The sequence below is a fragment of the Megascapheus bottae genome, chromosome 18, assembly GCF_031878675.1.
Source record: "Megascapheus bottae isolate mThoBot1 chromosome 18, mThoBot2.hap1, whole genome shotgun sequence".
NCBI classification, from domain to species: domain Eukaryota; kingdom Metazoa; phylum Chordata; class Mammalia; order Rodentia; family Geomyidae; genus Megascapheus; species Megascapheus bottae.
The window spans coordinates 8502594-8574682 of NC_143526.1; positions in this window are offsets into that span (position 1 = coordinate 8502594).

Below are 72089 nucleotides of genomic sequence, written 5' to 3' on the forward strand. Positions count from 1 at the left end.
TCTTAGTCTACTTCATTTTCATATGAGGATGTCAGGGAAGAAAGAAGGCAAACAAGATGATGATGATGATGATGATGATGATGATGATGATGATGATGATGATGATGATAGTGATGTTTTGCAACTGAAAATTTTGTGCCAGCTTCCTTAGCAACCAGGTCCATCAATTTTTTAAATTTCGTTTTAGATTTACAGAAAAGTTGCAACGCGGTACTGATTGGCCTTCTACCTGATTGATCCTCATCTCAGTTTCCAAAATCTTCCATCTTACTCTTTCTAGGACATTTGTTACAACCAAGAAACAAATGCCAATGAGTTTCTTTAAAGGTTAGTCTATTTCTCAGCGCATGTCTCTCCACTTGGCCTTGGTTTTCATTACTTGTCTACCCAATGTCTGAAATCCAATTCAGGAAGCCACACCAGGTTTCTCTAGACTGTGTTTGTAGTTCTGAAAGCTTCAAGATTTCTCATCATGTGCTTTTTCAGTGTTCTCTCTCTGATGCTTTAGATCATTCTTAGCTCAGGGATTCTGGGTTTTCAGAGGAAGCAACAAGATACAACACAGGACATGCTGCTGATATGATTTGTCATGGTTACAACTGAATCCACTGGCCAAGGTGAGATTTTCCAGGTTTCTCCACTTTCTAGTTTGTAGTTGCTGAAGCTAATCAATAAACATAGTCTGCGGTTTAGGGCAGAAGGAGTGCATGAAGCTGGAATGAGTGAAGGTGCAGCTCAAGTGTTAGAATGCTACCCTTTGAGAGAAAAAAACTAAGGGACAGTGTCTAGGCTCTGAGTTCAAGTCCCAGTACCAATATTTTTGATTGATTGATTTTTATTGTAATTAATGGGTTACAGTTATATTTGCCAGATAAAAAGTGCATTACTTCACATACACTGATAACCCTTATGTTTTTGTCCCCATTCTCCTCCTCCTACCCCTTCCCCTCATCTTGTTTTCCCCCCATCCCTTTCCTATTTCAAATAAACAAATAAACGAATATACAGTCTACCAGGTAACAAAGTCAGATACAGTAACAATATGAGATTAACCAAAGGGCAAAAAAAGAAAAGAGAAATAACATAGTACATTAAGAACAACAATCACACATTATATAGCTCTTGTTTCCATATCCTAGAGGTCCTTTCATTTAGTCTCATCCTATACGGCATTTTGTATCTAGGTTTTGCCTTATTGTAATCCTTTGATAAGAGAGTCCAAGGTTTGAACTAATTATTACAAATGAGGGAAAACATTGAGCCTACGTTCGTTTAAGTCTGGCTTATTTCACTTAATATTATTTTTTAATATTATTTTTTTCCAAGCCTTTCCATTTCCTTAACGATGGGGTAATGCCATTCTTTCTGCTGGCAGCATGGAATTCCATTGTGTATAAATACCACTTCTATTGATCCAATCATCTACTGAGGGGCATCTGGGTTGGTTCCATATCGTTGCTATGGTAAATAGTGCTGCAATGAACATTGTTGTGCTGGTGGATTTAGTATGTCTTTGTTTCTGGATGATTGGGTAAATGCCAAGGAGTGGAATCACTGGGTCATAGGGGAGCTCTATGTTTAGCCTGTTGAGGAAGCGCCATACTGCTTTCCATAGTGGCTGAATCAGTTTACACTCCCATCAACTGTGTAATAGTCATCCCTCCTGGTTATATCACGCCAGCCTCTGTTGTTATTAGATTTCTTGATCCAGTACAATATTAAAAAAATTCACCACGTTAAGTATGGGACCACTGTGTAAATCTGTTTTAAAAGAATTTTTTTTACAAAGGAGATGAGAAATACTCTTCTTTTGTTCGTGTATGGTATTTATGTGTAGCTTAAGGAGAGGGAGAGGGAAGATACAGAAATCTAGGGAAAAAGGGTGAAAAAGTGCAGCTCACTGGACAGGGATGGAAGTGAACTATAAAACTCATGGTTGGAGATGGGAGGGAAGGAATGGGAGATAGTGAAAGAACAGGAGACATTGTAATGACATGTACTTATTACCTGACATATATCATTGTAATCCCTCTGTATGTCACCTTTGTAATAACAATAAAGTAAAAAAATGTAGAAAAAAGAGATGAGAAATAACATAGCACATTAAGAACAACAATCAGACATTATATGGATCTTATTTCCATATCCTGGAGGTCCTTTCACCTAGCTTCATCCTACATGGACTTATGCTTTCTTTCTTTCTTTTTAGAATAGTATATAAAGGGTTGGCATTATGTTTATGTTTATGGCATTATGTTAAGCATTGGGTACAATCCAGAGAATTCAGTGGATTGTGTATGTATATTTGTGTGGATAGGGGAATAGTTGAACATTAACTAATCTTTTTGCTTGTGATCAATCTATTGAGATTTTTTTCCTTTTTCTCTTTCCATCCATCCTTCCGACCCCCTCTGTCTTTCTGCTTCTCTTCGTCTCTCCTTCCTTCTCTCCTCTCTCCTCCCTTTCTCTATTTCTTTTGCTGGTCCTAGGGCTTGAAGTCAGGGCTTGAGTGCTATCCCTGAGCTTTTACCACTCACGGCTAATGGTCTGCCACTATGAACCATAGGGGCACTTCTGGTTTTCTGGTGGTTAATTGGAGAATGCTCTCATGGATTTTCTGGCTTTGGCTTGCTTTGAACCTTGGTTCTCAGATCTCAACCTCCTAGTAGCTAGCGCCCTACTTCATGCCATCTTCTTTTATTTATTTATTTTAATTTAATTTTTTTGTGGGTCATGGGGCTTGAACTCTGGGCCTGGGCACTGTCCCTGAGCTCTTCAGCTCAAGGCTACGGCCCTACCCTTGAGCCACAGCCCCATTTCCATTTTTTATTAAAGAATTTATTAACATTGATTTTTACATCATATTTCAAATGACATGTTTAACAAACAAGTACTTAAGAAGGGACTTTATATACAATCACTGGCACTTAGTTTTTAGAACATAATCACAATTATGCTAAGGGTTTATGTATCATAGATACATATTAATCTATGAAATAAAAATTACGTCTATAGAATCATAGGTTTTTATGTCTATGTAGTTGTGCTTATACTTCTGGTACCATGTCCATAGCATTGGGTGTGCAAATATTGAATCCTCGCTCTTGTACTGTTTGGATCGAATAGCCACATATTAAGGATATCATGCGCCTTTTGTTCCTTTGGTCTTGACTTGTCTCACTCAACATGATTCTCTCTAGATTCATCCACTTCCCTGCAAATGCCGTTATTTTGTCTTGTCTGTTGGCTATGTAGAATTCCATTGTGTGTATATATATATATATAGATATAGATATATATACCACATTTTCTGTATCCATTCATCTACAGTAGGGCATCTGGATTGTTTCTATCACCTGGTTATTGTGAATAGTGCAGAGATGAACATAGCTGAGCAGGTGTCCTTATCATATCTTGGGTTATGATGTTCAGGGTAGATGCCCAGAAGTGGTGTGGCGGGATCGAAGGTCTATTTTCAGGTCTTTTAGAAACCTCCACACTGCTTTCAAGAGTGGCTGAACTAGTTTACATTCCCATCAGAAGTATAGTAGGGTTGCTTTTTCTCCACAACCCCACGAACAACTGTCATTGTCTGAGTTCAAGATGTTGGCCATTCTTGTTGGGGTAAGGTGGTATCTTAGGGTTGTTTTTATTTGCATTTCCTTTATGACCATGGATGATGAACATTTTCTCATATGCTTTTCTGCCATTTGAATCTCTTCTTTTGATAAGTCTCTCTTTAGTTCCCTTGCCCATTTAGTGAATGGTTTTTTGGGTTTGGGGAGTATTAGTTTCTTGAGTTCCCTGTAGATATTGGATATTAAGCATTTGCCAAATGTATTATTGGTAAATATCTTTTTCCCAGTTGTTTGGCTGTCTCTTTACTTTTGTGGCTATGCTTTTATCTGTGCAGAAACTTTTTATTTTCAGGTAGTCCCATTTATTGAGTCTCTCTCCAATCTGTTGTGACCCTGGGATTCTGTTCAGAAATATTTTGCCTGTGCCTATGTGTCTCTCCTACTCTATCATGTAGCAGTTACACGGCTTCCAGTCTGACATTGAGGTCTCTGATCCAATTTGAGTTACTGCTTGTGTATGGCGAAAGGTTAGGGTCAATTTTTACTTTTCTTCATGTGGCTGCCCAGTTTTGCCAGCACCAATAATTGAATAGACTGTGTTTGTTCCACTGTATATTTTTGGCTCCTTTGTCAAATACAAGTTGCCTATAGGTACGTGGTTCTATTTCTGGGCCTTCTATTCTGTTCCACTTATCTTCTGGTCTGTTTTTGTGACAATACCAAGCTGTTTTTGTTATTATGGCTCTATAGTAGAGTTTGAAGTCTGGTATTGTAATACCACCAGCATAGCTCTTTTTGCCTAGAATTATTTGACTATTTTAGGTCTTTTCTTGTTCCACATGAACCTTTGGATTGTATCTTCTATTTCAGTAAAGAATGTCTTTGGGATTTTGATGGGGATTGCATTGAATTAGTATATCAATTTTGGTAGTATAGCTATTTTCACTATATTGGTTCTCCTGAACCATAAGCATGGAATGTTTTTCCATTTCCTGGTGTGCTCTTTCTTTTGTTAGGCTTTCATAATTTTCATTGAATAATTCCTTTACATCTTTGGTTAAGTATATTCCTAAGTATTTTATTCTTTTGGGGGCTGTTGCGAATGGGATCATTTTCTTGATTTGGCCTTCTGTTTGTGTATTGTTGGTGTACAAGAAGACTAGTGACTTCTGAAGTTTAATTTTGTATTCTACCACTTTGCTAAAGTGGTTTATTAATTCTAGGAGCTTGGGAGTGGAGCTTATTGGGTTACTCAAGTAGAGGATCATGTCATCTGTGAACAGGGATAGTTCAATTTCTTCTTTCCCTATGTGGATCCCTTTGATGTCCTTTTCTTGCCTTATTGCTCTGGCTAAGGGTTCCAGCACTATATTGAAGAGAAGTGGAGAGAGTGGGCATCCCTGTCTAGTTCCTGACTTTAAGGTAAATGGTACCAGACTTTCACTATTTAGTATAATACTGGCTGTAGGTTTGTCATATATGGCTTTAATTAATTTAAGGAATGCACCTCTTATTCCTATTTTTTACTAGTGCTTTCAACATGAATGAATGTTGTATTTTGTCAAATGCCTTCTCCGTGTCCAGAGAAATTATATGATTCTATACTTAGCTCTATTGATGTGATGTATTATAATGATTGATCTGAGAATGCTAAACCGGCCTTGCATCTATGGGATGAAGCCTACTTGATCATAGTGTATAATTTTTAAAATTTGTTTCTGGATTTGGCTGCCTAGTATTTTATTGAGGAGTTTTGTGTCTGTGTTCATTAGAGAGATATGTCTGTAATTTTCCTTTTTTGTTGGGTTTTTCCCTGGTTTTGGGTTAAGAGTAATAGTAGCTTCATAAAATGAGTTTGGTATTGCTCCTTCTGCTTCTCTTTCTTCAAAGAATTTCAAGAGTATAGGTGTTACTTCATCTTTATATATCTTGTAGAATTCCGCAGTGCAACCATTTGTACCCGGGCTCTTTTTGGTTGGAATTTCCCTGATTGCTTCTGCAATTTCATTGTATGAAATTGGTTGGTTCAATTTGTTTACCTCTTCATTGTTCAATGTGGGTAGCCTATCATCCATTTCTGGTAGATTTTCTTGTTTCTTTGAATATAGTCCCTGGTAGTACTTATTCATAATAGACTAAATTTTAGGATATAGGTCGTGATTGTTCCCGTGGGGTCTCTAATCTTGTTTATTTGAGTCTCCCCTCTCTTTTTTCTGATTAATATTGCCAGGGGTCTGTCTATTTTGCTGACTCTTTCAAAGAACCAACTTCTTGATTTATTAATTTTGTGTGAAAGAATTTTTGAAAAATTTAAATGGTTATGTTTCTTTGAAGAGGGAACAAAATAAAAATCATAATCACTACCAATTGCTGTTTCAGGTTCTACATTCCACATTTTAAGTCATTCTTATAACATTTAGCCTTAAGTCTCATAATGAACATGCAAAATAACTATGATGGACTTTGCTTGCTACTAAGCACATACATTAAAGCTATATAATTACTGAAGTAGCTGAGAAAGAATTCCAAATTTCTGTTCTTTCTATTTCACCATATTGTTCTTGTTTTTCAGGAGAGGAAAAAAACCAACACACAGACACACAGACACACAGACACACAGACACACAGACACACAGACACAGACACACACACACACACACACACACACACACACACACACACACACACACACACACAACATCTTACCCTGATACATGTTCTTGGTTTGTCTTGGAGATTTCCTGACATTTTAGGACAGGAGAGTGTGTCCTTGCTGTCTGTCCTTTGGCTTCTCTTTATGCTTATCCTTTGCTGGATGGTCAGCTCCTCCATCCTGAAGCCTGTGATGGAGCTATTTTGGCACATTTGCCATACTTGTGGTGGTGAAATCAGCGGGAAGAGGAAAGGGAGGGCTTGGGTATTGAGTCAAAAATGACAAAAACAGTAAGAAACTGGAGGGATACGTTTTCAAATATGATAATCCTGTCTGGACAGTTGACAAAGAACAAATGCTCCCTGGCTCCCTGTGGAAATGATATTTTTTTAAAGCACAGACTGGGGAACTTCAGATAATTATTTAGTCCTTTTAAATATGTATGAGTTCCAGTGTGCTACATACATTTTAAAAGACAGTTGACAATGGCAGCATATATCATCATGTTCCTGTTGCAAGCTAAAAATACTTTCTCCTTTCAATGTAAAAACAATGCTTTGGGTTTGGTGTCCATGAAATAAAAGACTGTAAAATCCTCATTTCCAGGTCTGGCAACAACGGATGCTTTGAGAAAGTTTTTCTGTTTAATTTCTGGAAGATTCATCTGCTCTGCCACTTCTGTCAGAGAGGAGAGGCTGCGGGGACCACTGTGCATTAGCAGTCTAGATGAGGTTTGGGGGGAAAACGGTGGGCTAGAAAAGCTTAAAGAAATGGGCCCAATCTTTACCTGGAGGAGTAAGCTTGGAATTGATTCTGAAATGAGAACCAAATTTGGGATCAAAGAGGAAGAGGAGGAGGAAAAGGAGGGGGAGGAGGAGGAGGAAAAGGGGGAAAAGGAGGAGGAGGAGGAAGAGGAGGAGGGGGAAGAGGAAGAAGAAGAAGAGGAAGAAAGCATTGGCAGGAGTAAGAGGAATACAGCAGAAAGAAAGAAAGAAAGAAAGAAAGAAAGAAAGAAAGAAAGAAAGAAAGAAAGAAAGAAAGAAAGAAAGAAAGAAAGGAAAGAAAGAAAAGAAATGAAGGAAATCAAGCCCAGGGCTATTGTTTTAAATAGGTCCTACTCTTCTCCCCTAAGGCAGATGTCTCTCTGGATGTCTGAATGGCACAGCATCTCCTGGTGTTCTCCCCCTTGTCTGTCTTTCACAGGAGAAGAACACGATGGGTTCAGCCAGTTGCTCATTTAGAACGACCTCCCTGCAGGTTCACCCATTCCCCAGCTGCTGAGATCGTTGGCTTCTATCATTCTGCCATGCACAGCTTTCTTCAAAGGATTTCTTGAGCCAATAATTGCTCCACCCAAATACAAAGTGTCAGGCTCCCTTTTCTCCACAGGGGACTAATTCTAGGAGGCATTCTCACCCCATGGACATTGCTGAAGTTTATCCTGGTCAGAGATGCTATCAGATCTAAGATGACATTCCTTGCCTCATCTGACTACCAAGACTTCTTTGTGTGGCTTACATCATCCACTCCATCAGTAAATCATTGAGACAAGAATGTCCATCTCAAAATGGGAATTTCTATCCCACTATTCCCTTCTCTGCAGAAATAAAAGGATTGTTGGATAAAGCCAAGAAGTATACTTTGTCCCATCAATCAGATGGGGAATCTGAAAGTTCAGACATGAAAGGGCTTATCTTATTGCCTGCCAAATGCAATCAGTGACTGACTTTTGCTAATCAAGCCCGAGAGATGGGCCATTCAGAACACAGCCAGAGCTCTGACCTGAACTATTTTTTTTGGTGTTTATAGTATTCTCTTTTTCTCCCAAATGCTAAACTAGCTCCTTAGAACTCAGCCATTGTCAGAATGAACATTTTCTTCGTCTTGACCTTTTGGCTCAGTCCTGAGCAGATTCAGTGACATTCCCACCCAGACTCCTATTGGATCTCACCATGATTTCTCTTATTGGCATATTACAACATGTAAACTAAGGTTGATTCCAATGTTGATTGAATCCCCACAAATTCCCCCAACTTGCCTCAGCCACAGGGATGAAGCAGAACAATGCCACACTTGATATTCTGCTTCTAAGGATACATCAAGTTGTTGAGGGCACCTCACCCAACACCCACCATCTATGTCATACTGTCTAAGGTTGATAAAATATCTCATGTTGATAGTCTGACCTCAAGACCATCCAGAAATAAAGCCTTTGAGACTGTCACAGGTGCTTATCACAATGGGAGAACATTTAGATCCTCCTAAGAACCTAACATCTTCCTTAACATGATTGAAGGAAGGTTTCAGGCCATCTAATGGATATCCAGCACAGCTAAATTCTATGCTGAGTCACCTAACAAGCCTGTAAGAAGAAAACTAAACAAAACAGCATGGATATTATCTCATCATGGAGCTGGTGAGAAAAGAAAAACTTGCTGAAGGGCCAGAGATAGTCTATGAATAAAATAAAATAAAATTCTAAATCCAAGAATTTCTGAGCCATTGGAGACAGCAAGGCAGCTGGTCTTTGGGAGAGGAGTGCTGGGGAGGAGCTGGCCCTGATGAGCAATAGTAGGCTAGACGCACAAGTACATGAAGTACATCGAATAAGGATGACATTCAGAGTCATGTCTGCATAGTAGAGCTGAGATCTGAGAGCCAAGGTCTGCTATATTAAATCATGGAAGAAATTCCCAGGGAGAAAATTGAGTAGGATCCACTTGATAATTCATGGCCCTATCTAGGCCTGCAGCCTACCACTGTACCCATGCCCCAGTGTAGCTAAAGCATTTTAAGTAATGTATTAGATGTCCTGCAGATGGTCCAAAAAATGCTGAGAAGACTCGAGATCACCCCTAAAACATTTCTTCATGCAGAGGCTAGGTCTTAAAGAGAAGTAGCCCTACTCATTCCAAGTTACCTAGTATTTCCAACCTTGTCCTTCTTTAACTGATTCAGTAAGGGGAGAGCAGGGAAGGACATATTTAATACGTGTTTTGACTTGAATTGGAAATGTCCCTCACCTACTTAGGTACAAGGTTTAATCTCAGGAGGTAAGTGTTGGGGACTTATTAAAGGAACCTGGGCAGTAGAACAATGCCTTTGAATGTTCTTCCTGGTTTCTGGTCAGTTCCTGTCCCTATCTGATTCCTGGCCATCACAAGATCAGTAGCTCTGGTTGTTTATATCCTTCTTCCATGATGTTCTGATAGGCTCCATTCACATAACATGGCTCTAGGCATGCATGGGCAGAAGCTATAAATCAAATTAAATCTTCTCCTTCTTTTGAGTTGTTTTCTCAAGTATGTATGACAGCACTGAATAGTCTGACTGATAAAATACATGTATCAAAATGGCTCAGATAAGGGACCAAGACATGTGAAAGGGTATCAATGTATGTGAATTAATGCACTTTCTATCTGGCAAATATCATGTAACCCTTTTATTAATTACAATAAAAAATATTAAAAAAAGAAAACTTGTCATGTGTTCTGTAAATTAATAGATAGAAGATAGACCAATTGATAGGTCACCAGATGGCCCATCTCATCCACACAATGTCTGTGGGAGCTCAGATCTTAACTCTTCAACCTAAATATTAAGGAAAGATGATTTGCTCAACAGAGTGTTGGTCTTCTCACAACCTTTCATCTGAGACTCATGCAGTGAACTGCTACAGACAGAACCAGAAATGGAGATGTGGGCTCCCGGAACCTACAGGTTTTGTAGAATTCACAGAAGATGGTAGGGCTGGGTACTCTGAGGAAAACTGAACTGAGTGCTGGAATTATATCCTCGTAGCACTGACATTTTTCCAACATTTAATTTCCAAACCAGTGCTCAGAGATCAAGGATACTGATGGAAATGTACTGTGTTTGAAAAGTCTGAATGTAAATACCATTTGTTGTTATGTCTTAAGCAAGTAGCATGAGCCTACTTTCTTACCTACCAAAAGGGGACAATGGATGCCCATTTCAGTGTGAAAAATAAGTGAGATCACTTACACAAATGGGTAAAGTTTCTTCCAAGTAAAGAGTAAAAAAAAATCACAACTTGTTTAATGAACATGTATTATGTACCAGATTCTCCATTAAGTTAAGTATTGATATAAAAGAGATATATGTGACAAACCACTCAAAATCCCGTTTACATACTTTGTGAGTGGCAGACCACAGCAGGTAAGGACATAATATTTAATGTTCTGCAAACAGAATTCCACATGTTCCTACAGCAAATGTTTCGCTGTACTTCTGTTCTCACTGGTGGCACTAGCACAAAACGAGTTTGCTCACTTGTGGAAGGAAATGACTGAGTGCAGAAACTGATGAGTTTCACTCTGTTTAGTTGTTTTGTTTTTTTAGGGAATTCATCTCAAAGTTTATTTAATGCACGGTATTTTTTCCATCTAAGCACTTAATTCTTTTAATATTTTTATTATAATGTTGGGGTGATATACAGAGCGGTTACAGTTACATTCATCAGGTAGTGGTACATTACTCCTTGAACATTGTTACCCCTTCCCAGGTTTTTCTCCCACTTTCTATCCCCCCACCCTTCCTACTCATCTTGTTTTTCCCTTATCTTCCCTTTTTTAAATGAACAAATAAAGGTAAATATAATATATCAGGTACCACATTCAGCTATAGTAACAACATGAGATAGACCATTAGGGAAAGAGAAGAGAAAAGAAATAACTTCACATAATACATTAAGAACAACAATCACAAAGATAAACTTTTTGTTTCCATGTCCTGGAGTTCATTTCACTTAGTCTCATGCTATATGGCCATATGTACATAGCTTTTGAGCTATTATGATCCTCTGTTAGAAGGATTAAATTTAGGGTGAGTGGATAAATTCAAGGAGCCACTTTGAAATAGGAGTTGCATGATTGAATAAATTCAGCATAATCCAAGGTAAAAAGAAAAACAAATACAAAGGATTCAGAACTGTGAATATTATTACCAAGAGCCCAAAATGAGGCTGGTTAAATATTCACATTTTTCCAACTTCTATGTTTTGAAAACTTTATATTGCTTAGTCTTTACAATAAGTTTATGAGGTTCAAGCTACTCTTCTTTAAGAATTACAAAAACTGTGTCTTGACTTACTTTCATTTATAAAATTAGTCATGTAACACATTGGGAGTTAATTCTAAGGCTAACCCTTCCTCTCCTTTGGATGCATGGCTTATTTAGTGCAGGAGCTACAACTAGATTCAAATGTTTTTGTTTTTTTTTTAATCATAGTATCAAAGTGTTTCTACTATATCACATCTATTTGGTTTTTTCCATCGATACTAAAGCAAGTAATTTTGGTTTCCAAGTCTAAATGAAAGCATTGGCACTGACCCTTTGGGGGAACCTATTTGACCAAATACTTTAGTTTCAAGGTATTTTGAGGTATTTTTCACAAACTTAAAGTTATTTTATTATAGCCTAATGCCAAAGCACAGATTTCTAATAGATTTTTCCCCCTTTATGATCTAGGAACAAAGTCATCTGATGCCTAGATAGGTTCACAACATTTTCAAGGGAGAAAACAAGGCACATTACATCTGGAAAAAAAAAACAAACCCAATGTTCTGGTTTGGGAATGTATGATTTCTCAAAGCATGCTGTAGAACAAGGTCAGTGAAGTAAGTAAGCATCTGGGCTCCTCCTTTGGAAGTGAGTGAGCACCCAGGAGAAATGGACTGCAGTATGTTCTCATTGCCACAAGTTTCTGGAGACAGAAAAGCTGTGAGTTCACAGCAAACATGCAGAAGTGGGTTGACTGGAAAGCATATTCACTCAAACTAAGAAAATTACCCAGTCCTCCATGCCCTACCCATTCCTCAGGTAGCAGCTCAGAAAGAGAAAAGGTAAGAGGGTTACTAGAGAAAGAATAGGAATAACATTTAAAACTAGTAAGAAGAGTTCATCAAAAGAAAGGCCTTTAAACACATAGATAAGCACTATTGTATTCATGCAAGGTTTTTTTTGACAATCTTAGGAAATGAAACCAAAGAAAATACATACTAGGAAGCCTGAATAATAAATGTTGGCATTGGGGGATAGGATCAATCATTAATAACCCTGACCTGGGTTAAATGTTCTTCCCAAATGACTTGTTTAATAAGCCAACATTTATTAAGATTCTACCTTGAAAGAAAGCTATAAATACTAGGAAAGAATGCTCCAGTTTAGAGGAGGCTTGATACCTAACTGCAAATTTTTATATTTTAATGCATATCCATCATGTTATGTACTTTTATTCACTGAACAAATATTTATTAGGCATCTACTCATTCTAGAAAGTAAGAATTAGGACTGAATCTCAAAACAGGTTTTTGCTCATTTGCTTGCTTGCCTTTTGTTGTTGTGGTTGTTTTTTGGTGCCCAACCTGAGGCTTGCACTCAGGGCCCAGGCGCTGACTGTAAGCATTTTTGCTCAATGGTAGCACTCTACCCCTTGAGCCACAGTCCCACTTCTGGCTTTTTCTGTGTATGTGGTACTGAGGGCTTCATGCATATTAGGCAAATTCTTTTCCACTAAGCCACATTCCCAGCCTAGCAGGCCTTTGAAATGCCCTTTGGTTAGATATAAAAAGAGAAGCTGGGATTGATTCAGAGAATTGGAGGCCTGAGCAGATGGAAAGAATGTATTGGGGAGGCAGGTTTCATGGAAGTCTTGAATGTGTGAGACGTACATTGACAGATGTCAGTTTTCAGGCTAGGAGCCACCCAATGATTGGATCATGCCAAAATCATAGCTACTCAGGAGATCAGAGAATCTGAGTTGGAAAACAGCCTGTGCAGAAGAAATTAATAAAAATCCATCTCCAAAATAATAAGCAAAGTACTAAGCTGGGGGCATGGCTCAAGTGGTAGAGCACCAACTGAATAAACAGAAACAACTGAGCAGGCACAAAGCCCCAAGTTTAAACCCCAGCACCACCAAGAGCTATCAACAAGGCTGTTCATAACACCAGAATGCAAGTCTCCTGCACTTAGCTTTCCACTTTCACCAGCAGACCTTAACATCTAAGCAACAACCAGCTCAAAACCACTTTTATAGGGTGACTCCAGTCAAGTTTTAATTTGTATATCATTTTGTACATGCATTTGGCAGATTAGAACAGCTAATGGAACAATATGTTCTAGGGGAATCCTGTGAGCAGTGAGTAGTCCTTGTTAATAAGGGATACAGACATCCTAGTTGCTTCCTTCTTGGCTGTGCTGGTCAAGTTCTCCCTGTTATTAAACTCCCATGGTTCATTGGAGAAGCTGATCTAATGATGCGCTCTTTACAGGTTGCCTTTCCTTTCATTCCATTCATCATCTCCCCATATCCCCATCAATGTAACTTGGACTGAATTGAGTCCCCAAAATTCATAGGTTAAAGTGGTAACCATTAATTGTTCAGAATGTGATTATATTTGGAGACAGGACCTCTAAAGAGACAATTAAGATACATCAAGGCCTTTGCATGATGCCTACTCTTATTCTTCTAGTCTCTTGGTAGCAGAGCTCATTTAGTGAGACAGAGGTATCAAGAGACATGGTCACCACGAAGGGAAGGCCCTGAGCAAACAAAGAAAGGAGGTAACAAATGTGTAAGCCAAGGAGAAAGGTCTCAGTGGAAACTCACCCTCCTGGTTTTGGACTCTTGATTTTTCCAAAACTGTAGGAAAACAATTTTTTTTATTGTTCCATTTACCCCACCTTTTTGTTGAAGCAATTCTAGCAAACTAGTGCCCAAGTTAGCACTTATTTCTGGAGTGAACTTTCTGAACAATATGGTCTCTGAAAAAAAATAACTAAAAAAAAAAACTAAACTAAGACAGTAGACATAACTTATAATGGAGATTGGACCATTGCGGGTGCCCTTTTTACATAAATAGAAGCACTGGGTTTTGCTGATGATTGCAGCGTTGACCTGTGTAGTTAAAGAGAATATGCAGGCTCTGGCTCTAATTTTTAATTTGCATTTCCTGTCACCCAGAAGATGAATGTAGGTCTTGCCTTTCTGCAAACCTTCAGGAAAAGTCACTGATTGGTGCTCCTTTGTCATCTCATTTCAGCATCCCGGGCTCAGGTCACAAGGCCCTGACGGAGCTCAGGTATGATTATCCAGAGGCAGCAATGCAATTCCCCTCTCCTCTCTAGTCCAGAGGCAGCACACTCAAATCAGCCAGCTAAGTCTCTTCAGTGCTCCTTTAAATTAAAGAGCATTTTTCTCTTTCCTTCACAGCCACTTTCTGGGAGTTAGTCATAATGGGTTGATATTCTGAATAGCTATTCTGAGGATGATGACCCTTGCTGGGAGTTTCTTCCTAGTTGCAGCAGTCATAGACAGTGTCTAATTGCAATAGCAAGCATTTGGTAAGAGAACATGTCTTCCTCAAGAGGGAGGGGGGAGAGCCACGTGTGGGTGGCGCATAACTGTAATCCTGCCTACTCACCATGATTCAGAGACAGCCTGGAAAGAAATATCTTCGAGACTCTTCTCCAGTCAATCACCAGAAAGCTGAAAGTGGTTCAAAAATGGTAGAGTACTAGCAGCACTAGCAGTGAGAGGAAAAGCTCAGGGACAGCAGCACCCAGGCCCCGAGTTCAAACCACACGACTGACCCAAAAAAAAAAAAAAGAGGTGAACACACTTCAAGATGGTTTGGTTTATTAAGAGACCTTAGGGCCAGGCACCAGTGGCTCATATCTGTAATCCTAGCAACTCAAGAGGCTGAGATCTGAGGATAGTAGACCTAAAGCTAACCCAGACTCTAAAGTCTGTGGGACTCTCATCTCCTATTCACCACCAGAACACCAGAAGTAGCACTGTGGCTCAAGTGGTAGAGATCTGAAGAGCTCAAGGACAATGCCTATGCCTAGGTTTCAAGCCCCATGAGGGCTTGCCTTTTTTTTTTTTGAACGTAAATTATTGTGGCTTAGCCACTCAACACATAATGTGTACAGCTCCTGTCTTTGCCCCATCTTATGTTACCATTTCTTAGATCTTACTGATAAATGGAGCATAGAGAAAGTGACTTGCTGAAAGTAGCACACTGTTCAGAGGCAATTATTACTAGAAGCCTCATTGTCTTTCTTTTCTTTATTCCTTTCTCCATTTCTTGCTGTCTTCCTTTCTGTTTTCTTTTTTCTCCATTTCTTTGTCTCTCTTCCTCTTCCTTCTTTCCTTTATTTCTCTCCCCTTCTCTCTTTCCCTCCCTCCCTTTCTCCCTTCCTTCCTTTCCTTTCCCTCTCTTTCTCCCTCCTTCCCTCCCTCTTTCTTCTTTCTCTCTCTCTTTCCTTCCTTCCTTTCTTCCTTCCTTTCTTTCTTTCTTTCTTTCTTTCTTTCTTTCTTTCTTTCTTTCTTTCTTTCCTTCCTTCCTTCTTTCTTTCTTTCTTTCTTTCTTTCTTTCTTTCTTTCTTTCTTTCTTTCTTTCTTTCTTTCTTTCTTTCTTTCTTTCCTGTGCCTGCACTGGGACTTTAACTCAAGGCCTTCCTCACTTGCTTATCTTTTTCACTCAAGTGGCACTCTGCCACTTGAGCCACACGAGAACTTGTTGTTTTTTTTTTAAACTGATTATGTGATTATCTGGAGCTAAGAAACTCTTGATTTTGTGTTCCTTGGCTAAATTCAAACCATAATCCTTAGATCTCAGCTTCCTGAGTAGTTAGGATTATCTTTATGAGCCACCAGCACCTGGCTGCCTTTTACCTTCATAATTACATGCTCTTGCTAACATGCAATGGGTGGAGAGAAGAAATACCCCAGTGCATATTTGTTTTCCTTTCTTGAATGTGAAGAGATGCTGAGACAAAGTGCCAGGGGACTTCGAGTCAATTAAGAAGGGAAGGAATGTTTTGGTCTTTCTCAGCAGAAGATGCAATGTGTGCAATTAAAGGAGATGTCAGGCTGGTCCTTGCAGCTTGATGGTAATTGTTAGGAGCCAAATGACATACATGGCAAGAATTCAAGAGCATGATTCTCTTAGAACACAAAAGTTGCCCTGAGAGTGAAAGATCCCATGGCTCTCTGTACACACATGGGTTTCCTAGCAATTCTGGGCATTCAGCCCAGGGGTAGGTCTCAGAAACCCTGGGGAGATCGAGAGAAAGCTAGGCCTCTGTGTTGTTTAATTTGTGCTACAAAGGAAACCATCCCATACTTTCATCGTTGATCACCTTGTCATTAATTATTGCAGCTGTGCAATTAGTCTTGAGATTAGGCAGACTTTCCTTTACACTTATTTTTCTTTTTCAGAAAAATGTTAACAATTATAGTTGCTTTATGATGACCTTTTAGCATTTTACCCATTTTTAAATTATTTGTGTTTTGCTGCATTGTATGTGTTCTTTATGTAATTCATATTTTATCCTCTTACCAGATATTTGGCTTACATATGCATTTATTTTCTAGACAACCATTTCATTTCATCATTTTTCATTGACTGCACAGAAATTATTATGTATGAAGAGGCTTTATGGTCTTCTTATAGCATGTCTTTTGAAAGTCATATCCCCCCAAAAAATCATGAGGCAAACAAAGGAGAACAGAATGCAGTCAAGAATTCATTATACAGACCACAACATCAAGAAAAGTAAGGAAAGGGGAAATCAAAGCAGGGATGATAATGTTAAAGGAAATGACTAATAGAGATTCATCTATTCACAAGTTGCTTAGTTAAGTAGCACCTCCCCGGTATAAATATTTAACAAACTTTAGAAAAATCAATGACTAGATCAAGGTATTTCTACCTTTTATTTCTAGAAGTTTTATATTTAAAAGCCTTACACTGAACTCTGTCTACTTTCAGATGTTGATGATGATGTGTGTGTATGCATGTGACATAGTTCTTCAATTTCATTCTCTTCTATGCAAGTGTGTTTTGCTTGGCTAATGGAGATATAAAATGGCATAACCACTTTAAAAGACAACTTGTCAGTGTTGTACATCCAACTCATGTCCTTAATATTGACTCAATGGAAATATATCTTGGTATTTACCTACCAATATGAGCTAAAAAGCACGAAATCCTGCACATGCAGGTTTACAGTTTTATTCTTGGTTACCAACCAAGATCGCCTTCAATAGGTGAAAAGTTAAACCCATGAGGGAAGTAGGTTGATATACTAAGAGTCAAAATTATAAATTTACTCTCTTTACAGTTTTAATTTCCCATCATTTTATATGACCAAATGTATGAGATATTATCAATATTATTTTCTGAATGGGAAAAATAGCTCTAGGTGCTACATGAGAGAAGGAAATGAGAATGTAAAAGAAAGCAATTAAAAATGTGAAAGTGTTGAAAGAAATATTCGATTTCATGAAGAGAGTTAAAAGATCATGAGGTCATAGATACTGGATGGCCAACACATGTCTCACCATCCAGTGAGATGGAAAAAAGGTCCCTCTGATTCTAATCTTGCAGAGGAAATGGCACAATAGTGAATCTCCTGTATTTGTAGAATAAATTCCGGTGTTTATAAGGCTTCCGAGCTTCTGAGTTCTCCCACGCCATGTCTGTCACTCCCTGGCAGTAATTAGAGTTTGGGATTCCTTGCAACTTACTTTGTAGCAGTAAACTGAGCACTTTTATTTCTGCTAATTTATTCATTTTTCAAAATTTTTCTTACTTGCCTACTTCTATGCCAATATTATAAACACATTTTTACATAGAAAACTGATGTCGAGAGGAAATAAGTGCTAGTAAAAAATCCACATTAATAGTGACAAAATTAGGACTCTCACCTTGAGCCACAACTCTCATCCTTTTTGCTTTCTTTCTTTCTTTCTTTCTTTCTTTCTTTCTTTCTTTCTTTCTTTCTTTCTTTCTTCCTTTTGTTGTTGTTGTTGTTGTTGTTGCTGTTGTTGTTATTGTGAATGTAGAGTCTGGCTTTTTCCTTGGGTCGGTCTGAACCATCATCTTCCTGTTTTTACACTCCTTGTTGTAGCTGGCATGGTAGGAAAGCACTGTTCCATGTAGCTTTTGCCATTTAAATGGAGTTTTGTGAACTTTTTGCCTATGCTGAGCAATGATTTCAACCCTCCAGATATCTGCCTCCTAAGTAGTTAGGATTGACTATATCAGCCACATCACCTGGTCCTTGAGTGTTTTTATTTTATTTTATTGCTAGTTCTTTGGCTTGAACTCGGCCTAAGCACTGTCCTTGGGCTTTTCTTGAGGCTAGTGCTTTACCACTTGAGCCACAGCATCAATTCTGGCTTTTTTTTCTATGTAAGTGGTACCAAGGAATTGAACTTGGGTCTTTGTGCATACTAGGCAAGCACTCTTTCCACTAGGCCAATCTCCCTGACCCCCAGGGAGATTTTTATTTTTACTCTAAAATTGAACATTATAATCTAAAGGACTACAAAGTCTACACTTTTCCAAGGTTGTTCTGACATGGCATTTTATTACAACACTTTGAAGTTACAGAAAAAAAAATTGTTCTAGCAGATAGTTTTAGAGACCTTTAAGTGTAGCCATGAGTTCTTATACTAATCCTCGATTAATGCTGATGCCCCCAATGAGATAGTAGCTTCAGAGGCATGTTGCATTTATATAGCTATTTTGTATCTTTCTTTCTTTTTTTTTTTTTGCCAGTCCTGGGCTTGAGCTCAGAGCCTGAGCACTGTCCTTGGACTTTCTCAAGGCTAGAGCTCTACCACTTGAGCCTCAGCACCACTTCCGGCTTTTTTCTATGTATGTGGTACCGAGGAATTGAACCCTGGTCTTCATGCATGCTAGGCAAGCACTTTAACCACTAGGCCAAACTCCCGGCCCCGCTATTTTGTATCTTATGCTCACCTTCACTCTCCTGTGCAGGCCCTGACTAAAGTTGTGTTGGCCAAGACATTTCAACTGCTTCTACCCTACACATGATTGACTAGAGACTGTGGTGATTGACAGTTATAACAATTTACACATAAACACCATATTAACTCTGCAAGAGCATCTTAATAAGAGAACATGATAGAGGCAAATGTACAAGGTAGATGTGCTGATTTTGAAGCTAATTGCACTGTAGCTTAAAGCCACAGAAACAATGAATTTAACTGAAGGCTGTGTGAGATATAACTGAAGACACTCTCTCAGCATGACGTAAATCAGCAGATCCCAGCAGGCCAGAAGTGCTCATGGATTATGCAAGAGCCTAATACTTTCTTTACCCTTTCAGGATTTTAACTTAAATTCTAAATTCTGCCTGCTTCTCCAATTACAACTGGGATCCTTCCTGACCTTTCCCTTCCCTGTAGCTTCTAGACTTCCTTCAGTTCACTCTCTCCTAGGTCCTGGTTCTACTGTGACTCTAATAGACTGATTCATAACCCAGGTTACTATTTGTGGATAACAGTAATTTGATTGGTAATGAATGCGTAATAATAAATCCAATAGTACAGCTACTATATTAAATATACAATAAGCATCCATCTCATCAAATCTTTACAACCACCAAATGGCATTGGTAATGCATTACTTTTGCTGTACAGATGAAAAAACCAAGGATCCATGGATCATGATATCATGAATGTGATTATATATATGTATATATAATATATATATATATAGAATGTTTTCAGCTTTAGGTTACTATTATGTACTGATAATCATGAGAGTGAAAGTATTTCAAAATACAGGTTCTGGGGCCGGGAGTTTGGCCTAGTGGTTAAAGTGCTTGCCTAGCATGCATGAAGACCCGGGTTCGATTCCTCGGTACCACATACATAGAAAAAAGCCAGAAGTGGTGCTGAGGCTCAAGTGGTAGAGCTCTAGCCTTGAGAAAGTCCAAGGACAGTGCTCAGGCCCTGAGCTCAAGCCCAGGACTGGCAAAAAAAACAATACAGGTTCTCCTGCTGGGTGATACAAAATGGCTTAGAACAAAAGCTATCTTAAAGAGTTGGGCACATTTGATAGATTCAAATACTTGCGCTTATGGATTTCATATTTATAATCATTCTGTTAAACAGGCATTATTCCCATTTCACAGATAAGGAAGAAATCTGAAGATACTGAGATTTTCAAGATAATTCATGAGAGAAGCAGAATTGGGATAAATTAGATTTGGGTTCGAACACTGTTGTCGCCCTTCTTGGATGTCCATGAGGGGGTAAGATGGCAACGGAGCCCACGAATGATGCAGACTCCGGAGATCAGACTCTGGAGATCAGACTCTGGGTGCAGATCTAACTTTATTTTACAAAATGGTGCTCGCTAAATACAGATCAAGCTGTCGCAGGGATGACCCTCAGCCAATGATGTCCTAAGACACACCCCACTTGCTCCAGGTGGGTGGGGCCAGGCGCCCTCTGGCTCCTGACTGCTTGCCTGAGTGTGTAGGTGCTTAAGGGCAGATAGCAAGTAGCAGGTTACTCCCACAGAACAGAGGGTATACTCATGAGGGATGGGGGTGGGGGGGAGGGAAATGGGGACCTAGACATGAGAAAGGGTATCAGTGTATGTGAATTAACGCACCTTCTATCTGGCAAATGTAATGTAACCCTTCTCTTAATTACAATAAAAATATATGAAAAAAGAAAAGAATACAATTAGACTCAGTGAGATGAGTCTTCATATTGACACACATTTTGCTCAACACTATATCTGCTACTTGATATCTACCTGGTAAACATTTGTTCTTTTACTCTCCAGCCTATGGAAACTTTTTATATCATTTAATTTTGTAGGGCTCGAGGTGGAAAAAAAGTGAGATAATGTTAAAATCCTCAAAAGGATTATATTCTCATAGGCAGACATTCAAATTGGGATCTAAGAAAAGCAAAAGCACAAAAAATACATTGTTTAAGAAAAAAATCCTGACAACTAAGGACTGCCATACACTGTGGGCTACAGAAGGCATTGCACAGCTTATTTTCTGTGTGTTCCTTGTCACCATAGCTTCAGATTAAGGCACATGTAAGTTTCATTAGTAAAACAAAGAAAAAAATCATTGAGCATGGTGCTTCTACTTCTTTTCTCTATTACCTCTTTAAATCTCAACAAGAGAAGGAATCTTAGGAAAGAAAGACAGACCAGCTGGAGAACTTGGTTAAAGAAAAACATCATAATCATTTCCTCGAGCTCCTTTTATTCATATGGCTTAGACTAGGAGCTGAAAAAAGAAAACTGTAAATGTTTGTTTCCATTTTGATCTACTGACCTTAGAAGTTTGAAAGTTGAATTAACTTTGATAGATCAAGGATTAGTTATAACACAGATATTTCTTTTTGGGGGCCATTTTATGTGGGGCTGGCAGGATAAGAGGGGGGTGAGGAAAGAAGAAAGGGAGGGGAGGCAATAAATGTGTAGGCACAGTTAAAAGCCCACTTTTTAAACTTTAAATTGAATTTGATTGTCAAGGTGATATACAGAGAGGTAAGAGTTACAGTTCTTTTGATGTCATAGCTATTACTGTGACAGTTACAGTAATGTTGTTGTTGCTATTGTGAAGATAGAGTCTGGCTTTTTCCTTGGGCCAGCCTGGTCCATACTCTTTCTGTTTTTATTCTCCTTGTTGTAGCTGGCATGACAGAAATGCACTACTCCACAAGTGTCTTGTGGGTATTGTTTTTGTATTAGTTCACCTCTTGTCCTTTGCCTCATCATGTTGCTATTGGCTTTCCCTTCCCTAAATCAGATAAATATACGTACAAGACACAGGCTGCCAAAATCAAATGCAATTGATTGTCTTTTTTGATCAAATAGACTCATGGATCCTAAGAGACAATGACACAAAGAAAAGGCCACCTGTGGACCAATTAGCAACCAACTTTGACAACTGGTGGAGAATTGGTACAGTTGGCAGGTGAGGTTATGATTGGCAAACTGTGGGTACCTACTACATCTAGATTTATAACTTATGAAGGTCTTAATCTGTAGAGGTGAGCACTGTTCCAGGGGCTGAAATGCTGAGTAAATAAATGAGAATCATCTTGTGCCTTCTGTCTGTCAGGAGAATGGTAGAGATTACAGATGTGTTTGGGCAATGAGACAGCCTAGATAGGTACGACAATCAGTTTCATTCATCGCCCGTGAAGCAATAGAACTGTATTGAAACCATAGCCTCTGAGGAAGTTGCACAACATCTCACAAACCATTTTCTCACTCATTTTAACAAACACCTGTAGAGTATTTAGCTAGGCACTACCATTCTGAAGGTAAACAAGACAAGCCCTAAAATTACAGAGCTAACTTTATCCTGGGGAACTTTTAGAGGGTGCTCACTGGGTGCTGAACAGTTCTCAATCTGTAGTTAAGGTCAGTCTAGAAGGACAATGGATGCTTCTTGCTGGACAATCGGTTCACCTCCTCTGTTTTCTCTCCATGCTCTTTTTTTATTAACTGAGAACAGAAACACTGGGGAAAAAAAGGGGCTCTTGAGGAATTCCCCAGAGTTTACAATGAATCATAATCATGTTAAGCACATCAGCTATCACATTATGCACTGCCAGAGTAAACTCACTATTACAGTTTACCAGGGTTATAAATAAAAATAGTGTTGTTTGTGCGTGCATAAATTTGACTGTGAGATCTGAAATAAATATAATTACATGTATTGGCACACTTAGAGTTGGTAACCTTGTGAAAATTATTCCTGTGTTAAAAGAGAGACAGCAAGAGAAAGAAATGAATGGGGAGGAATATACAGTGTATTAGCATAACAATCGGAAAATATATTTTTCTTACTAGCAAAACCCGATGAGAGCATGCTCTGAAATATCTTTCTTCACTGAACACTGTTCAGATTTGCTTACACAGGTACCCCGCTAAGTGCTGTTTTTCTATAAGCTTAAAATAGAAAAAAATACTACAATAGATGTAAATGTAATGCAGAATAAAATGAGAAAATTCCCAAAGCTAAAAATTATGTTCTACCTTTGTATAAAATGGCAATTGTATGGTGCTGGGACTGTGGCCTAGCAGTAGAATGCTTGCCCAGCATGCACAAAGTGCTGGCTTCCATTCCTCACTATCACATACACAGAAAAAGCTGGAAGTGGAGCTGTGGTTTAAGTGGCAGAGCACTAGCCATGGGCAAAAAGTGTCCAAAGACAGTGCCCAGGCCCTGAATTCAATCCCCAGGACTGGTAAATTAAATGCTAGGGTTCTTGGTCACCATGCTTTCTGCCTTTATGAGGCCCCTAGGTCTCCACTCCTGTTCTCAGCCCTACTATTTGTTGTGTAACTTTGTCAGAGCTTTGGTTGAAGCTGGATTATACCTTTCCCTTTCTTTTGATTTTGGTCTTAGTCATCTAACTTGCTACAGTGGACATTGAACTGTGGTGTCCAAAACAGATCACCATTGCTCTTGCCCACTGTTTCTAGGAGTAGCCCAGTAAAATATGAAACAGATGGATAGCTGAGTGAGTTGCCTAAGATGGACCCTCTGCCTGACTATAAATCTGCAAATCAGTAATTATTTCAGCTAATTACCAGAACCAGTGAGCCCTACCTCCCACAGCATAACCTTAGCTGCAATGGATGCACAGTCCACAGAAATGGAGAAAACTGCTTCCATTGAAGTGCTAATGTCATTGTGAAAATCAATAATTAATACCTGGCCTGACCTAAGACTATAGTTTATTGCCAAGTACAGTTTTTAATATATGAAAAGCTTTAATTAAAGTGCTGTTATCACTTGGAAAGCACACATTTTTATTTTTATTCTGTAAGAGACTTAAACACATCCTTAACACATACAAATACTATGATAAGATTACAAATGTCAGGCAAAAAAAATCAAATAAATACTGAAGACTCTAGATAAGGCCTGGAGCATAGCTCAAGTGATAAAATGCCTAACAAATGCAAGGCTCAGAGTTCAAACCCCATCCCTGCCAAATTCTATGAAAGAGCTCACAAACTGATTTTGTCATTTACGGCAACTCATAATAAACTCTTCTTCAAGTTAATGACTAAAAACCACAGCTATCATTTCAGGTTATTTGTCATGATTTTGTAATGTGGTGGAGCTCTCTTGGGTAGTCTTTTGGCTGGCCTCTAATCTCTACCTTTCTTCAGAGTTTTGTTTTCTCTAGTCTAGTAGTCCGGTGCATATAGTTTGATATGCCTAATATATTAATCTGTTACTAATATTCTACATAAAAGATTAAGCCAACAATGACAGCTATACTAAAACTTCTTATTTATGTTGTGGTATTTTCATAGCTTGCTCTTCTCTTTTGAAAAACTGTAGTAATTTTATGATTTTTATACCCAGCATTTATCACCATTTTAAATGTATTAAGAATTATAATAGAGTATTCACTCTTGCTTGGTTACTAGTTTGGATTACAGAAGAATATGGCATTTTTTATCACCACATTTTCTTTTCCACTTTTAACAACTCTCCATGAAGAAGAAAGTTACAGGTTCATCGGCATTGAACTATATATATTCAAGTAAGTATGCTAAGTACAGTTAAAAAAAAACCTTTGATTTCTTTCATTTCTAAATACTAGAAGTGGATTGAAACTAGTGGTTTAACACAAGAGAAATAGATTGGCTCAGTTCTGTGCAGTAGAGCTCCAGAGTACAAGTATCTTCAGCAATTGTTCCTTCTGCGGTCTCTTAGGAAGATTGTGCTATCACTGCTGTCTGAAGATGCCAAGCTTGGTGGTCCAATCCCTACTCTGTTCATAAAGCCATTCTCTCTGGGTCTCTGTCTTCATAGGGCTATATTTTTTTGTATAAAAGTACACCAATTATTCATTCTCTCCTTGGTATGACTCCATCTTAATTAATTACAGTCACAATGATTCTACTTCCAAGTAAAATCATATGAGGTATAAGGATTAATGTGTCAATGGAACTTTTTTGGGGGGAGGGGAACAATTCATCCCCTACTATTCTGCTTTATGCCCTACTAAAATTCATATCTTCCCACATGAAAACTAAATTCACTCCATCACAGCATCCTACCCCCATGGCTTAATGTGTTATGGCATCTTACTCAAACTACATTTTAATAAACTTTTCTAAAACAGTCCTAAATATCATCTTTATAGGCAATTAAGTGAGATGCGGTTATAAATCTGGATAGTGGGCATCCAGGGACAAAATTCCTCTCATTTGTTGAACAAAGACACGCAGGAAACAAGAAACCTGTTTCCCAAAGTTGGGACAGGTAAAGAATAGACATTTGCATTATTTTTAAGTTTTTTTCTTTTAAAAAGCCCTTTCCCTCCCCCATCCTCTCCCAACCATCTTTTTTTCCCTCTTTCCTTCCCTATTTGAAATAAACAAATAAACGCATATATAATATACCAGGTAACAAAGTCAGATACAGTAGCCACATGAGATTAACTATAAGGGGAAAAAAAGAGAACTTTGCATAGTATATTCAAAACAACAATCACAAAGATAAACATCTTATTTCCCTATCCCAGAGTTCATTTTGTTTAGTCTGAATTTGTTGCAGTGACCCTGTCTCTGGCTCTGGTCAATGGTAGAATGTTCTTAGGACTCATACTCCAGACATTCTTTCAACCCAGAACTCTGTACACAAGACTATGATGAATCAATCCTTCATGACATCCCATCTCTGTTCCTATAAAACACTAGGGCTAGCCAAGCACCAGTGTCTTATTGCTTCAATCCTACCTACTCAGGAATTAAAGACCTAGAGACAGCCTGGGCAAAAATGTCCATGTGACTCCATGCTCTAGTTAATCAACAAAAAGCTGGACTCAAGTAGTAGAGCTTCAGTAAATGCAAGCTTTGAATTTCAAGCCCTAGTACCCAAAACAATTTTAAAGCAAAGTATGTTTAAAATATAACCCAGACATGCCAAGTTTGGGCTGATATAAAAATCTCAGGATTTTTGTATCTTCTGTGGATATTAATGGTGTCTATAGACAAAAGAGTAGTTACAAATTTTCCCTGCAAAAATATGTCTTGACATAGTCTCTATGTCTCAGTATAGACATTGTTCATGATCTGAATCCAGATCATTCTCTCTGTGTAGGCTGATAGTCCAATCTAGCCAGTACCACTTTTTGTTTTACTCAATAGCTCCTACATCAAGTTATCTTTCTTTTCACATGTTTCTATTAGTGAAAAGAAAGAAACCAGGAATTGAAAGGACCTCCAGGATAATGAAACAAAAGCCATATAACGAATGATTGTTGTCCTTAATGTACTATGTTATCTTTCATCTCCTTTGCTGTCCCTTGGGTATCTCACTTTGTTATCTGATATATTGAATTTATTTGTATTTGGTTATTTGAAATTTGATAGAGAAGGGGGGAAAACCAAGAACGGGGGTGGGTGGTGGGTGGGGGGGGAGGGTAAAGGGTACCAAGACATGTGAAAGGGTATCAATGTATGTGAATTAATGCACCTTCTATCTGGCAAATATCATGTAATCCTTTTATTAATTACAATAAAAAATTATAAAAAAAGAAAGAAACCAGGCCACATTTTTTACTCCTTGCTTTAGAATCCTGCTCAACTAAATATTTTAAGTTCATCACCCTCATCTTCAATTTACAAACAAATATGTAAGGAGTAAAATAGAACTCAGCCACTACTATAATTTTAGGTGTTTGTTAAAAGTCCCCCTTCCAGTGTTCATGTACCAAAATCTATGCTGGTTTTCCAGGACCCGTGTAATGAAGTAGTATTCCTCTGTTCTAACAGCAGAAACAGACAGTTTCATGGTTTCTTTTCTCTAGAAGCCAGACATCAAGGTACTGCAGGTCTGATTATTCTGGAGGCTCTGAAGGAGAATCTCTTCCCTGCCCATGTTCTCAGTACAGACAGCATCAGATAATCTTTGGTGTTCCTTCGTGGTTTGAAGTGTCATTGGTGCTTATTCTCTTTCTGTGTCTTAAGATGGCAATCTTTTTAAAAAGTCACAGTGATTTCAGGTTATGGCTTGCCCTCCCCAGGATAATCTCATTTTAACTAATTACATCTGTATGAGTGTCTGTGTGTCTTTGTGTCTGTCTTCCTGTCTGTGACTGTGTCTGTGTCTGTGTGTGCATGAGTACACCCTACTATGGATCTTGACCTCAAAGTCTCAAGCTCTCACATAGCCTTCTTCATGACTAGTGCTCTAACACTATAACTACACCTGCACTTTTCTATTTTGCTTGTATATTGGAGATGAGAATTTTGAAAACTTTTCTACCTAGACTGGCTTTGAACCTTAATCTTCTAGGGCTTAATCTCTTGAATAGTTAGGAATATAAATATGAGCTACCAGTACCTGGTAAATACTCATACCTTCAACAAACCTATTTGAAGTGAGGAGAAAGGACAGAATTCAATAACTACAAAGAAAAAATTTTCATCCCACATTTATGTATAGAAGAATAGGTACAGCTATTGTGACCTTGGACAATAACCAAAAATGTATTCTAAAAAGCTGCAACAGCAGAAATAAGAACTGAATTTCCTTTCCTGCTAAATAGTTAGAGTGTATCTTATTTGCTTTTCTACCATTCAGAAAAATGTTAGCAAAGTGTTAGCAAGTGAGACAAGTGCTGATCAATTTATGGGCCTCAAAACTCTTTTCTTTTTGGAATATTTTTATTATATTTAAGTAATTGTCCTTTTGTGTTAGCTTGTTATTGTATTTTATTTTCGGGGTAACATTTAGTGGGATTACGGTCACATTTGTCAGGTAGTGGGTGAATTAATTCATGAACACTGAAACCCCTTCTCATGATTTTCTCCCACTTTATCTTCACATAGTATATTAAGAACAGCAATCACAAAGACAAACCTTTTGTTTCCATAACCTGGAGTTCATTTTGAATAGTCTCATCTTCTATGGACATATGTTTATAACTTTTGAGCTATTGTAATCCTCTGCTAGGAGAGTCCTAGATGTGTACTAATTATTACAAACGAGGGAAGCCATTGAGCCTATGTTCCTTTGAGTCTGGCTTACTTCACTTAATACGATTTTTATTTCCAAGTCTTTCCATTTCCTGATGAATGGGATGATGTCATTCTTTTTGATGGCAGCACAGAATTCCATTGTTTATAAGTACCACAGCTTCTTGATCCATTCATCTACTGAGGGGTATCTGGGTTGGCTCCATATTTTAGCTATGGTAAATAGTGCTGCAGTGAACATCATTGTGCTTTAGTATGTCTTTGTTTCTGGACATTTGGGTAAATGCCAAGGAGTGGGATTACTGAGTCACAGGGGAGCTCTATCTTTAGTATTTAGAAAAATCACCATATTCTTTTCCAGAGTGGTTGAACAAGTTTACACTCCACCAGCAGTGTAGTAGCAATCCTTTCTAGACACATCCCTGCCAGCATTTGTTGTTATTAGAGTTCTTGATAATGGCCATTCTAACTGGAGTGAGGTGGAATCTCAGAGTTGCTTTGATTTGCATTTCTTGTATAACCAGAAATGTCGAGCATTTTTTCATGTGTCTATATAGGCCATTCTTATTTCCTCTTCAAAGAAGTTTATCTCTAAGTCTTTATCCCACCTTTTAATAGGTTGTTTGTTTCTTTGAGAGATTCAATATTTTGAACTGTAATATATTTTAGATATGAGGCCCTTGTCAGTTGTATAGCTAGTGAAATCTTTTACTCCGTGGGCTTTCTATTCAACTTGCTAGCTATGTCCTTTGCCGCACAGAAACTCTGCAGTTTAATGTGGTCTCATTTGTCCAAATTTTCCTTAATTTGTTGTGTTTCTGGGCCTTTATTAATAAAGTTTGACCTTTGCCAATGTAACTTTTTTTCTTATTTAAAGATTTGCTACCATTTTGCTCTAGTGGACCTCAAATTCAATATTCTCTAGCTTCTACTTCCTAAAAGAAGATTAAAGGTATGAATCACTATACCCAACCAATAGTGTTTGTAAACAAGGAAGCTATGAAATGTTTTAAGGATAATTTCATAAGATATATTATTTGGAAGGATGCAATTGTGAGAAAATATTCACAAATTAAGGAATGTTATTTAGAACAAATGAATAGTATGACATTTTATAGCTTAAGTAATATTTATATAATGCACAATTGTTCCCAAAATGTATGAGGCAAACAAAATGTGTCAAAATCCCACAGAGAGTAAGACAGTACTATACATAGTGCTGCAAATCAGGAGACAGAAAACTTCTTAGCAAAACAGAAAGTAATGTCTTCAGAATCCTGAGTAATACAATTATCCGGAAGCCTTCTAAGCCATCTAAAGTACAAATCACGTGGGAGAAAAAGAATATATATTTTTATTTAAGCAAGATATCATGTATGTGACCACATGTATGCACCCAAGCACATATGCATACACACATGCACACATGCATAGACACACACCCACCTATAAAATGTTCCTTATAACTTGTCAGGAAGGTTATGGACTATGTATTTTATCAAAAGTATGGATACATGAAATTAGAGGAAGACGTGTAAGAACAAAGAACATGCATAAGAGAAAAGGAGAAGATATTGTAGGGATGCTGACATTAAGATAGAAAGTGGATTGCAGGCTCAGAGTGAAGGAATGTGGAGTTTGCAAATTCCTGATCAGATGGGATATAATCACTCTGAGGAACAACCTAACCCCGTGTGTAGGCACAGTTAGCTCATGACCTAGCACGTTTGCTTCTGTGTGCTTATCTCTGTAGCACTGGGAGATGTTTCTGAAGCTTCATGTTGTTCTTTTAATGGATCTATGTGTACATTTATGTAGCACAGCTTAAGAAAAATAGGTTGGATTCACAGAGCCCTAAGAGAGTAGCTGCTTATATAAGAATATAGTCACATTTTAAAAGAAAAATGTTAAGTGAAAGACAATGGGAAATAAAATGAAGAAATGAGCAAGTTAGTCCACAGAAAGGCTAGGTTTAACACTGTGTCTGGACTTCGGCCCACATCTTTAAAGAAAAGAAGAGAAGAAAAACTTGCGTCTTAAGAGGAAAAAGGAGAGAAGCATAGCAGAGAAGAGAGGAAAGTGTGGGGGCAGGGAATCTAGGACTCTTTCTTATTCTTGAGAAACACCATGGCAAGTTTTCCAGGCAAATTATGGAATTTCATAATTTTCATTACTGGAAGACTTGAGCATTTAAAATTTCAGTTTTTTAAAAGAATTATACAATCTAATAGATTAGAAAACACCAATGGTAAAAAGTGATACCTCGAACTTGGGTGTGGTGGCTCATGCCTGTAATCCTAGTTACTCAAGAGGCAGAGATCTGAGGATTGCAGTTCAAAGCCAGCCCAGACTCTAAAGTACCTTAGACTCTTATCTCCAGTTAATCACTAGAAAACCGGAAGTGGTGCTGTGGCTTGAGAGTTTAGCAGTAGCCTTGAGCTAAAGAGCTCCCGGGCTCAGAGTTCAAGTATCAAGGCCAACAACAACAACAAAAACATGACACCTCTAGAAACATATAAAACGTTTATTTCTTAACAAAGGAGAAGATAATAATAATAACTTTTTTAAGGTTAATTGGAAATTATGTGTATATAAAATACTTAGGCTAAGTTAATCAATAGCTAGAAGCTACATTAAAGGAATTGACTGCAAAAGTATGTTTTGGCAATAGTGGGAATATATAAAATAGTGATGGCTAGATATCTAATCCAGATCTGAAAGACAAATTTAACCCTCAAATGACATGTGGCATAAAAGTAGAGTTTCTTACTATATCGAGGGTAGCTATAATAGAGTTCAGGAAGAACTTGGTACCCTAATAGTACATAACTTCTGATATAAGGTAATATATTTGGAGCTCTAGAGAAGGTTTCAGAGCCCTCTTTTCAAGCGTAGATTAAGGACAAGGGCCTCTGTAGTTTGGTTCACTGCTTGTCTAGGATGAACTAAACTCAGTAACTGAGCAAATACATTTAGAAAATTTTATAACAATTTGACAGCAATTTCATATCTTTTGAATGTAATAATTTAAACATTGAGAGTTGTATTTTTTTATTTTCCTCGTAATTTATCTCTGCTACAGTTTTCAGGCATTTGACAGAAATTAGAGAATCTAATATCTGGAGAATTATAGGTTGATATCACAGGTAAATTACAGATAGCAGGTAATTTGATTAGTGTGATTCACACTAATATAGCAATGACTGTATCAGATCACTATAGTTTTCTTTGTAGAAACTAGTAGTATCTTACAATATCTGTCGAATTTTTATCTTTCATCTTCCTTTTGCTATGAAGCAATGACTTAGAGGATGGTCTTACCTGTCTTATTCATGAACACCTATAACAGTCATCTAATATGCACTATATGCTAGGTCAATTTTCAATGAATGAATAAGTGAATTAATTGATTTTGAATTTTGATATGTAACCCTATTTGTCCTTGAACTTTCCAGGTCACCCAGGCTAATCTCAAATTCATATATCATTCAGTCTTTTCCTCTTCCCATAAATGCTGGGATTTCCTTGGTAGACCAGCAGCAGGCCTGTCTTAGGTGTCAACTATTATAATGCTCATTATCGTACAAGAGGCCAAAATATGAGCAAAGAAAGCTTGAGATAAGGGTAGATTCTAGTGGTGATCTGAGAAGAGATTTTTTTTTTCTCCTGGGTTCCTAGGATCAGTCTAGGGAATATTTGGGTTTTATGAAGGCTTGGCTTCTTTGAATGACAATAATCTACATTCTGACTAATTGCTAAAGCTTAATATAACCCTTTTGTCAACTTTAGATTCCTGATAGACTTCATATGAAAGTGTTTGGGTTACTTCTTCTACAAGCTAGTAACATACTGGATTTAAAAGCTATCATTTACTTTCACTTATTTTCTAAACAGAACTAATGCCTTCTGCCCTGTAAATGACAGATTCCTCACAGTCGTGCTTAAAAAGACTAGCAGAGGATCACAATACCTCAAAAGCAATGCACATATGGTCTTACAGGATGAGACTAAATGAAATGAACTATAAGTTATGGAAACAAGAGGTTTGTCTTTGTGATTGTTGTTTTTAATGTACTATGGGAAACTATTTCTTTTCTCTTTTTTTTCCACTTATGGCTAATCTCATGTGGTTACTGTATCTGACTTTATTGCCTAGTATATTTTATATATGTTTATTTGAAATGGGGAAGGAAAAGGGGAAGCAAGATGATTGGGAGGGGTTAGAGGAGGTAAAAGGGGACAAAAACATGAGAAGGGTATCAACGTTCAAGAAGTAATGTACCCATTGCCTGGCAAATGTAACTGTAACCCCTCTATACATTATCCCAACAATAAATACAATTTAAAAAAAAGGAATGAATCAACTTAGATCTCTGGATGAATAAATCTTTTGGGGGACTTGATAATGACTGGATTGTGTGAATCTGGGGTAGAGACATGATAAGAAATTGCTGCTGGGTTTAGTGGCGATGAAAAAATATATGCATAAAGAAGTTTTAGAATATGGGGAATGGGGAAATAGAGAAAAATTGCCTTCCAATTACATAATAGCAAATACCATAACTGTCCTTTCAAAGGGTCAGGAATGTAGCACCTGAAGACATCACATAATAGACAATTTGGGGAAGAAACCACAAAAGGCCTCTAATCTCCCTCCTACTGATAAAGCTGTCTAAGGTAGATCAGTTTAGTCCTGGTTGTTGTTAGGAAAGTGCTCTTGTTTGATGTTCCACAAGCAGATCATGTAGTTTCCTAGGAAACCTCTTTTTTTTTTCACTTAAATCTAATTCTCCCACGTCGTGAGATCTGATGAGTCACTCAGCCTGACTTTTCTCTCACTTCTCTCTACCCATTAAAAAGGACCTAGCAGCTGGAAATCTACTAAATGAAATGAATTTATTAGCTCTTTTCTCCTTGTTCTTCCCTTAATTCGTGTGTTCCTTGCTTATAAAGTCTGACTGCTACTCCTGTGCTAAGGACCAGATATAATGAAGGAGATAGCAATGTGATGTGAGCAAGTGTTATACACTGACTTCTCTCAATTTCTTGGTTATATTTCAACTGTAGCTTTGAATGGAAAATATTACATGCATAGAGCCAATTTTTCCTTGAAACAAGTAGTGGAATTTGGTGTCTGTTTCAATTAGCTTTCAGTTCCTACTCACATATTATGGTTATGTCAGAAGAAGAAGAAGAGAGGGGGGAGGGGGAAGAGAAAGGGAGTGGGAGGGAGGGAGGGAGGGAGGGAGAGAGAACAAGAGGGAGAGAGAGAGAACAAGAGAAGGAATGGATGGAGATATATGCACACAGACAGACCTTTTTTTTTAATTTCAGAAAATTGTTCAAAAGAACTTCAGTTTAACATGTCTGTCTGAGTGTCCAGTGCTTTCTGATTATCCCTTTCATTATTCTTTCCCTTCCCATCTGCTTCCTCACTCCAGACACGTTTCATGTTCCCTTCTTCCTTTATCACAGGTGTACACTGAATATTCTAGCCGTATGTGTCCACCTGTTTTCCTTTTCCCTTACCAACTCCCTTCCCATTAGTTCTCTCCTTACAATCTTGTTTCAGCTTCCTGATATTCATTCTGTTGAACTGTCTGTTAAGGGTAGGAAATGGCATTATGCTCCTGTATATAATACGTTATAACTAAATTGTGTATATTAAAGATTAGTATCTGAGCCAAATAATGGAAACACTGCTTTTTAAAAAAATGTCTACACTTTCATGATAATCAAATAAAAGTCTTAATTTCTTTGTGAATTCCAGACATCCATTATACTTTAATGGAATGATAGCAGCATGTCTAGTTCTCCTAATTACACAGTATATACCTTCACTGAATTTTACCATGCTATATATGGTTATCTTTTTTGGTACAGAAACTGACATGGGTGAGTGAGGAAAGTCTGATGAAATCTAGTGTGTGAAACTCTGCTTCTTGCTGTGGAGGCAGGAAGCACCTCCATGTAGAAGGGTCCAGGCTGTTGATTAGGGAAATCAATTGGATGATCCATATACATGGAAAAGAACCACACTATCTTCTGCCCTTTTTGCTACCCTTGTTGAATGCTCAATATGTACTAAGACCTCGCAAGCAGCTTTTCCTACATTATCTCATGTGAGATGATGTTCAAATGAGACCTGGGGGTTTGGGAGTGGAAAACTCTTTTCCTAGTCTGTAGAGAACTCAGGGCATATTCTCAGGTCTGATATCTGTTCTCTATTGTTATTCTGAATTCATACTCTCAGAGGCTAACAAATTAGCTTGCTTTAAGATGAGAGATTATAGAAATGATTAATATGTCCATAGCTTTAGCTATTAAGCCACTAAGGAACTATATGACTATATAAAATGATGGTTATCAAAATGAACTCCATGAAATGGAAATAAGAAGGTTTTTTTCTTTTATTGCATTGTTTGCTGTTAGTTCTCTTTTCTTTCTTTTTTCCCATGGTTTATATTTTTATAACTGTTTTTTATTTTTGTACCCTTTGTGTTGTTTTTTTTGTGATCTAAACTCACGACTCTGGACAGACTCACACATATTCAGCTGTCTAGAGATACATGCTGTGTTTGGTTAGGAAGACCATGTGATTATGCATCTCCTCCACCCTCTTTCTAGGTCCAATAGGCAAACCCAGGCATGTTTCTTTCATGATGATTCCATATATTCTCTACATTCTTCCTCATTTTAGGCCCTCATATGCTACTATATAACCATTAAGGCAATATAAGCAATTATTCTCCAGTAGGCACAGATGGTGTTTGTTTCATTTGAGAACCCAAATCTTTATTGGTCCTACTTTTAAGGTCCATTTCCCAGGAAACATTTCATGCACAGAACAATAAAGAGCTGCAAATGACATTATTAATATCTAAAGACTCATTAAATTCTACTCAGTGTTAAAATGTTCCTAACTCTCTGGAGAGGTCTGAATATAAATGTTCATTTAACCTATCTTCAGACTGCATATTTTAACAAGAGAAAGATTCCGATTTTGGTCAGCAACTGTTACATAACAGTTACTTCTGGAGGGCTGCTGTCTCTCTTCATTTCCTTGGGATATTGGATTTTGTAAACTGCAGGAAGAAGTCTTTCCTTGGGTAGCATACTATTTCTCTTCAGGCTCAGGCCAGTTTCCTGCCTTCCTGTTTGGAGGATAGTCATTAGATATGTTCCTGTCTTTTGTTCCAGTGAAAAAAATCACAAATTCTTCTGGAATCCATCAGTGGAACCTTTGGTCAATGGGATAAGAAAGTTGGTTGTAAGTGAATCTAGTTTAGGGCATCTTGTGATCCAGGTAGATTTGAAAGAAATGTTTCTCTGAAAATTTGGTGATAAGAAGATTCAGATAGCTATTCCAGTCTCACATGGACTCTGGTTATGGCAAGGGAAAGCAACCCATTACAGCAGAATGTAATTAGACTACCATTGAAGGATCCATCAGGGACCTTAGGAAAGTTGATTACAGGATCCATGTGCTCAGACTTTGAGTGTAGAACATTGTAATGGGAAGTAGGAACAGAGTTGGTGCTAATTCAGTTAGATGTCTTGAAAGCCTGGGAAATTAAAGTGGGGATATAGCACAAAAACAAGGGAAAATCTATTTCCTGAACCTAGAATACAGTTTGAAAGTTAGATTCACCCTATCACCATTCTGGCAATGCCTGCTTTGCAGTGAGTTTGGACGCAACCCTATTTCAGTGCAGACTGAATAGAAATATCTCTGGATCATGTGACTTTAGCTCTTTTATTCAGCTAGCAAAATATTTAGCACCATCAACTCTTAGTTCTGAGACCAAAGTGAAAATAGGATCCGTTCGGCTTTTATTCTGACCTGGTAATCATATGCATTTAACCGAATCTTAAAGTGAAACAGAAAGTTGAGATTCAAACTTAATTCAGTGTTTTTAACTGTTTTTCTTAATAAAGATGAGCTTGGGGACCTCAGTGATTCTAAAGATTCCAATATGAGCAAACATTAAAAACTGTCAGTATTCAGACATTGGGAAGAGGCAAAGAGAAGCAAGAAAGCTTCCTTTGGAGGATCCACAGCTGAAGAATTGACACACAGAGAGAACCAACAGACAAGGTGCTTCATTCTCTACTCCACACACTGGCAGTGGTACATCAAGTCAAATTCCAGATGATACAAGGAATCTAGTGGTATAAGAGTTCAGGCATGGAGTCAGAGCAGCTGGTAAGAAAGATGGAAAAATGTCTGTGAGTGAGGTCATTGAAGGATAACAGAAACACTGTGACATGCCCAAAGACATTGTAAATATTTGTCCTATTAGCTCTGATGTTGTTTCTTCAAATGAAGTTCCTGTCAGTAGTGTCCAGTGTAGGGATCCAGAAACAGATTTCTACAGTGGTGGAGATTTCTGTATGTACATTGCCCACAATGGTCTTTCCCAGCCATGTGTAGTTGATTTCATGCTTTCAATGTGACAAGAGTGATGAGGGAATGAAATTGTACAGGTTACACATTTAAATGAATCTCTAACAGCCACAGCTGGGCAGTGTGTATCATATTGCACAGTGGAGGTCTAGAAGGCTCTTCTGATATGCTTTCTATTGTGGAGTCTATGAGTCTATGCTTGGTGTGAATTCTGCTAAAAACGGAAGTATTACTCTGACTGCTCAAGACATCTGATTCAGTTGATACATTCTCAACGGTTGGCAGGAGATGGAGTAAGTCTACCAATCAAGCATCAGTCATAGAAGTCAAGGTCACAGAAGACAAGCACTAGATGATTTAACTACGCAAAATGGAACCATTGGAGGCAGGTGATGTAGGATACAATGCTGCTATTCTAGATACAATGCCCAAGATCCTGGAAGGAAAATGAAGCCTAAGTGTATTCAATTTAACAAAGTCAGATGAAATGGAAGAGAAAATAGATATAGAACCATAAAAATTAAGGGTGAGCATGGGAAGAATAAGATGGAATTATGTAAGTAAGTACAGGAGTTAAGATATGATGCCTGAAAGTGGATGGATTAATGAACAGAATAAGCAGAAGTAGTCACAAAACCATCTATCAGTAAAGAGGTTAAAACTGTTGTCTTTGTGAACAAGGCAGTGAGCAAGGAAAAAAATGGATAGATGCAGAGGGAAATAAACTTTGCTCATTTTTATTATTTTGGTCATGTCAGTGCTTTTCATTTTTTTAAATAAATAAAAGCAATTTATATGCACTCCATGAGTTTGAAATTAAGGCAGAGAATAAGCTTATCAGAAATAATATTTAAATGGAAGGATGCTCGGAAATAACACTTAAGGAACAATTTAGCCCATCAATGCTTTCCCTATGTATTTTTACAGGCATACAGAAATATTTACCCACAGAATCATTTGTATTTGTCTAACATATAAAGCCAGTAATTTTTTTCTAGCAATCTTAGCCTCTTGTTACATTGATTTTGTTCTTCAAAATAATTATTCAGCGCAATCAACATAAGACAAATCAGGCTGAATATTATACAAATTCAAACACTTCCTATAGCATACTCTAGTCAAAGAACACAGACATTAATGCAAATCTGGTACAGCTTCTTGGAACACCCAAGGACACAATATTCATGTATACTGTCCAGGCTAGCTATTGGTCACATGCTGAGATGAATGGATAGAGTCAAAGATGAACTTGTTTCTAACAGTTACAAGAAATAAGATTAGCTGCCTAGGCAATTAAAAAATCAGTATTGGACCTAGGTGTTAAAAAATCATAAACACTAGGGCTGTGTTTATGGCTTGACGATGGGCAATTGACCTGCTTCAAATATAATACAGACTCTGATGAGCCATCCTTAGTGTCTAAGAAGTCAATGGATCATGGACCAGCAAATGGATATGCCTCATGGGCTGGAAAAAGCCAAAGGAAAGCCTAGGCCCTGGGCAACTAGTGCATGTGCATAAAGGGCTCAGTCCGATCAGTTAAATCAATTTCTGTAGGAGCACTATAGGAGCTCATGCCCTGACATGTCATCTGAGAAGTCATGTAAAGCATTACAAATGGGTTTGTTGTGTCTAATTGTATCAACAGTAACTGTCTTACCTCTTTTGATCAAGAGTAGGTAGGACTGTAGAATGAGGTCAGATTTATCTTTACTCATTACTTGCACTTAGAATTAGCATCTCCATTTTCAAGTCTCATTCCTTAAAATTATTTGCTGATTTTGAATAGCCACTACATTCAGAGGTTCTGAAAAGGACCCCCCACTATGGTCAAAATTGTTATCAGAAAGCTGTGAACGTTTGAATACATTGGAGCTAGTGGGTAAGGGGTGGATGAATTACCAAGAAAATGGTGTAGAAATGCAATCAGAATACCTAATATACACACAAGTGATAAAGAAAAGTGAAATGAGTCTGGGGAAAGAGGCAAATGGGCTGGAGAGAATGAAGGAAAAAATGACTCTGATCAAGAAAGAATGGACACATACATATACGTGTCCAATTATGACTATTGTAAACAACTATTTGAGTTCAGAAAACATAAGAAAAATGGCTGAAGGAATTTTCTAACCAGGGTCACCATGGAAAATTAATTACACCTTTATTAGTCATGAACTGTGAAAGTAATCTGGCTTTTAGTTGCTCTATGCCTGGGTCCTGGACTGCAGGTTTCCAATCTCATCAAAGAGCTATTGAGGACATTTGCCAGCTAGACTTTGGCATGGATCCTTAACAATAAATGGTTTGTCAAAAATTTCCCAAGAATGCCAAACTTTGTTGTTTCAGCTACTCAGGAGGCTGAGACTTGGAGGATGGTGTTTTGTAGCTAGACTAGACAGAAAAGTCCTTGAGACTCTGTCTCCAATCACCAAACTGCCAAGCCTAAAAATGCAGCTCCAGTGGTAATGGACCAGCTGATCAACAAGCCCAGCAAGCCAGAGGCTCCTGAGTTTAAACCCCAGTACTAGACAGACAATTCAAAACCAAAGCAAACCCAACAAGCAGCAACCCCCCCCCCCCAGCCAAAGTAAACTTTAAGCGAAGCTTACATTGCAAATGAATAAGCTGCTATAACAAAATCCTGTAGACTGGGTGTTAAATAACATGTGCTGGAAAATAGAAAATACAATGCAAGCTGTCAATATATTGGGTTTCTGGAAAGGACTCTTAGTTTGTAGAGGACCCTGTTTTCTCTGGTGACCAACATAGTATTGCTTAAGTACATATACACTGAGGGAAAGAAAGGTATTTTTCTTATTATTGATTGTGCAGCTATTGATTCCATCATGAAGGCCCAAGATCTACAAGATCTCAGAAAGGCAGAGTCCATCAGATCTTGTATCCTGTATAATCTTTTGCTTCAAGGTTCTGCCAGCCTGGTCTCCTATGCAGGAGATTTCATTCTGTGAACTCCACTTAATTGTCAATTCAACTCTCAAGAGTTCTGTCTGAGGGAGGACTATACCCAAAGACAGAGATGGCCTCAGTGCTCAAGAAAACTATGAACCCAAGGCTCCCTGGTGTAACAGTTTGTCTAGTTGAAATTCTAGAACATTAATCCCTCATCATCTTCAGTCCCACTCTTCCTTTTCCTTGAAAAAAAAAATACTGTGGTCTTTGCCGCTGAGTAACTGCATGGCCTGGCCACATAGAAAGCAAGATGTTCTTCTTACTTTGTCTTTTTCAAGCTGGTAGGATTCTTTTTTTCTGTCATGATCCCATTTCTATTCCTGGATTTCTTTGAGGCAACTGGGTAAATTTGTGAACAACAATGATGCCCTTTGTTTTCTCTTCAAAATAGGCTTTCTTGTATTATTTGGCAGAAATTTTTCCTATTTGGTTTAACAACTATGTCTTTAATTAAATTCATTTTTTCACATTTTATGATAAGGAATAAGGGTAAACTGATGCAGTGCTTTGCTTAGAAATCTCTGTGAAACACCCATTTAAATCATTCCCAGGTATTGCCTTCTATAAAACTATGCTTTGAATACAGTAAGTCTTATATCATTTTATACCAAGGATTACTTTTTCTCTCCATTTCCAAGTAGACTTTCCTCATTTCTGGCTTAGCCCTTCCTAGAATTGACCTTGATTTCCTTATTTCTAGTATAGGCCTTAAATTTCTTCCAGCCTGTAATCCATACCCACTTCCAAAGGTTCCTTCACATTTTTAGATTTTTAGTGAAGTTGTACTCTTCTTCCTATATCAAAATTTTAGACTTACTAGACTTAGGTCTTAAGCAAAAGAAATGGATTTCATTACAGTTCAGGAGGGGGAAAATCCTAGAGAATGTGCCAGTAAATTAGGCTTTGGGTGAGGCCTCTCTCCTTGTCTAAAAGATGGCCACACCGGGCCGGGAGTTTGGCCTAGTGGTAGAGTGCTTACCTAGAATGCAAGAAGACCCATGTTCAATTCTTTGGTACCACATACATAGAAAAAAGCCGGAAGTGGTGCTGAGGCTCAAGTGGTAGAGCTCTAGACTTGAAAAAGTCCAAGGACAGTGCTCAGGCCCTAAGCTCAAGCCCAGGACTGGCAAAAAAAATATGACCACATCAACTTTATCACAAGTACATGCCAATAGACAGATTCCTCTCTCCCTGATGCCTCTCATGTGTCCTTCTCTCCCTGTCTCCCCTTCTCCCTCTCCCTCCAGCCCTTCTCTTCACCCCCTTGCTCTCTTCTGATAAGGCCACTAATCCTATTATTTAGTCCCATCCTGATGGTCTTTTGTAATCTGAATTAATTTTCAATGTCTCTGTCTCCAAATGGGATCATATTGGGGTTAAAGTTTTAGCAAATTAATTGGGAGAGGTACCTACAGTGAAAAATTTGAGTTCAATTTTTTATTCATAGACCATTATGCAACCATATGATTGGGCTATTCTTATCCATTTTGATTGGTTTTTCTCTAACCTTCGGTACTGTGTATTTGACTTTGGATCATGCAGGATATATAGCATGTAGAGTTTTCCCCACAGTGTAAATTATGGGTGTAATTATATTTGGTCCTTTTCTAGAGTACCAGCCACTTTGGAACCCAATATGTATATATTTTTCTTTCACTTCAATTATATCTATTGCCACTTTGGTTTAGTCGAAGTTGCTAATTGGACCAAAACTCAAGCATGTTCCACACGTATGTGGTACTGTTGATGAGAAGGCCTGTGAGCTGGGACTGATGGTGGGTACAGCCAGCTCCAGGGTTCATAAGGAGTAAACTTTCTGTTCAATATGACTCTTGTTTATGCTATTTGCTTGACTCTGGCATTCTGAATCTAGTGATTTGAGCATTTAGAGGTTGGGTTGACCCAGGAACAAAGCAATCTCACAGGCTAATTTCTTTTATGCCACCCCAGGTGTGTTGTAAGTTGAAGCTGGAGGAAATTCAACACTAAATTGTTTCTGTAATTGTTGAAGGACTGTGATGCACATCTTTAAAATTAGGTAAGGGAAGCTTCCAGCTGGCTAGTAGATAGACAGAGCTTTGAGCAGACTACATAGTTTTGTTTATGTAGTCTATATACAGACCATGTAGTTCTTTCTCTATAACCTATCCCCCAGAGAGGGGATAGATTCCTTAATCATTCAGGAAGGAAGAAAGTAGATGAGAGGGGGGAAAAAGATGAGTATAGAATTTGAGAGCAATTAAAATATGTATATATCAATATTTGAATTTAATAATATAGAATATATTAAACGATGATGAGAAAAAATGGTTTATCCAAAAACTATCCTTTCTCTTCCATTTACTGCTAAATCTGCATCTCATATTTATTGTGGCTCAAACCAAGTTATTGGCTACTGAATATGAATACTTCCTCCATGTCTTCCTTTCAATGAGGTTATAGTATTCTATAGGTGGGCTTGAAAGAAGCCTTAGAGAGAGCTATTTGAGTAATGGATAACACGAAATAAAGAAATCTTCGTTTAGCGCAGTGCCCTTAATTGAGTTCTCCTATACTCAAATCACTTAATCTCTCAGGCACTCACATTTTATACATTAGCAGATTAGATCAAATATAAAATAAAAATTTAGATTCCACTAGAAATTTCTGTTCCATTTTATGCTGTTCTATTCTTTATTGTTCTTACAATTGTCCATAGTTGAGAAAAAAAATAATGTAATTTATTATCCACGCCAGCTCACTCTTGAGACTCCCCAGCATTCTCTAGAATTACAGGGAATTATTGCTTTGGAGGATGAGTAGTCTTTTAAGTGTTTGGAAGACTCAAAAGGAGATCAGGTCCAGTTCTACAAGTTATCTTATGGACTTTGGAACTAAAATCTCACTGCCAGCAGATCACCCTTTGTTTACATTTCTGTTAGCACATCTACACCTCAGCCCTGATAGTTTGATTTTATTCATTATTATTTTTTATGTTTGGCCAGTCCTAGGGCTTGAACTTAGGACCTGGATGGACATTGTCCTTGAATTTTCTGAAAGCTAGTGCTCTACTACTTGGACCACAGCACCACTTTTGGCTTTCTCTCTTTAGGTGATTATTAAGGAATCGAACCCAGGGTTTTGTGTAGGCTAGTCAAGCACACTGCTTCTAGGCCACACTCCTGGAGCCCAGTCCTGATAGTTTTAAGATCTCGACCTTGTCCTTCCAGGGACTTTTTTGCTAAGAGTACCCCTTCATCCATTCCTTACTTCTACCCTCCTAAGGAGTTGAGAGATTCCCTTTAGGGTACCCAAGGCAGCCATGTAACACTTTATCTCAGCTGTTAGGCATGATCTTATAATGATAATTTCCTTACCTATTTCCTCACCTATTTCCTCCACAATGTCAAGAAGAATGTATGGTGCATTTGTCTCCCTGTTCTGACATACAGACCACTGAGCTGATATTACAGAGAGAGAAATCAAAAACACTCCTTTGAATGTAGCTTTGCACTTGGGGGATGCTGGGAATTAGCTCATCCTTGAATTTCGAGATGCCCCACCCCCTTGCCTCAACCTGATGGGCAGAGTGCTTGGCTTGGCTTAAGAGGCCTGGCATGAAGCACAGTTACATGTGAAGAAGCATCTGAGTGAAGTGGCAGAGAAACCAAGGGGAAAATGTGGGCAAATTGTAATGATTTCTAAAGAAGGAATCAGTGAGGCAGGATAACATGGTTATGAATAGCTAGTTTGGAATGCTTCAGCATGGGGAACTGTTTCTGGTTAATGGATAGCCACGCCTAGGACGGCAGGTGCATGGCCATGATAGGAGGATCCAATGACATAGACTAAGTATGAGCTCTTGAAGGTGAGTTCTTCACTGTCTTTTGGAATTGATAAGGGCTAGGAAAGGTGGTCTTTGAAGGGTCAACACATGCCTAAAATGTTAAAGCATCCATGTAAAATCCATGTATAATGCACACTGACCTGAGTTTGAGTGACTGTCATATGCCAGCCTTGTGGAATTAAACCAATTTTTGTTGGTTCCAATGGATTCTGGTTCTTTTTTTTTTCTTTCTTTCTAGTCTTGAGGCTTGAACTCAGAGCCAGGGCTTCATTTACTCAAGGCCATTGCTCTACCATGTCTCCAGTTCCAGCTTTTATAGTTGTTTTATTGGCCCTAAGAGTCTGAGTGGACTGCCTATCTGTCACTATCTTCAGATCTCAGCCTCTGAATAGCTTGAATTAAAGGCCTGAGCTGCCAGTGTCCTTCTGAGGGTTAGGTTTTGTTTTGCTTCATAGACTTGGTCTCACTATGTAGTGCAGTCAGGCCTCCAACTCTTGACTCTTCTCTCTTAGCCTCCAGAGTCCTGAGATTACAGGTATGTACCATAAAACTTGACTGTCAAACTCTGTCATAATACAATGAATTCATTGTGGTTGGTTTGTGGATCAGAGCAAAGAGCCTCCTGAGTGCCTAGTAGAGGACACATATTAGTAAATGTCAGCAGTATGCACAGTAGAATTTTTCTCATGTACCTTACAGATGTGTATTTACACACAATTGGTTGGACAGATCTAAGGATGTACATCCCTTAATTGGTTCAGAGGGAGGGCTTCCTTGTGGTTTTGAAGAGATTCCAATTTTTAAGACCCTTCTTTGAATATTATTCTGAATAATCTTTCAAAACAGACCAGCTGCTTCTGGAAACCTGAGTCTCCCTCGAGGCTGCCGAAGCTTCTTGCTTTGAACATGGTAAAAAATAACTCAAGTACCTTCTGTCCCTGGGGGTTAGCAGTGCTACCGACCGCACAGAAATCGGGAGATACAGTGTACTTTGATTGTGTATTCCAAAGAAAGTTTCTGGAACTTTCCAAAGCTAGTTAGTTTGAATGCTTTGCAAGTTTCAAAAGTTCTTTCTAGGCCGGTAAAGTGGCAATAGCAGCTTCCACCCTGAAATTTTTATTACCTTTCAAGTGGTATGTCAGAAATATGACACACACAAACAGCAGTGGACAAAGGATAGGCTTTGTAGGTGAGAATCAGCATCTACTTGCTTGTGATTAGGAATTAGAGCTGACACTAAGTTTCAGAACAATAGCTTCAGAACCATTACTTCAGCACCATTATCTCATAGTAAAGACATTGGTGGATTTAGAAGGAACCATCTCTGTGTTTGCTGCAGACATGAATAATGTAACTTTCTCTAGAGACTCCTGACACCCACACACTGTCTTTCATTGTAAAATGAGATTGTGATCGAGCCTGCGGTGACAGTGAGGAGGGCTCTCCCAAAGCCTCCTTCGGGGCACAGAGTGGGTCGTTTCTAGGCAAATTTGGAGTTGGCTGTGTAATTGGTGGCTAGATGTGTGGGCTGTATAAACATGCTCTTAATGTCTCTCATTAGAACAACTGAAACATTTCTTTGCAATCTTCCTTCTTGGATGAGGAAGCACCGCAATACTTTGCAACAATTACAATGAGCTCATATATTGTTGTGTCCTAGATATCCTAGAACGTTATTAAGCACTAAGTGGACTCTGCGCTTTTAAAAATAATCTTTGTGGATTTAGAATAAAAAGACTATTAAGATCACATTCTAAATAACTCCATGTATTATTTGTTCATAGGATATACACCATGTGATAGCAGTGACCTTTGGAAAATTACTTTTCCTATGAGGTAATTTATAACTTACTGAAACTATTAGCTACTTTAATATTTCCTCTTTCTTTGTCACTGTTGCTTTTTATTGCCCTAATTAGATGCAGAGCTCTGCTTCTGGGGACAAAGAGATCCATATTTTCCAAAGATCTTCTGAAGGGTAGACTGAGGCAAGGTTCTGGGCTATGTTCCCTGAGGAGCTGAACTCTTTTTAGTGCACATAGAAAACCTTTGGCTAAGGTGAAAAAAAAAAGAGGAGGAAGAGGCAGGAAGAAGATGTGGAAATAGATGATAACATTTATACAGAAAGTATGGAAAGTTTATCTTTTAATTTATGAGCATAGGATGTTTTCCCATTTGTTATCAAGAAAAGCAAATCAATATCACAATGAAATATTTCCTCACACTTTTCAGAATGATTATTACAAAACAGAAAGACATATCAAGGGTAAGCTTGAAGGCTGTGAAATTAAAATTCTTCCAGTGTTTCGGAGAGGGGTAAACGGTACAACCTTTATGAAAAACAGTATGTTGATACTTCGACAAATGTGAAATGGTAATTACCATAGGATCCAGAAATTCTACTGGGTATTAATTTAAAAAAATGAAATTTGGGGCCAGGAGTTTGGCCTAGTGGTAGAGTGCTTGCCTAGTATGCATGAAGACCTGGGTTCAATTCCTCGGTACCACATACATAGAAAAAAGCTGGAAGTGGTGCTGAGGCTCAAGTGGTAGAGCTCTAGCCTTGAGAAAGCCCAAGAACAGTGCTCAGGCCCTGAGCTCAAGTCCAGGACTGGCAAACAAAAATTGAAATTGAGTTTCCCCAAAAGATTATTACTCTCATGTTTATTCAGCATTCTTCACAATAGCTAAGATGTGAAAATAATCTAAATATTCATTGGGAGATGATTTGGTAAAGAAAATATGGTATATACAAAAACCCTATCCTTCCAAAAGAAGGAACTTCTAAAATATATGCCAATATGGGTGACCCTCGGGGCATTATGCTAACTAGCCTATGTCAGTCAGTGAAAGACAAATGTATGCTCTCACTGATAGGAAGTATCTAAAATATTCAGATCCATAAAACCAGAGGGAAATGGAGGCTGCCTGGGGCTGCAGTAAGAAATGGGTTGAAATCATCAGGTAAAAAAATTCCAGTTAAGCAAGATGAATAAACTCTAGAAATCTGCTGAGAAATAGTATTCCTGTATTCAATAACGCTATATTTTTCCACTTACATTTTTTTACTTAGAGGTAGATTTCACATTAGCTGTTTTAATTACAATAAAATAGAAAATTTCAAAGGATGGGAAAAGAAAGGTTTATGTGGTTGTTCTTTATTTTCAGTTCTCTGCACTTAAACCCCTCCTGATTGAGAAGTGTGGAAGAACAAAAATTCTAAATTGAAATCTGAGCTTTCTCATAAATATATCATTCTCTTTTAATTTTCTGTTGATGCTGTTGAAAATTCCCCTGCCAGTTTGAATCCTGTTTCTGTATCCGTGGTCATTGTTTTTTCTCTTTATAGCCTTTCATGATTTTTTTTTCTTCTCTCATCCTCACTGTTTCTGAAATATCACTGATTGGTTCATTGGAGTGTGTGTGTGTGTGTGTGTGTGTGTGTGTGTGTGTGTGTATCTGTGTCTGTGTCTGTGTCTGTGTGTGTTCAGGTGTGTGCGTGTACACATGAAGACACAGATGTCCATTTTGGTGTTCATTTATATATGTGGACATGGGTGTGCCTGTGGATGTGGTTGCATTTAGCTCTTTTTTTTTCTACATCCATGGTTACTCCATTATGTCTGTTGACTTCTGTTCTTCAATAGTAAAAATTTTCTTTTTTTGCTCTTAAAAATGCTACCCTTTTGATTATTCTGATCAGTCTAGAATTCTTATTATTTATTTAAACTTCATTAATTTTTAATAGGTATGTCCTTTTTATCCTTTTTTCTTCTTCAGATAGTCCTTAATCTTTTTCTGTTGATATTATTCTGCCCTTTAAAAATGTTTTAAGATATTAACATCTATGAGTTTTATTATTTAATACTTCTGATTCATTTCTATGGTATAAGTTTTAAACTCAGGATGTGTGTTTGTCAGGCAAGCCTTTTACCACTTGAGGTATGCCTACAACACTTTTGCTTTAGTTATTTTTCACATAGGCTCTCACACGTATGCCCAGCCTTCCTGAACTGTAACTGTAATCCTCCTTTTTAACACTTCTGCATACCTGGGATGTGTCACAATTCTCAAGTTTTTTATTGCTTGAGATGAGATCTTGTGAATATTTTTGTGTGATCCCCTACTTCTTTTACTTTTTATTCTTCTCTCTCTCTCTCTTCTCCTTTTATCTTTCTCTCTTTCTTCTTTCTTTCTTTGTTTCCTTTTTTTCTTTCATTCTGGTGTCAATTCTGGCCTCAATTCAGGGTCTGGGCACTGTGGCTAAGGTTTTGCTTTGTTTTGTTTTGTTTGGACATGGATAGTGCTCGCACACTTGAGCCACAATGACATTTTCCGCATTTTCTGAGTGTGTGTGTTTAATTGGAGATGAGAATCTCACAGTTTCTTCCTGGGCTGGCTTTACATCACAACCTTTAGATGTCAACCTCCCAAGTATTGTAGGGCTGACCCAACCTGTAAAGCTAATATTTCTTAAAGTAGCATTCTCCTTATGTACGATTTCTTCATATCTCTCACAGGATATAATATATTTTATAATCTGTTTTATTTTATCTAATTCATAGTCACTGAATTTTATATATTTCAGGTTTTTATTTCTTTGTGTCATTTGGTTACTTTACTTTTGTACCAGGTCAAGGGCTAGAACTCAGAGTATGGATGCTGTCTATGAGTTTTTATGATGCAGTCTATTTATCTGGCTAGTGCTCTACAACTTGAGCCACAGACCTATCTCTGGCTTTTTTGGTAATTAACTGGAGGTCAGAGTCTCATGGACTTTCCTGCATTGGCTGGATTTTGATTTCCATCGTCAGATTGCAGCCTCTGGAATTGCTAGGATTACAGACATATGCCACTGGTGCTCAGTATGCTTACTCTTTAATGTAGAAGGCACTTATTATGCATGCTTAAAATTTGTACAAAGGGGTTTAATCCAACATGTCAGTTCATGAATACAATGCATCTTGATTAATGTCACCCTTATTATTCTTCCCATCTCTCTTAACCCAACCCATCACTTCAATTTAACTAGTTCTGTTTCCACATATTTACAATGAGTAGTAGGACAGAATTCCTCTATCATTCCTTTCTTTATGTTTCAACTGCACTTACTCTGATTTCACCTTTCCCTGTTGCCTTATCTCTTTTGGTTTTAGCGCATCTATCTTAAAACTGTCCACTTGAATATCCACTGGATTTTTTTCTAAGTTGATACAGAAATGTTCGTTCAACAGTCTGTGTATGCAGTCACATGACTTAGGATCTTGTGGCTTCACTGTAAAATGACTTGAGAAGAGGGAACATCTTGTTGGGAAACTTCATGCTGAATTTCACTGTCTGGGACATTTTCTATGGTGGCATTTTTTCACTTGTACAAAAGAAACATTTTATTTATCTGGCTTGTGAGTACATGATGGCATTTGCAGGGTTTTGCTCTGGAAGTATACTGTGTGCAGATTCATGCCTTACCCTTTCTGTTTCTGTAGGCTGAATCCTTTAAGTTCCATGTTTTCAATCCTACATTTGCTCAGGCAAAGTGCCCAGGCCTGAGTTCAAGCCCCAAAATCAACCAAAAAATTGTTTATATATAAACTCAAGAGATAGATGCACATATTGCTCACTTGCCATGGTGAACAGTAATCTTAACTGCTTCTTATGGTCTTTCAGTATATTCGATTCTTGTATACCCTGTTATCTTTCTGATTTCTGTGTCCTTCTCTTTAGTAGAATGTCTTACATGCCTTTCACCCATTGCCTTTTATGAAGAACATGTTCAGAGGCAGCATTGTATATTACTCATACAGAAATCCTTGGTATAACACAGAGAGATAATATACACACTTGATAGGCTGGGAGATAACTTCAGCCTGGGAGGTTAATTAATTGGCTCAAAATGATACTGTCAACTTCCAAGCTTCTCTCTGTATTATAGAATTTTGCCTCTCTGCTCCTTCTCTTATTTGTGACAACTTCCTAAAATAAATAAAGAGTAAGGGGAAGAAGGTAAAGTTCAAACATTTACCTTCAAGACATTTCCAAAGGAAATTGTAAATTTCGGAAACAAAGATTCTTTTGTGATTCTAAAAAAGTAAGTTATCTGCAATTTGTAGCACTATGAACAGTGGAGATTTAATTAAAATATCAGGGTTATCTATGGTTTGAAAAGTGAAGATATGTCAGTTAATGAGGAAGAAATCCAATATTTATGAGACACATACACACACACACACCTTCCGATTGACATTAGGCAGGCCTGTTGTGGGGTCTGAACAAGCCTGACAGCTACATTTACAGGAATCCTCCTGAACATGTGTGATTTGTACCCACAGGTCTATAGTTCATTTATAACATAGTGCCTACTGAAGACCACTACTCTATTTGTTCTTTTGTCTCATAATTTCTGTGTCTCCCCTTAAATAAATGAACAAACAAATCAGAAAGAAAGAGACAAAAAAACAGTAAAGAAACAACAAAACTTTTGTTTCCATTTCCTGGGTTCATTTTGATAAATATTCTATATGATCAGGTGCATATAGCTCCTGAGCCTTTGTGATCCACTCCTAAGAATATCTTCCTTTGAACTCATTATTTGTGTATTTATATATGTATGTATGTATGCATTTATAGATGCATGAATGCATGCATGTATGTATCTATATATGTGTGTATGTGTGTATGTATTGGTTCTGAGGCTTAAACTCAAGACCTAGAAGCTATCACTTAGCTTTTTTCCTTTTTCTCTTGTTCTCTCAAGGAGGGCACTGTATCACTTAAGCCATAGCTCTGCTTCAACTTTTGGTGGTTAATTTGAGTAAGACCATCGTGTATTTTTCTCAGATTTCAGTCTCCTGAGTAGGTAGAATTACCTATGTGAGCCAGAGACCATCTGAACTTGAGTTATACACTCATCAGCCTGAGGGATGACTTCTGAAAACCACCACTTTCTTCTGGTAAACCCTAACCCCTGAGTGAAGAGGACTGGATTGCTTCTGTCCACCACCAATTTAGCATAGTGGAATTTGCCCATCACACCCCAAACTACAGTTTTATCTTGTCTTGCATTAGACATTTGTGATAGTGTCCTAGTAGGTGATGAGTCCTGCAATCATATTACTTTTCAGTAGATGGGTTAGAATTCCCTTTTACAGATGGGAACACTGAAGTTCAGATATCCATGAGGGTAGCACAGAGTCACTCTGCTACATCTCAGGTTTTCTGATTCTCCCAGGTATGCTTAATTACAGCGCTCCCCTTGCTCTCATGGACTGTGCTGGTGGGGTACACATTCCTCTTCTTGCAGTATTCTCACAAGGGCAACTTTGAAGGATGTGACTTATTCAGCTTCAAGCACAACAACTAAGACAATGAAAAATGTTTTTTAGAGTAGCTTTGTGGAAGTTCCTTGGCACAGGGTCATCGTTGGGAGATGTTTTAGAAATGAGGGAGGGTGATAGCTTGAAAAAGCCCCCTTTGAGATTGCTGAACATCACACTAGGGAAAGATCTTCTACTCAGTGCTTTTGGCCTTTGAGGAGAACACATTTCCCCAATTACTCAAAGACCAAACCTGTGGAGAGAAATGCACTTCAGTGCATGCTGTTTTGTACTAATTCAGTGGTGAGAAGGACTCATTTATCTGTGAATCCTTACAATGTATAAGGATTCTTACATTTGACCAACCAATACCTTTTAATTTAATTTTTATTTCTGTGATGATACGAGCACTTGAACTCTTGAGCCTTGAATGCTTGCCTGGCTTGCTGGCTTGTGTTTGTGCGTGCGTGTGTGCGTGGATGCGTGCGTGCGTGCGTGCGTGTGTGTGTGTGTGTGTGTGTGTGTGTGTGTGAAGATTTGTGCACATCTATACTTCCGCTTTTTGCTAGTTAAATGGGGATAAGAGTCCCATGGACATTCCTGTCTGAGATGGCTTTGAACTGTGATACTTAGATCTCAACCTCATGAATAGGAAGGATTACAGACTTGAGCCTCAGGTGCCTAGTTCTCAAACAGTATCATGCAACTACTGTGTTCTATTACTTCCTCTTTGACTCTTTGGAAAGGCAACTTTTTATTAACTAGGGCTAATTTCTTTTGCACAAAACAAATAGGTTCTCTTAATAGGGAAATACAGAGCCCAGAATCAAAACAGGAACTTAGTCTGAAATGATGGGAAAGAGAATAATGCAAGTCTCTGCTGTTCATATTAGAGTTAGTAAAGGATGCTAACTCCAGGCTTATTCCAGCATCAGGGGAACAGCAAAGCCACTTCAGATTCCTAAGTACTGAATGTTGTGTGGATTCTGCATTTGCACATGTTGGTGTCTAAGGAGACTCCACTGAGAGTCTGTATGATGCCTGGCTTATATCCTGTATTCATCATGGGCACTGAGTTTGTAATCCATTTTTGTCTCCACAGACAGGGATTATTAGTAGTTTCAGTTGTATATAACTTCAGGCCTATAAGAAAGCAAAATGAGACATAATTCACTTTGACTTTTGCTGTATGAATGAGAGCTGGAGCTTGGGGAGTGTGTTAAGCAGCAATAAGAGAGATCACCTGTTTCCTAAAAAGGCATTGTCTGGAACTAGCTGAAAAAAATATTTTAATGGATGCCTGGGGTATCTTTGAAAACATGCTATGGGGAGGAGGTGGGGTTACAAGAACTTTGCTACCTAAAGTTTGAATGAGCAGTAGAATAGAAATTTTGCTTTTTACTAATTCCCTAAAATATGTCTGCTTTTAAACTGGGCTGAAAACAAAGGTGCATCAGGAGCTAAGGTCTTTAGTGCCAGATTTATGAGCAAGCGTCTTCTGACAAGCACACCTCTGCTAGCAATTCCCAGAGAACATTGTCTGGGCATAAAAAGAAGAGCTAAAATGTGCTTTTCTGAATGACTGCTAAAACGTTTAGCTTTTGTTATCTATCTCCCAGGAATAACCTTTTTCTCTTCCACTGCCTCATTTCCTACTAATAATAGGACCATAGGGATATGCTAACTCATATACAGGTACAGGACTATACAGATAAACCATGGGAGATTAAGACTTTTACTGAGCCCGGTAACCAAAGCTCTCAGAATTCTGAGAAGCAGAGCCATCTTCTACTATTTGTTTGTGAGATGGAGGAGATTGGCTAGAGATACCCATCTTCTCTCTCTAGGTCCTTCACTGTTTTGGGTCAACTTACTCTTCAGATTGGTAGTACTCCCCGATGTACTAAAATTCAAATGCTATGATAGCTTCCACTCAAATTAATTAATTTGATTAATTTAGTTTTTACAGCATGATGTATCTTTCCTTAGGTACCTGCATGCCTCTCTCCATGCTTTTTTCATTGAAATTTCAAGAATTTTACTTTTCTGTCAAAGACTAACAGTATTATCTATGCTCAGGGAGCTTTTTAAGCTATGCTCAGCTCAAAAGAGTTAATATTGCCTATAAAGGCTACTTTTTTCATACAATCTGCAGCAAAAAGCTAGGAAGAAGATGAGGGTGTTGCAAGGTGATAAATATGGAAATCCAGCATTTCCTCATCATTGAGCTGATGACTGTACCAGCTAAAATGTCTCCCTTTTCTGAAGAACATTACTGATTCCTCAATGTCAAAATACTTCTAGAGGCCAAGACCAGAAGGAATCTACAAAGTATGGAAATCTCTGTGAGGAACAGAGCAAAATTATGGGAAATGAATTTCAAGGAGAAGGAGATACACTGTACTGTTATCTAGAGTTCAATATTCTCAAATAAGTATCAAACTCCAAAGCAATGTTGTGTTACAACATTGATTCTGATTCAGTTCCTTTGTGATTTTGATACTGGTGGTCCAGGAGCCATACCCCAAATAAGCAAAGATCTAATTACAGATAATCCTCTATGGTCATGACTAGCCATACACAACTATGAAGCTCTTAAAATGTAACTAGTTTAGACAAAGATACATTTCACAGACTTACTACAGAAGACACAAAAGACATGGATTTAATAAAGTTTCTCCACAATAAATTTGCATATTTGTTTCATATTGATAATAGCTTGGATATACTGACCTAAACAAAAATAGGATATTCAACTGTTTCTTGTATCTTTTTTTTTTTGCCAGTCCTGGGCTTGAGCTCAGGGTCTGAGCCTTGTCCTTGGACTTTCTCAAGGCTAGAGCTCTACCACTTGAGTCTCAGTACCACTTCCGGCTTTTTTTTTTTTCTTATATATGGTACCGAGGAATTGAACCCGGGTCTTCATGCATGCCAGGCAAGCACTTTAACCACTAGGCCAAACTCCCGGTGTATCTTTTAAATGTTTCACTCCTCTCGCTGGTGCTGGTGTTTGTCCTAAGGCCTTGAGCATACTAGGCAAGTACTCTATCACAGAGTCCCCCTCTTTTTAACTTTGTGGAAAATACCAAAAATTATCAGGCACTGGTGGTTCACACTTGTAATCCTAGTTCCTCAGGAGGCTGAGCTCTGAGGATCCCAGTTTAAAGCCAGCCTGGGCAGAAAAATTCATGAGACTTAACTAAACTACCCACAAAAAGCTGGAAATGCCAGTGTGGCTTAAGTGGTAGAGAGCTAGCCTTGAACATAAAGAGGCTCAGGGACAGCACCCAGGCAAGGAGTTTAAGTCTCAGGACTGGCAAAAAAAAAAAAAGCTAGGAGCTAGGTGTCAGTGTCTCATGCCTATAAACATAACTGCTCAGGAGTTGAGGTCTGAAGATATCAGTTCAGACCATGCTGAGCAGGAAAGCCCATGAGACTCATTCCAGACAACTACCAAAAAATGGAGGCAGTAGAGCTGTGGCTCAAATAGCAAATAGGAAAGCAAAATACACAGGCACATTGCTCAAGTGCTGAGCTTAGTTCTGAGGACTGACGTACACACACACACACACACACACACACACACACACACACACACACACACACGAAATACTAAACATGTAAACCACACTGCATTATATTTCTTTTGGATATGACTGTTCTGATGCTCTGTGCCTCCATTTTGTTGGCTACAGCTAGCATGTAGCCTGTTCTTCATGTGTTGTTGCTGTTGTGGTCTGGGCACTGTCCTTGAGCTTTCTGAAGGCTAGCACTCTACCACTTGAGCCACAGCACCACTTTTGTCTTTTCCTATGTATGTGGTATCGAAGAATCAAACCCAGGGCTTCATGCATGCTAGGCAAGCACTCTATCCCTAGGCAACACTCCCAGCCCAATTTAACAGTGCTTTTGAAAACTTGCTCTGTGCTAGAAATCTGGTGGTTTCATAGAAACACAGAGCTTCAGCACTGGATTTCCCCTCCCCACTTCCTCCCCCACCCAACACACAGAGTGACCAAGAATTTCCAAAGAAGTGACTTGCCATTTCCAGCCAGCTCCTGGGTGATGCCACTGAAGCACAGATCATACTTTGAGTACAAGATTCCCAAGTACTTTCTCCTCTTGCCTGTCCTATAGCCCTCTACATAGTCTACCCTGCAATGTCAGCCTCTCATCAGTGGGCATGTCTCCTTCCTTCTCTCCTATTCATGTCAGTTCCTTTCATTCTGGGATCCTATGAAGTGCCTGCAAGATAGACTTTGCCTGCATATTTTGGTACATCCAAAACACCTATGGCAATAATTCATTGGCTAACTTAAAATAAATTGGACTTCACGGCATTAATCACCTGCCTTCCTTCATATTCCTAACTAAAAACTCCCAACAAGCACACAGTATTAAAATGGAAATGAAAGAAAAGAGAACTGTTGGGGTAAGATGTAGCTCAGTGGCAAAGTGCTTGCCTAGTAAGTGAAAAGTCCTGGGTTTGATCCCTACTACCTAAAAAAAAATGAGAGTGGGGGGACTTGTTGACTATGCCATGGATTTAGTAATTTATTAAGCAAATTTCTAAGGATTTTAGTCAACTTTCCTTGATGTATATCTTTAAGAATTTTAAGTTCTATGTTTAGGAGAGTGAGCCTAGTTGCAGCCATAAAATTTCTGGAAGGTCAGGAAAATACGGTCAGTTACATGTGGAAATTACAGCTGTGTGGTGAGGGCGCTGAATGGTAGATGAGAGAGAGAGCATCTAAGATATATAGAAAAAAGCTTTGATTCTTAAGGTGTCTTTTTTTATATAACAGAAACAATACCAATTGAAAGTTGCAAGCACTCAAGTTAGAATTCTAAACTTATCTATAAGGACCTATATTTTAATTGTAATCTAAGATTTCTTTGGAGGGGTTTTGAATTCATGGCCTTGAGCTTACCAACACAAATTTTCTAGCACATTGAGCGACATCCCTACTCAATTTTCATAATAATCACATGTCAATGCCAACATACTAAAATTTGAAAAGCACCATCTTGAAGGATAAGGGTAGATTTCAGTGTCCTATAAGCCTGAGGTTTTCTTCGAGATCTTTCCTATTTAGTCTCTAGGTGGACTGTGACCAGTCAGATGGCACCACAAAGGCAGGTGTCCCACACAGATGGAAAGATATTGCACTGGGGTATGCAGACCACAACTGAATTCTACCAACCTGTCACAGCCTTGTTCACCACAGGCCCAGGACTCTCAAAGATATGTGGTTGGGGGACTGAAAGAAAACAACAGTCTTCATATGATGGCTAGGTGGTGGCTATCAACCAGCAGGATGTTGCTGCTCCTGACAGCGTGAAAGGAAGCCCAGTTCTACCAGCCTGCCTGAGTGTGGGCCACCTGTCACAGAGTGTTGGCAGCATGTGGACTGCCAAGGTAGTCTGCCAGTATCATGCCTTTCCAAAATTGTGGAGCTGCACTAAGCAAGGTGTGGCGCTGAGATTGTGGGGGTGCTGTGCTATGTGAGCATCTACCCTGGTATGTCTTCTTTGTAAGTGTGACGGAAGTAATGGAGGAACCATAACAGGTAGAAATCTTAGTCATGTGGAAAAGTGTCTATCTTGGTGGCTTTAACATGTAATACAAAGGTAGTTGGTATCTGAGTCGGGAAAGAATCCACTAGGTACCCTGAGCACTTTGAAAGTTATTGGTCACAGTGATCCCAGCTTCTCCACTTAAAGAAGTAAGGATGACAAACCCAGGTTCACATATTCTTGGTTGAGCTCTTAGAAGGGCCAGATATTCTTCTCTTATGTAAGTTCTCTTAAAGTTGTGCTAGATTTCTTTTCGATGTGTTCGATAATTCATTTGGTAAGCATTCATGGAAGCTAAGGCACTTTTCTGAGGGTTTATGGAATATGTGTATAGGCAAAACCCTTTGTTATACCATGTCCAGTGAAGGTGACAGATATAGTTTCAGACATAGTGACAAACCCTCAGTGCAAGGACAGGAAGACACATTGCCTATTGTGAATGTGAGCAGAAAAGGAACTGAGGAGAAAGATCAAGAAGATAGAATGCTGCTGCTGATAATTAGTATGTGTACAATATTTACTATGTTTCAGGAAGGAAATAAGTTAATTATCATCCCTAACTCAGCTGATTTTTCATGTTGTAGCCCTGTAAGGATGATACAATTATACTTCCCATTAAGTAAGCATGTAGAAAGGTTAAGTGGTCTACCAAAGTCATACAGAAAGTGTGGCATAGATAGAAAAGCTTTACAAGTTAAGCAATTTTGTTTTTAAATAAGATTCTATGGTTCAAAGACACAGAGTTAAATATGTAAAATTGCATTATAATGAACATTTATTAAGAAATGGATGTTTTCAGAAACAGTGCTGGATCTGGAAATGTATACTGTCTGTGAGATGTTGGCTCAAAACATTACCATATCAGGGTCTATTTTGGTGAACTGTGCTGTTTGTAGGAGTAGATGCACACAAGGCACAGGGGTGTGTGAAAGTGAAAGGGCGTGTAAAAGGGAGTGTGTACAAGGGATCGATGGACTTCTGCATGCGGGAAAGGGGGACAAAAGAAAGTGACATGTCACCTGGGCTTGACTTATAAGTGAGAATTTTCCAGGTAATCAGAATAAACTCAGAACAGAAAATAGATTAGAAGACAAGACATCATGGAGTGAGATGAGTGAACTTTATTTTTTATTTTTTGCTAGTCCTGGGCTTGAGCTCAGGGCCTGAGCACTGTCCTTGGACTTTCTCAGGCTAGAGCTCTACCACCTGAGCCTCAGCACCACTTTCGGCTTTTTTCTATATGTGGTACCAAGAAATCGAACCCGGGTCTTCATGCATGCTAGGCAAGCACTTTAACCACTAGGCCAAACTCCTAGCCAATGAACTTTCTTTTTCTTTTCTTTTTTTTTTTTTGTGGGTCTCAGGTCCTTTACTTCCCCAGCTGGCTTTGAGCTTTGATCCTCAGATCTCAGCCTTATAAGTAGCTAGGATTGCAGGCTTGAGCCAACACATACAGCAGGGAGCTTTCTTTATCTAATGTAACTTAATATCTACTTTCTGTATGAATCTGGCACAGTTATCATCTGACATAAGGAAAAGTAGAATCTTTTCAATCTGAAGAAAGACAGACATCTCCCACATTTACTCCAGCCCAGCAATGTATAAGGTAAACATCTAAAGAATGTTGCAATCTAGAGATTGCGTGGAATACAATTCTTTATCTCAGGAGCCTCCTAATAAGCAGCAAAAGGGTGGTAGATTATCATTAAGGATGTATACAGAGGAAAAGGCAGAGGAGTTCAGCAAACTCAGGCTTAGACAATGATTTGAAGAAAGGCATTATATCATGAGCACTCTGACTTTATACAGTAGAATACAGGCTGGTATTCTGCAGCAAGAAATCTTAAATGCAAGGTAACAAGAGGACCAACCCATGAGAGTGTAGTATTTGGAATTCCTAATTAATGTCAGTGATGTATCTTAACTGGGCCTCTTGTAATAAACTTTTAATAACATAGAAAAAAATAATGTGCCAGCATTTTATATTAAATACCACAGATTCCCTCTGTATCACACAGATGCTACACACTGAAGCATTAAAACCAAAACAAATTTTCAATGAAGAATGAGAAACTGATCCTAGGAGTTATGCTTAAGTTCTTATTTAGGACAGACCAAATTTACCGATCAGCTTCATTCTAGAAACTTATCAAACATTGAAAACATGTTGAATATGTGTTGAATGTGTTTCTTCTTGTTGTGGACATAGATGTATAGATACAGCTGTAGATGGTATAGATAGAGAGAGAGGTACTTAGACACGTGAATATATGAAAAGATAGTTACACATACATATAACTATATAAATTCTCTCCATATATAAATAGAAATATATCTCCAGAGGATCTCCAGAGGATGGTTTTGGTGAAACTCATGTTTTAATGTCAATTATGACTTTTAGATATTTAGTGGAATAAAGCAATTAAAATGAGCGCATAAAGTGGGTACATCATTGGGAATGAATTCCTTTAGTGATGAAGACTTGATCAAAGCTTTTTAAATAATATAATGGACATCTGCGATTCAAATAAATGTTAGGAACATGGAAAAATGATGTAGCTAGAAATGGCAGAAAAAAAAACAAAGTAAAAAAAAGTGTCTTAATATGCATTAAAGTCACTGAGTCATTATAGACAGCACAAAATTTATCATTAATGTCACTGATAATTAGAAACATCCTCTTCTACTGATGAGCTTTGGACAGATAATCTGGAAGCATGATTCAGTCATTCATGTATTCACTTATTCACAGATCTTCGGTAAGTCCTTTTGATGTGGTAGGCACCAAGTGTTTGAATATAACAAAGACAAAGACAGATAAAGAAATTTTTCTTCATCTGCATGGAAATGCTCATGCATATGGTAACAACAAAAATAATAACAGACTGTGATGGTGATAGCTGAGAGTAGGAAGGAAATTTCTCTTTTCTTGGGAAGGGGGGGGGGTTCATGGGGCTTGAACTCTGGGCATGGATGCTATCTCTGAGTTTATCAGCTCAAGGTTACCACCCTACCCCCTAAGCCACAGCTCCACTTACCATTTTCTGGAGGTTAATTGGAGATAAGAGTCCCACCTCACTCCAGTTAGAATGGCCAGGATAAGGAAAACGAATAATAACAGCTGCTGGAGGGAATGTGGCCAGGAGGGATCACTACTACACTGTTGGTGGGAGTGCAAACTCGTTCAACCACTATAGAAAGCAGTATGGCAGTGCCTCAAAAGGCTAAACATAGAACTCCCCTATGACCCAGCAGTTCCACTACTTGGCATTTACCCAACTATCCAGAAACAAGGGCATACTAAATCCACTAGCACAACAATGTTCATTGCAGCACTATTCACCATAGCAAAGATATGGAACCAACCTAGATGTCCCTCAGTTGATGAGTGGATCAACAAGTTGTGGTATTTGTACACAATGGAATTCTATGCTGCTGTCAGAAAGAATGACATTGCCCCATTTGTTAGGAAATGGAAAGACTTAGAAAAAATCATATTAAGTGAAGTAAGCCAGACTCAAAGGAACTTAGGCCCAATGGCTTCCCTCATTCGTCATAATCAGTAGAAACCTTGGGCTCTACTAGCAGAGATCTGCAATAGAGCAAAATCTTGATACATAAGGCAATATAGTATGAAGCTAATTGAAAGGACCTCCAGGATATTGAAACAAAAGCCATATAATGAATGATTGTTGTCCTTAATGTACTATGTTGTCTCTCATCTCCTTTGCTGTCCCTTGGTTATCTCATATTGGTATAGTATCTCACTTTGTTATCTGATATATTGAATTTATTTGTATTTGGTTATTTGAAATTTGATAGGGAAGGGGGGAAAACCAAGACGGGGGGGGGGGTGGGGGGTGGGTCGGGGGGAGGGTAATGGGTACCAAGACATGTGAAAGGGTATCAATGTATGTGAATTAATGCACCTTCTATCTGGCAAATATCATGTAACCCTTTTACTAATTACAATAAAAAAAAAAGAGTCTCATGGTCTTTAGTGCCCCGGTTGGCTTTAGTGCCCCGGCTGGCTTTGAATCTCAATTCTCAGCTCTCAGCCACTTGAGTAGCTAGGATTATAGGCGTGAACCACCACACCTGGCTAGGAAGGAAATTTTTAAATGTACCTTTAAAGCATTATATCTGTCTAACAAGTTACCTCGAAACTTAGTGGCTTTAAACAAATGGCAGATAAGAGCTCCTCATTTTGAGACTTGGCATTTCCCCTGGGTTTCAATAAGTCTGTTTACCACATCTGGGCCAGGCTCACAGCTCTTGGGTATATCTCATTCATCCTTCCTCTGCTAGGCTGTTAGGCATGGCCAGTCCAAAATGGCTTGCTTGTGATAGTTCATCTCCAGTCCAAATGGCTTTGAAGGTCAGATTTGAGGTCATTTTTTAACAGTGCAACTTATCAGAACAGAACACCTAGACAGAGGGTGAATGTGTTGCAATGCCCACTGCCAAAGGATAGAAAGTGGGAGAGAATGGTGCTTCAGAAGTCTGGGGGCGAGAGCCAGAAAGAAAGCCATAGAAATGAATGAAAGGAAATAGACAGCAGGAGTACAAATAAGAATCAATGTAAATGATAACCTTTAAAGTTTATGAGGTATATAGTAATCTAAGGTAGCTAATCTTGAAAATTTTGTTCCTGAGCTTGCTAATATTGCCAGCTAACAAAAAACAAATTCTTTTTTTTCTTTTTTTTCTTTTTTCCATATTTTTTATTGTAATTAGTAAAAGGGTTACATGATATTTGCCAGATAGAAGGTGCATTAATTCACATACATTGATACCCTTTCACATGTCTTGGTACCCATTTCCCTCCCCCCCCCCAAACCCCCCACCCATCTTGGTTTTGCCCCCTTCCCTATCAAATTTCAAATATCCAAATACAAATAAATTCAATATATCAGATAACAAAGTGAGATACTATACCAATATGAGATAACCAAGGGACAGCAAAGGAGATGAGAGACAACATAGTACATTAAGGACAACAATCACTCATTATATGGATTTTGTTTCAATATCCTGGAGGTCCTTTCAATTAGCTTCATACTATATGGCCTTATGTATCAAGATTTTGCTCTATTGCAGATCTCTGCTAGTAGAGCCCAAGGTTTCTACTGATTATGACGAATGAGGGAAACCATTGAGCCTAAGTTCCTTTGAGTCTGGCTTACTTCACTTAATATGATTTTTTCTAAGTCTTTCCATTTCCTAACAAATGGGGCAATGTCATTCTTTCTGACAGCAGCATAGAATTCCATTGTGTACAAATACCACAACTTGTTGATCCACTCATCAACTGAGGGACATCTAGGTTGGTTCCATATCTTTGCTATGGTGAATAGTGCTGCAATGAACATTGTTGTGCTAGTGGATTTAGTATGTCCTTGTTTCTGGATGGTTGGGTAAATGCCAAGTAGTGGAATTCTGGGTCATAGGGGAGCTCTATATTTAGTCTTTTGAGGCACTGCCACACTGCTTTCCATAGTGGTTGAATGAGTTTGCACTCCTACCAACAGTGTAGTAGTGATCCCTCCTGGCCACACTCCCTCCAGCATCTGTTGTTATTCGTTTTCCTTATCCTGGCCATTCTAACTGGAATGAGGTGGAATCTTAGAGTTGTTTTGATTTGCATTTCTTTTATGACCAGAGATGTTGAGCATTTCTTCATGTGTCTATAGGCCATTTTTGTTTCTTCTTCAGAGAAGACTCTCTTTAAGTCTTTGGCCCATTTTTTAATGGATGGTTGTTACTTTGGAGGTTAGTTTTGGAGTGATTCGATTTTTTGAGTTGTTGATATATTTTAGATATGAGGCCTTTGTCCGTTGTTTGGTTGGTGAAGATCTTCTCCCACTCTGTAGGCTTCCTAATTAGTTTACTAGCTATTCCCTTTGCCATACAAAAGCTCTGCAGTTTAATGCAGTCCCACTTATCCAGTCTTTCTCTGATTTGTTGTGATTCTTGGTCCTTATTAAGAAAGTTTCGACCTATGCCAAGGAGGCCTAGTGTATCTCCTATTCCTTCCCGTAAAGTTTTCAGTGTGTCAGCTTTTACCTCCAGGTCTTTGATCCATTTGGAGTTAATTCTAGTGCAAGGTGACAAAGAAGGATCCAGCTTTAGTTTTCTGCAGGTGCTTAACCAGGTCTGCCAGCACAACTTGTTGAAGAGGCTGTCTTTCTTCCATTCTATTTTTTTGGCTCCCTTGTCAAAGATTAGTTGGCCATAGGTCTGTGGTTTAATATCTGGGTCCTCAGTTCTATTCCATTGGTCTTCAGGCCTGTTCCTGTGCCAGTACCAATCTGTTTTGAGAATTATAGCTCTGTAATAGAGTCTAAAGTTTGGAATTGAAATTCCTCCTGTGCTGTTCTTTCTGCTAAGAAGTGTTTTTGCTATATGGGGTCTTTTATTATTCCATATGAAATTTTGGATTGCCTCTTCTATTTCTTTAAAGAATGCCATTGGGATATTGATGGGTATTGCATTGAATTTGTAGATAGCCCTTGGCAAGATTGTCATTTTCACAATGTTGATTCTTCCAATCCAGGAGCATGGGAGGTTTTTCCATTTCCTTAGTTCTGCTTTAATTTCCTTTTTTAGGGTTTTAAAGTTTTCGTCAAAAAGGTCCTTTACATTCTTAGTTAAGCTAATTCCTAGGTACTTTATTTTCTTTGAGGCTATTGTGAAAGGAGTTTCTTTCCTGATTATTGCCTCGTTCCTCTCACTGTTGGCGTAAAGGAAGGCAATTGATTTTTGAGGGTTGATTTTATAGCCTGCTACTCTTCCAAAGCTTTGAATCAGCTCAATGAGCTTGGGAGTAGAGTCTATAGGATTCTTTAAATACAGAATCATGTCATCTGCAAAGAGGGATAGTTTTATTTCCTCTTTCCCTACTTGGCAAAAAAACAAATTCTTTTAATCCATTTTTTCACCAAATGATTTATATTAAAATTGTGAATTAGTTCTGTTTTTCCTTGTTCTACTACTTATCAAAAGGGAAGCCATATGGAGAATCAAGAGAGGAAAGAATGTTCAAAAAAATAAAACTGAACAAGGAGGAAACAAAATAAGCTTGTTTAATTTGTTTGCCTATAACTTAGTAAAATATGAAACTATTTCTAAAACTTGCCATCTGACATTTCCTTAAGTCACCAGGCTATATGTGTAGATGTGATTGCGCATATAAATAATCACTTTCTATACATATCTACACATGTATCTCTATACACAGTTGGTTGTGTTGTGTGTATAAGTGTATATGTGTATGTCCCTTTTATTGAATGTAATTTATTTATTTTGAGAAAAATGTACTCACTTTCTTCCAGCCTTTTCTGTGGCCCTTTTTTAAAAAATTCAAAATTTCATTTTGATTTGTTGATCTTAGTGTGACCTATTGAATTTATCTCAGGTTTGCCTACCAGCTACTTTTGTGGTACACACAAACCCAGAACAATCTGTTTTGTGTCATTCAACCTCAAGTCATTATGAGAAATAGCTTTGGACTGTATGAAAGGAAGCAACATTTCAACCCAGCGTATTCAGAAGAACTCTCACCTTACAAGATATCATAGATAAACACAGTTTGCTTTAGAACTCTGATGAGAAAACAAACTTAGAAATGGAATTGAGAGGTCTACACACCAGCAACAGAGACATAACAGAGCTTTTGATATAATGGAACTCCAGTTCTTATGTGGGCAGCTCACACATGACTGGACATACGATGTTACTACTTATGTCAGAAGGGGCAGAACAAGTACATGGGCTGCATCTATGTGAACTCTGAGGCCAGAACAGCCCCTTCTGTTTCCTGAAATGCAAAGATGTAGCTTACTCATTTATGGATTGTGCCTTATTTGTCACAGCCTATTTAAACAGTAACTCCATTTTCCGACAGTATATTTCTGTAACCTAATGTCCAACTAGCAATACTTCCCCTGGATCACTGCAGCATAGTTAATGAAGATTCTAATAAAGAGAGGAATTATTTGGAGAAACAAGTAAGTACATAATTTAGCTTTCCTCAAAGTGTACTGACATACTACTCTATTATTATATACTGTATAAATAAAAATCTTTCTATCATTGAAAAAGTCTGGTGACTGCTATGTAGTACACATCAGCAGTTTTGTAATATTCCTTATTGAAGAAAAGTAAAAATATTATATACTCTGTATTTTTTTGCCAGTCCTGGGGCTTGAACTCAGGTTCTTGAGCTTTCTCAAGGCTAGCACTCTACCACTTGAGCCATAGCACCATTTCTATTTTTTTTCTGTGTATGTTGTACCAAGGTATCGAACCCAGGGCTTCATGCATGCTAGGAAAGTACTCTACCACTAGGTCAAGCTCCCAGCCCACAATCTGTAATTTTACATACATTTTTGAACAATATGTTATTTCTAACATATTGTTATAAATATAATACTTATTGATGATTCTATAAATATTTATATAACTATGTGTAATATTAAGACAATGATATAAATATAATATATCCATATCAATATGTTCATGCTAATTGGTGATCTACAGAATATAATTGGGAAATGGGAACTTTTTCTTGTTCTTTAACTGGAAAAGTGCTAGGAGGGCCTTCCTCTGAGAGAATGACTAGAACACCTGTGCTGTTTCCACATCATTTGCTCAGGCAAGAGTACCTCTCCCATCAATCAACAGAGTATTTAATAGTTATGGTGAAACTGTAGAAAGTCATGATCACAGGGGATACAAAATTCCAAGTGAGAGAGAAAGAACTCTCAAAAACCATAACATTGTAGATACAATAACAGTATATCAAAATCCTAACAAATGACCAAAAGAGAGACAGTGCTTCCTGTGGGTTTAGAGTAAGGGTCCTTCAGTCAAGTCACAAAACTTAAGATATATCTCTGATAAAATTATCAAATAATGATAATTTAATTTTGTTAAATATTTAGTAATTTATTTGTGTTACCAATTTTCTTTGGACCTTAGTTTCTTTATTGCCAACAAGTAAATAGGAGCTATTATCTACCGAGTAAAAAAATGTGATTTTTGTTTCATGTAATAGTAGTTAATTTTACATAATCAGTTTCTTTTTAAAAGCAGGAAAGCTGGAAGGGATCTAAGATCATCTAACTAATGCCCATTAATTTAAATGTCAGTCACATCCAGTCTGGACTGGCGGGATAGGAGCCATTTTAGTCTAATGTAGTTAGCTTTCCACACAGGGCCATAAAAGTTTAAATGATTCAGAAAGCAATCTCATGTATAAAACGAATCTTTTTTTATGTTTTGAGCATACATTGATTTCCTCTTTTAATTCTCCAAACACCCTGAATATTCTTAAGCACAGTTTTGATGTCAAGTGTTTCAATTTTATTCTTGAATATATGGATGATGCTGAAAGCATTTTTCCATTTAGCTTGAACTGTATGTGAATCAGAATTGAGTAGCTACCCTTATTAAAAGGGGGACTCTTCCATTATCAGAGACTTTTCGTGGGGGACAGATGTTAAATATTTTAGCCTGTTCATCCTGTGTCTTTTGGCTCTTTCATCTGTCTTCCATAACTCACTCCTTGTCTCTCATTCTTATTCTTTAGCTTCCTCTATCAAATTCTAGGACACTGCTCCCATTTATCTTCTATTCTAGTGGTTCATTTTTCTGCAGTATTGAGACAACTGTTCTATATCTTCACTCTCATTTTGAATTTAGCTCTCAGGTTTTATTTCCTAGTATGTTTTTACTACTGTGCATTTATAAATACCTGGGTGAATACTTTGTTAAACAAATATTCTAGATTTCTTCTATTTTTATCCATAATACTTTGCTTAACACTTTAGGGCTCTTCTTTAAATTCCTTGGGTCAAAGAATGTGTCCTTTTTATCCATGTTATTTTTGATAAAGGTCTTAGGGCTTGAACTCAGTGTCAGTAAGCTACACATGAGCCATAGATCCATTTCCAGTTTTATTAGGGTGCATGTGTGTGTGTGTGTGTGTTTAATTAGAGATTAAAAAAAATCTCACGAATGTTGCTGCCTTGGACTAGCTTTGAACTTCAATCCTGAACTCAGTTTCCTGAGTAGCTAGGATTGCAGTCATGAACCACTGGTAACCTGTTTGAACATGTCTTTATAATCTATTGTTCTTATAATTCATTGAGAATGTCCTGTGAACTCAACTAAATGATATATGTTCATATTGTAAGAAACGTTAAGTTTTACTCTGTCTGTTGAAAGAATTATTTAATCAATTACTGTTGCTTGTCCTATTCCAAATTTACTCTATTTACTCAATGTTGTTACTTTTTCTGAGACAGGATAACTCTATGAAGCCATGGCTGGTCTTCAGATTGCTATCCTTTTGTTTGTACATCTGAATTTTTGGGATTTTACACATGTGCCTCTATGCTCAGACTGAAATTTATAAATGTAAATGACTGCAATTATGGTACATTTTGCCACATTTTCTCTTTTTTTCCCTTGTATATTGTTGTTTACAAACTGCTATGTAATCATTGTACATTCTCATTGCTACTGAGGTAAATAACCACTTCTCATATAATGTATTTATTCAAAGTTTATTCTTTCTGATGCTACCATTGAAACCATTTCTTTACCTTCATATTCACCAATGCGCCCTCAAAGTGAAGAGACATCCTTTGGAAGCAGTCGATGAAGAGATGACTGGCTTGTGAACTGCAGTCACATAGTGCCTATTGTTGGCTGGTAGCTCACTTCCATGCTTACATCCCATACTTTCAAGAATATCTGTGCTTTGATTCTCTTTGGCCAACTAGACATGGGGAGTGTCATTTCTTTTAAAAATGCTTCTATTATCTTTCAGTAGTTGTGCAAAGGAGTTGTCATTCACTAAATCAGTTTGTGAACACAATCTCCCCTTGCCACATTCCCATCTATCCCTCCACCCTTTCCCTTACTTGTCATATCTGTAGCTTATGTATTGACTTTTTACCTCTTAACAAAGCAGTTTATGTGTACAATGAATCCTGATCTGTGACCTCATTGAACATCTTCACTCCACGTTGACCTACTCCTTTCTTCCTTCCTTCCTTCCTTCCTTCCTTCCTTCCTTCCTTCCTTCCTTCCTTCCCCCTTTTTATTAGTCATGAGGATTGAACTTTGAGTCTGGGCACTATCCCTGAACTCTTCAGCTTAAGACTACCACTTTGGACTTCTAGTTTCTGGAAGTCAATTGGAAATGAGGCTTGTGGACTTTCCTGCCTTTGCTGGCTTTGAACCATGATCCTCAGATCTTAGGCTCCTGAATAGCTAGAATTACAGGCATAAGCCACTGGTGCCCAGCAATATCATTTATTGATAAAAATATGTAACAGTGTAATCAATTTGTGAAGACAATTTCTTTTCTGTTAAATTTTAAGACAGCAAGTTTCTAAAGCCTGGTATATCTAGACACTAGTTTGTAAAGAATATTGTGATACAACAATCATGAACCTCTCTGAAAAGTTTTTTCTTGGACTTAGAGTATTCTTTGAAGAAGAAATTAGAATGGCCTATAGACACATGAAGAAATGCTCAACATCTCTGGTCATAAAAACAATGCAAATCAAAACAACTCTAAGATTCCACCTTACTCCAATTAGAATGGCCAGGATCAAGAAAACTAATAACAACAGATGCTGGAGGGGATGTGGCCAGGAGGGATCACTACTACACTGTTGGTGGGAGTGCAAACTCGTTCAACCACTATGGAAAGCAGTATGGCTGTTCCTCAAAAGACTAAACATAGAGCTCCCCTATGACCCAGCAGTTCCACTGTTTGGCATTTACCCAATAGTCCAGAAACAAGGACATACTAAATCCACTAGCACAACGATGTTCACTGCAGCACTATTCACCATAGCAAAGATATGGAACCAACCCAGATGTCCCTCAGTTGATGAGTGGATCAACAAGATGTGGTATTTATACACAATGGAATACTATGCTGCTTTCAAAAAGAATGACATCACCCCATTTGTAAGGAAAAGGAAAGACTTAGAAAAAATCATAGTAAGTGAAGTAAGCCAGACTCAAAGGAACATAGGCCCAATAGTCTCCCTCATTTGTCATAATCAGTAGGAACCTTGAGCTCTCCTAGTAGAGATTCACAATAGAACAAAATCTAGATACATAAGACCATATAGTATGACGCTAAATATAAGGACCTCCAGGATATAAAAACAAAAGCCATGTAATGAGTGATTATTGTCCTTGATGTACTATGTAATCTCTCATCTCTTTTACTGTCCCTTGGTTATCTCATATTGTTACAATATTTCACCTTGTTATCTGATATATTTTATATATTCTTAATTGGTTGTTTGAAATAGGAGAGGGAAGGGGGGAAATCAAGTTGTGAGGGGGAGGGGGAGGGAAATGGGAAACAGGACATGAGAAAGGGTATCAATATTTGTGAAGTAATGTACCCTCTATTTGATGAATATAATGTAACCCTTCTATTAATTACAATAAAAATATATGGAAAAAAGTTTTTTCTTGGACCTCATTTCCACAATGAGGACACTGAGCTTCCTTCATTAGGAAGCTTCTCTTCTGAACCAAAGGGTTTGTTGTCATTAGATGGAAGTGATGATAAACAATTTGAATACATGGCAGAATGCCATTGAAATTTTGTTCTGTACTCTTTCTTGGTGTTTTAGATACACACAGAACTCTAATGTGCTCAGTCATTAAACTAAGACCTATTTTTAGAGAAAATACTTATTTCCAGATTTGATCCAGTAGCCAGGGCCTTTATGTATCCATGGGCAACCAGACAGCATATAGTGATATGAAAATTAATGAGATACTATTCCCTAGTGATACCTGCTTGACTTCACTCACTAAATTTGATCATACAGAGAGCATGTAAAGTCTTGCTCTTAGTGAATATATTTTTCATGGATACTGTATGTTTTTAATACCATGAAGTACTTACTAATCTCTGAAGAAACATGCATCATTTAACACATGTCACTTTCTAATTTCTTCTTTTGGTAGAAAATTTTATGTATGTATGTTTCTGAGGATAATCTGTGGGATGTGAGAGGACTGAGCAGAGTCCAAGTGATGAGCTGAACATTGGAATATTCTATATGATGCTCTGGTTTAATGCAATATAACCATTTTTATTTCTACCAACATTCAATCAACCAGTGGAATCTGGCCACCAACAAGTCCCTCTGCCTAAGAAAAAGAGCTAATTGAGAGACCCTAGACTCATTCTAGTGAGGAATAAAGAGCCTGTAAGTCAGGGGTTAAAACTGAAAGGCCCAGAGGAGCTGAAGGCAATCTGAGATGATTTGGGGAAAGAAAAAATTCTATGGTATTTGCCCTTTCCACTCCCTTTCCATTGCACTAAGATAAAGAAGATCAGCACACCCTGAGGACAAAAATCTGTGTTACACAAATATCATAAGGCTAATCGCCATTTTGCTTTTGTATCTGCTTGCTTGCTTGCCTTAGTAATATCTTTCATGCGTCACAACTTCCAATTAGAAATAGTCATGGTATGGAGCCAAGAACAAATGGATTTAGAAATCACTAAATAATCACCAATGAAATTATGGCCAGCTTTTATAATCTTTGCTTATAAAACCCTACCCCACCCTAAGTACAGGGCTGTTTTGCACTATTAATATGGTGATTCACTGTCTCCGTAGTGGGAAGCAGACATGATGTGGCTTCATAAAGTTCCTAGCTTTTCTTAACTGAGGGTCTTGGAGTCTCATTTGATCTCTGGTTATAATACAACCAACCAAGCACCAACCAAACCACACAGGAACAGACCAGCAAACCAACCAACCAAATAAGGAAACAAATGTTTAAGCTGGGTAAATGGATCTGGATTATTATCCTCTCCATGATTTATAGGATAGCTTATTATAGCTAAGGAACTAAGAGGATAAAGAAGATGTAGAGTCAGATTTGCAGTAAACAGTTTTCTTCACTGAGTGGGTCAACCACTATTTTGTAGGAAAGAAAATTCCTATCATCTTTGTCTTTTTCTGCAGAAGAGACTAGAAATAAACACAGACCATGATTATCTTCTCTCTTTATATTAGCTTCAAATAATTCTTAAGAAAGCCATGGAAGTGGCAGACATTATTTGAAGAAATAATGTCTTTTAGATGCTAGTGAAGTACTCCACGATCATCAGTACTTTTGTATTTTCACCAAGATACTAATAGTTAGATGCTTCCTTGACATTCACACTACATACATCTCCATTTTGTAGCTGCACAGTAGGTGAGGGGCCATGTGAGGGCACAGAAGTGAATATAGTGCAATGAGAATCACCCTAAAATCCATGACAAAATGATTAGAAGGACACAAAGCCAGTAAGAAATCCCCATCTACCAGTATCCAAGCACAATGAGTGGGACTTCCAGAATGAATTACAGAAAAATAACTCATGTGTACAATTTCTAAAAGTGAGACAACTCTAAAAGATAACTGGTTTTTCAACTATAAATGGAAAGGCTGTATATATATATATTTATACACATATATGTATCTATATACACACATACACATTCAGGGAGACAATGATGCTTGTGGATGTGTCACTATTATGAGAATTGAATAGGAGCTGGACACTGTTCTGACTCCATTACCCACTGAATCCACAAAATGAGCTCTAGTTCTCAATGAAATAGCTGGTGATTTTGCTTTGGTGTTCTTTGTGCTTTCTCCTCTCAGAAAGTGAATGTGGAAAGCACTGTGTTGAACATCAGACAGTTCAAGCTTCCATTATTTTATTCCTACAAAGAGTCAGACAGGAACAATGGTTCTTCACACCATGTCATCTGCTCCATTCTTCACAAGTGTTTTTGATCAAAACATATTCTTGTGAAAGACACCTGGGAAAAAGAAAACCCTGGGGAAATAAGAAAAGGATGGGTCAGATGATGACAGTTTTCCTTTGATACTTTTGACCTCTTCTGAGGTCACTTCATCTCATGTGACTGCCAATTACAGATAGGATCTGGCCTTTAAACAAGTATGTCAGAATGCAACTGTGTGAACCACTTAACAATTGCCCTATAAAACATGCTGACTTGTGAACCAAGTTAGGTGCTTTACGTTGCAATGTATAAAAGAGGTCAAAGCTTTGGCATTGTGCAGGCCATTCTCCCAAAATGAATTTAAGATACTCTTTGGAGAGAGTTAGATGTAATTATTAAACTATGTTGTCAATTCATAGATGTATTTAGCCAAGGAAATGTATACACATTCCTGAGCAAATTACCCCAAAGTAAGACTTTGCTTACTATTATCTCACTCTTCCCATCTCAAGAGACTGGAAGAATGGGTCCTATTTTTTATATGAAGCCAAATCTCATATGGTGTTTTGGAGTGTTAAATCTTATATCCAATTCTAATACTTCTTTATTAATCAACCATAGGTAAAGAATTTTGTGTGATTGTTGTTCTTAATGCACTATGTTATTTCTCTTCTCTTTATTTGCCCTTTGGTTAATCTCATATTGTTACTGTATCTGATTTTGTTACCTGGTATATTGTATATACATTTATTTGTTTATTTGAAAAAGGAAAGGGAAAGGGGATATTGGGAGGGTGTAGGGGAGGGAAATGGGGAAAAAAACCATGAGAAGGGGCATTAATGTGTGAGAAGCAATGCACCTACTACCTGGCGAATGTAACTCTAACCCCCCCTATGCATAACCCTGATAATAAAAAATAAAAGCATTTAGGAACCTCAATTATCTCTTTATTCCCTACACCTTCTCACAGTAGAACACATTTACCAGCTCTGTAATACAACTGGCTGAGCTGAAGAAAATCCACTCGTCTCCACTGTAAAAATGGATAGGGTTAACTTTCAGAAATGTGAGTTGAAGGCATGGCTTAAATAATGTAGCTCCTGTGTGTGATGCCTTGAGATGAAGCTC